This window comes from Pyrus communis, chromosome 17 (genome assembly GCF_041283825.1).
Source record: "Pyrus communis isolate YQ-2024b chromosome 17, ASM4128382v1, whole genome shotgun sequence".
Lineage (NCBI taxonomy): Eukaryota > Viridiplantae > Streptophyta > Magnoliopsida > Rosales > Rosaceae > Pyrus > Pyrus communis.
Genome location: NC_142581.1, coordinates 22,622,628 through 22,682,270, shown reverse-complemented (window position 1 = coordinate 22,682,270; position 59,643 = coordinate 22,622,628). Strand labels below are relative to the sequence as shown.

Sequence of the window (59,643 nt, the reverse complement as noted above, 5' to 3'; positions counted from 1 at the left end):
TCAATCATTTACATGTTCTTTCATCATGCTTTGTACATCCTCAAATTCTTCTTTAAACATCCAAGTCCTATATTCATGGCTTGTAAGAGCATCAAAGTTAGGACCAAAATTGGATACCGCTTTCATTACTTTAACATAATATTCATTGTTTGCCGCATTGAATGGAATGACACTAGTGTAGAACCATCGCGCAAGTGCTCGGGATGCTTGTTTTCATTTTGCTTTTCTAAAAGGCGTATTCAATGTGGTTTGATGAGCTTCCGATGTAACATACCTATCAATTGGTCCCCTTGACCTAGGTGGGAGAAAAGAACCAGTTTGTTGTGAAGGTGTGACACTCACACTCCCACTCCCACTCCAACTACTTACATATTGTGTCCTTGAGTCTATATCAACACTTTCACTTTCTTCTCCACCACCACAACACAACTCATGGCTAGCTTTATTCTTTTCTTTAGTTTCGAGAACATTAGCAAAACATTGTTCCTTCACATTGGGTGAGACTTTTTAACAACTAATTATTCCTCCCCAACTTACACCACCCAAGTGATGTTTGAATCTAAAAATTGAACTCGTGCATTTGTGGTTACAAAAAACACAATAGAAATGCTTGATGATAGGATCCAAATCTTTTGTCCATGGCCAAGCAAAATCTTTCTTAAAAGAAGCCATATTCTTCAATGCCTAAACAATAAACATTCGATGCATACAGTTAATCCATTTTTGAATAAACAATAAACATTCCAATGCATATTCTTCAATGCCTAAATAATATATAAACAAAACTATATAAACTATATAATTAGGCATTTATATGTCTTGACTTCACACTTGCATAGGGACCATGAAAGTATATGGATTGACTTCTTATAATTATATGAACATACTATACAAAGTTACAAACAATAATTAGGCTTGTTTTGTAAGACTTATATATAAAACCTATATATTATGCGCAAACTATATACAAAAATAAAAAAATCAAATTGCAAACTTTTTCAAAAACCTTAACCTCTTTAAAATTAGGGATTTGTGGGTTTGTTGACGACGATGTTGCCAGGTGACGATGGCGCTGCTCTAAAGGTGGTGACAGTTGCTACTCCAAGCGGGCATCAACTAATGCTACTGTGTGTTCTGGCATGCGGGATAAGTAGGAGTGAAGAAGGTAGATGACGTGATCGAAGGAAGAAAAGAGATGAGATAAGGTCCGTATGGATTCTGGAATTAAAAACCCCTACCCAAATGGCGTCATTTTGGGTTTGGGAGGTTTTTTTTAAAAAAACAAAAAAAAAAAAAAACCAAACAAGATGCTTGGAGACCTTGAAATGCGCCTCTGCTGCCTCGTCGTTTCTGACGAAGCCTTCCGTTCATTCCCTCAAAACAAAGGCGAGAACACTGAAGCCCAACCTCAGAGGCCACCTAGGTGCTCCCTGAGGTGAGCCTTTTAAAACACTATTTAAAACACATGTTCTTAATATAAAATTTACTAATAGCTTTGTAGTATATTAAAACACATGTTCTTAATATAAAATTCAAATGAAATTTAAATTTGACAAATGGATTCACATTTCCAACCAACCAAACTTTATGTACAATACATTTATCAGTAACAAGGTTTGTGCCACAAAGAAAGCAGATTACATTTAACCATTTCGTCCAACACAACCAAGTAGCCCAAGGGTGTTGATGGTGCATTTTATCTCATGTATGCAGTTATGCACATCAATTAGATAACAACTAACAAAAATCACCCAATTGGTTATATGCATTTCCTATGGCATTTCTAGTATATACATCATGCAAAATTCACAAAAAAATGCTAACCTTTCACTTAGTGATGCTAGTGACATTTGCCATGCATTGATGATATCTAATCTCATCATTCACGGTAATATGCTGCATCACAACAAAACGTTTATCTTCAACATCTTCATTCGCTTGGGTCTCCAAAGCAGTCCTTAGTTCAGTTATATTGAGACAAGCTTGAATCACATCAACTCTATTTGGTTCTACCATGTCTCCATCGACATTTTTCTTCAACGTATGCATAATCACAACCCTTGTTTCACACTTCATGGTCTCCACTTCCAAGTCCATCTCCCTCTTATGTGCCACCATTGAATCGGTCTGCACTTTCCTCAATTGTGCAAGCACATTTGCTGACTCAACCTTTTGCCTTTCCTCTTTCTCAACGGCCGCAATCCTAAGTCTCCCATTTTCAATATTAACTAGCTTGGTTTGTAGTTTCTCTTTGCTCATCATATGATGCTTTAAGTGCTTCAAGCTCTCTAAAAAATTTCTTTTTTCTCAGTTATGATACCTGGCACATTAGACCACACAACACGTATCACAAACCCTCGTAGTTGCTTCTCTCAAGCCCTTATAAATCAATGTATAAAGAACCTCATCAGTTACCATATCAAACACATCCTTTTACTTTTTTTAGCCTTTTATTGAAATCATTAAACAATTACGTGACAAGATTAACTACTAACGTATATGTACTCCATATAAATTTGTAATCTATTAAATCATAGATATTTCAATCATGCTTCCATATTACTTCATAAGTAATATGAGTGATTGTTCTGTTTTTAGGCCTATGGTGCATACGAATAAATTCATATACATGAGAATCTATCTCACAACTCCACTGTATTAACTAATGCAAGTTGATTTTGACTTATGATCTCTGTTTACGCGTTATTTCATATCTTAACAGCAACATTTCGCCTTAATCACATTTGCAATAACATGTATTTAAGTTAACATAGTGCAAAACAACTAGGAAAGCCTTACATATGCATGTCTGATTTGTGCAAATCCTGGTTCATTTCGTGTGATTTTTTAGAGTCTTTCTATCATTTTTAGATTATGCAGCACACTTATGCATGTGTCAAACTCATCATTCATTAATTACATTTTGTTGAAAGAAATCTTTCCGAATCCCTAATACATATAATCCAGACATTTATAAACATAATTTATACCATAACTCAATCAAGCATATATGGTGGCTAAAAAATGAAAAACATTTGTTGATTGCATGTGGTACATGAGTGTTTACATTTTCCCATAGTTGCACTAGTAGTTTCCATTGGCCTTGGTTGACACGACCATCATCACAATGGAACCTCTTCGTTGAGAGTGGGTGCAAAAATGATGTATAATATGTCTTCTTATAACTTGCATTCTAATGTTTCCATCTATCATTTAACTTCAACTCACAAACCCAATGAATTTTTTGATCTAATTCTATCATTATAGAATCAATCCAATCAAGAGTCACTATGCCAATTACATATATATGATATTAATTGTTGACAATCATTCAATATATGAAATATGAATATGTACAGTCACTTTGTAATGCCCCTTCATTAGGTTTCAAGTATTTTTCTACTAATACATACGTGAAATAACTAGATATATATATATATATATATATATATATATATATATATATATATATATATATAGGAATACCAATCATCTTGTAATGCCTCTTGTATTTATTTACCATAGTCATTTGCCAAGCACAGTCTATGTTTAAAGTCTTGTAGAAACTCTTTCAATCGACTACGTTAGTTGGAAGGTATGATGATTCTTGAGATAACATTCTTAGAAACCTAGAAAATCTTGCAACAGTATGGGTATACTTTATCGCCTGTCATTTGTCATTAAATTTCATCAGCTCATTTGTATCATTAAGTGCCTCCTTAACCTATTTATTCCCCTAGGACTTTGTGTTCCACACGTCATAAGACGACATTCATCCACGGCCCCTTAGATATTGTTTGGAACCCTTAAATGATTTTCATGGTTATGTTCTATCAGGTCGTCTGGCTATGATTGAGCTTCAATGCCATCACCAAGCAACATTGATGCAGTTGAGTTACTGTTCCTAAACCATATTAGCTTTGTCAACTTCCTTTCATGTAAATAGAAGACAAATGTGTTAAATACATATGCAAACAAAAGCATTTCCATTTAAGTCTACAATCAATTTTTAGGTAAGAAGAGAATTGTAATAAATACCTTTTGAAGTTGCTTGAATAGAAACTCTCTACCTCATATGTTTTCTTGTTTTGCTTGGTAGCCTTGAAGCAACCAAACAAGATAATTTTATGTAGGCTGACAAGTATTTTTTTCTCCAATGAGTTAAGGTGAGCAGGAAGTTTTCCTGCTCAAATGCCCCGGTGTTTTATTAAATGTTATAGCTTCATAATTGGAAAGCTCATAGCCACACAAATAGACAACATAAATTGCCATGTTTTTTTTACTGAAAAAAAATTGGCCAGTTGTCTATCATTTGGTAGGAATTGAAATTTATGATGGATAAGAATAACATATATATTGTGTGATGAAAATAATATGTATGTTGTGTGAATAGAATGATCATATTCATGTATAGGAAAAAACAACTTCAATCTCTTTTATCTTGATTTGTAATTATTCCACTTGGAGCATGACTTGACATATATGAAAGCCATATCTTAAACAGCCAAATAAAAGAGTCAGTATTTTCTCTTGAAATCAATATGTATCCTACTAAGATTGATTGACCATGATGATTAACAAAATGAGGAAATGACATTTTGTACTTATTAGTCTAGTACATCGTGTCAAATAGAGCAATATCACCAAATTCATTATAAGCTACCTTACTATTTGCATCTATCCAAAATACATTTATTAAACTACCATGTTTGTTTAAAATCAATTACATAGAAGAAATTTGCATTTTGAACCTGCACTCTTACAAAGTAGTTTTGAACTGCAGTAGCATCCTCTTCCCAGATTGTAAGTGTCGTACCTTTTCAATACAACTTCTACAATTTTTTTTTCTAAACATTTCAATGTCTCATAACTTTTGTTTACCCTTCTTCCAACTTTATCGTTGACTTCAAACTTTTTTTTAATGTCCGAACTAATCTCTCGGTAACACCTCCAATTACGAGATTTTGTTGACTTAAACCATGATTATTATCTAGCTTTATAGTATCCACTCTTCACTTTCCAGTACCCATGTGTAGTAGCAACCATTCTTTTTATTTGGATGTGGCTTAAGAGGATTACTTGAAGTATTTTTTGATGTATCTGATCATGCATATGCCATAGTAAAATATTTCAATTTATCATCTCTCTTCATTGATTATCCTTATCGCTGGAAACCCTGTTTGTTTTTCATATCTCTAGTAATATCTAAGCACCTCATCTAACTATCAAAGAACATTTAAACTTGAGGCTCTTGTACTTTTTTCTTCCACATTCATCATGTTCTCATTGTCAGTCTCATTATTTTCTATGTCACATTTGTTGCTTTATATTTTAATGATATTAGAATTCACTTCGATTACATTTTCTTCTTCTTCTTCAATCATCTCATTATAAGATGTCCATGTCGTACAAAACATAATTATATAAGCTGATACAATCCACCCAATCATCAAGAGTACATGCACAATCAAAACAACGATTCTTCTAATAAAAAGTAAATTACCTTGATGTATTGTATTGTTATTCATGTGGTTAATGCCCTCTAATTCATTAGGGGATGTTTCAATCTTCATTGTCAATCTTTGAACAATTAAACAAAATAATATAGTGACTTAGTAGTTCTAAACAACAAAATCATCCCAGCGAAAAAAAAAAAAAACAAAATCATAATTTTGTTAGAACTACATCAAACCAATTTAGTGAGAAAAGCAAACTAAAGCAATTGGGGATGCTTAAATTCAGTCTACAATGATACTGGACTTCTCGTTAACATTCAACAGTTGACTATTATAAAATAATGATAGCCAATAGCAACTCGCAATAGTAGAGATTAAGAAGACGATTGAAAAGATGAACTCAACAAAAGTACAATAATCAATACGATTGTGGATGAAAAAACAATAGTATGCAACAATGAAGAAGGAAAGAAACTGCATCCACACCCACAAAAGGCGAAAAAAATTCAATGAAAAAATAACAATCAATGCTTACCAATAATTAAAGCATGGAGCGTAGTGGAAGCGGTGTTCTCGTAGGGCATAGGGAAGATGGTGACTAAGAAAGCGTAGAATGAAGGAGAAGGAGAGGACAACATAAAAAGAAACATTAAGTTTTACGTTTGCTAGGTTTTACTGTTTTAGGGCTTTTCCTTTTTTTTTTTTTTGTTTTTTTTTTTTTTTTAATTCTCTTTAATTGAATAAAAATTGATATCATTTAAATGTGGTTTTCCACCTAAGATGCCATATAAAATGGTATAATATTATGATACTGTTTGGGCCCAAAATAATATTGTTGGGCCGAGTGTAGGTTTATGCTCGGCCCAAAGCTGTTTCAGATATACTATGGGCTGCTTGGTAATCCCAGACCATTCAGCAAGGATGGTCGAGTCCTATCGCAAGAAGGAGTAGTTTGGATAAGCAAAGGGGTTGAAGAAGTCCTAGTGTAGTTTGGATTCTCGACCAACAATGAATATAGCCTCAAAAAGGGGGAGAGTTCAAAGTCCTAATAGGGGTAGGATTGGTCGAAGTAGAGTTGGAACAGAACAAGAAGTCCCAATCCAGATATGATTTTGACTCGATTTCAAGGAGGATTTGGTGCTATAAATACAAGACTTCATGCAACAATTGAAGGACCTCCAATTCAACACACAATTGCCCTGCGCAAAACCTCTCAAACATCTTGAGATTTTTTTTATTTTCTTTTTCTCGCCGACACATCCTTAGTTTGGATAAACAGCACTGTGAAGGCAATTGACGAACATCTTCAGTTTGGATAAACAATACTGTTGCCGTAGAATCAGCCGACCGAGGAGCACCTTCAATTTGGATAAATAGCATTGCGTCGAGGCCGACTAGTTACCTATCCAAGTCTTGGTCGAGGAGGGTTTCTGAATCCTTATTGGCAGAGGTCATCTTATTAGCCTTCTCGGAGAAGTAAGGTGCTACGAGTTACGACATTCGACGCATTGAACGCCAAGTGATTTTATGATTGGATACTCACAAGTGAGTTTCAGAGTTCGGCATTCTGACGGCCGAACCACATTCACCATCAAGACATACATCACTTTTGAATACTTGTGTCCATACAGTCTGGTGTCGATTCGACGTGCTTATACTCTCACGAATATAATCACTGTGACCGAATTCGGCGCCGACGATTTGTGAACTTAGCAGAACTAGCAGCCTTGTCTTTAGGCTCGAGAATCCAAAGACCGTGATTTGTTCTTTCCCCGGCTGAAGCCGCAAGATAAAGAAGTCAGCAACGCGTTCAACGCAACATCAACAAATTTTACTCCTCGACCGAGTTTGGCTGACGAGTTGGCACGTCCCGCATTCAACCGAAGGACGTAGTTAACTTATTAGTTACTCGGCCTGCGCGCCACGTAGGCTTTGTAATTTTTAGGATCAACAGATACAAATAGATAGTAAGTGTAACACTATTCTTGTTTAATAGTCAATTGTTTGCTAGCATGTGATTTTATTTAATTAAAACTTAGCACTAGTTGACTTCATAACATTTTTGTGTTGAAAAAAAACTTTAATCTTTTAATCGAATTGAAATATGTAAGATGTGTGAATATGCAAAAAAATTAAAACTCTTAAAATGATAAATGTTTTTTCTTAAATCTTTTATGTTTTAAAATAGGCTTAAACTGTTCGAATCAAACAAATTAACGATGTTAATTGAAAATAAAAATCAATAAACAATAGTTTGATTTCGTCCGGTTCGGATCGATTTCAATGATAAGATAAACAAATCAGACCAAATTGAAGCGGTAAATGCTCGTTGATCCGGTTAAATTTTTAACATCAAATCGGATCGTGTCCACATTACATGGCTTCAAGCCTTCGTAGTCCGTACTAATTGCGGTAACACCAGGAACACAGACAACAACGAACCGAGAATGAATCTGTACGCGCACGATCTCTCTCTCATGGACTTCAACTCCTACGATTTCTCCGATCCTTATTCCGATCCCTTCTCTCACCGCCCTACTTCTTTACTCTCCGATTCCCGAACTGCCCCTCATCTCACCGACGACGTAGCTTCTGATGCCAGGGACGATTATGACATCAAAAGCACCACCAAGCGCGTGGAGCGCAGTCGCAGCCCTCCAAAATACCGCCACGACGGCACTTCGCCTCTCCCTCTGGGCATGGATTGGAGCCCTCCTCCTCGCAGATGGGTACTCGAACTTTTCGTTTTCTGATCGTGTTTTGTTTAGTTTATGGCTTTTGGGGACACCCAGTTATGAAGCTTTAATTTTGCTTTTGAATTAATTATTGGATTTGGGTTGGAATTTAGGTAAGTAGGTTTTGGTGAATTTTTCGACTGGTTTTGTGGATTAATTATGTGTTAAAAGTTTGAAATTTGATGAAGTATATGATTAAATTTAAGCACTTGATCTCAGACCTAGGTGATTGAAGTTATTTTAATTATGTTTTAGAGGACATATCATAACTAAAAGGGAAAAGAAAAAAAAAAAAAAAGAAAGTGGACATATAATTTGTTTACTGAAAATACGACAATTCCGAGCAGCGATGAGAGAATAAATTTTGATCCATACCAGTAGTGATGGGGTGCAAAATAATGGAATAGGTATGTCTGGGCTTTTGACAGTCCCACAAGCCTTAAGTAGGAGATGTTTCTCACAGTCAATGGGTATGTATGTTGACAATGTTTCTCTGAGGGTGTTAATGATATGGTATGGTTGGTCGGTCTGGGATGGGATGGAAGCTCGGGAAGAAGTTTTGGGGGAGAGGACATTGTTGGATGTAAACTGAAAGATATAAATGGGAAGGTGTAAACAGGTGTAGATGTTTGTAAAGTATTTCTAGGTGTAGGAGCAGGGAAGTGAAATAGAAACCCTCTGGAGAATAATTTTATATTTTTTATACTGCAAAAGAGGGTAGAAAGATCGAATTGAAGTAATATGTTAGGATGCTACACCTTCTATGCGCATTTCACTCTGGGAAAAAAGGGGGTTTTAGAACAAACAATGTTGCAGGAACCCTATGAATTGGTTGTATGCTGCGTCTGAAATTCACAATTGAAGAGATCTAGCAAAAATGGTGTTGAACTATTATGTAGGGTTTTGGTGGTTCACCTACAGAAAGAAGTTGAGGCCTAAATTACTATAAGACCTGAAAATAAGTATAACAGATGGTATTTAAATCTGGATTTTCATTTTCACAGAGAATTACGTTTTGCTGAAGTTTTTGCAGTTATATGCTTAGATTTTGAAGGTCCAAGGTTAAATATCATGGATAAATTTCCATCTTACACGACTAGAAATGATGGTATAATACTTTTTTTTAATCGTGTATATTTCCATCTAGGTCAGGTAACTTATTTAGTTCAGTTTTCTCTGTTAAGACAAACATACCTATTGGTGTCTGCCAATCATCGTAAATATGGTGAAATACAATATGGGAACTGTTAATTGCAAAAAGGTAGAGGTTACCTCCTCCCATTTGGCCTTATTTTTGTGGGGTTAACCTAGACCAGTACTTTAACTATATAGTGAGTGAAATATGTCACTGACATGACCTGTATGCTGTAAGTTAATCAGTTTTGTTAGTATATGACAGATTTGGCTTTTGCAGGAACAAGATTCTGCATGATTCTAATTTAGATGATTCTGTTTTTTTCCCCTTCTTGTAATAATCTATTTTGGGTTTTGAATGAAGGATGGACGATACTCTGTTTGGCCACATAACCCACATACAGGATGGAGTTACTGTGTCACTGTTCCTTCTTGGATGTTCCTGCCCAAGTCAAGAGGTTCAGATCCTGTCGTGGTATATATATTTTTTTAATGAGAATTTTTAGTTTTAAATTTTATACTTATTTTCCATTCTCGATTGTGACAACATAATCTAGATTCTTGTACATTTACTTGTGCACAACTATTCTTCCATTGGCATTATAGTTACTAATGTGTGTTAAAGTGATCATTTAGTTTGTACTCTGTTCTTGCAACATCTGAGTTGTTTACTTGTTATTTTTTTTGTTCAATTGAAAATTTTCATTTGTATCTGTCATAGCTGTTCTTGACATCATCTATAGGTGACATGAATCCCCTAATCACGGCAAATACGAATTGTGGAAATAATTTAAAAAAGTAGTCGGAGATGAAAAGGCATACCAATATTTATGTGGTTCAGAGTAATTATGCCTACGTCCAGACTATCCAACTTCACTGGAAGAGAGAACAAACAAGTACAAGTAAATACCACTCAAGAGTTAATCTCTAGCCTGGACCTCGTATCCAATTGGATACTCTCATATATCATAAAGGATCCATGAAGGACACTCTTGCTCCGAACTCTCTCTTTAGACAATTTTAGTTGGAATGCTGGTATAACTCCAAGGCTTCTTTCATAGTCTTCCAAATTGAAGATTGAGAAACCCTCCACTTAATGCTATTATCAGCAGTATTATCCCAAATTAATCGGCCAATGAAATTGCAAGATTTTCATTGTCTCTAATAAGGAGGGATTAGATCCAACATCTTGGGTTAGGCAGAGAATAAGCCACTGTCTATTGTTTACCTGCAAATTCTCTCTCTTCACCTTCTCTCCATACTTTTGTATTTTCTTATAATTTTAATTACAGATATGTATCAGTTCTTAACCCATGTTCTTTAATTTTATAATTTTGATAATTTTAAGTTTATCTTTATCTACATTTGGACTTTCCTGTGTAGCAGTCCATTACTTAGTACTTTGTTTATTATACGTGGTTATACTGAAGCACTTTGCTTAAGCATATGGGCTTTTCTTGTTGGTTCTTGGACCATCCTAGTTTGATTTTCCACCATAATCAGCAAATCTCTTAGTTCTGTGTCTTTTGCAAGGTTTCTTGTCGTTCATTTTTGTCATATATTGTTCCTGTTTTATTACTACTAGTATAATTTTTATCATTATCAGTATTATCAGTATTTTATTGTTAATTATTAATTTTTATAGCCAAATCATCATCGTAACTCACTCTAAATTTGAAGGCACAAAACTACTTTGAGTTGATTTTTGGCTCATTAAGTAATGCATTTAATGATTGATTTGTGGTGATAAATTAGGAATATGTGGTTGATTGTGATAAATGATTATGTAAAGGCGAGGACAACTTTATTTAAAACTCACATAGAGAATCTAAAAGTGTTCAGCTTCATTGTCGAGTGCCTTAGTAATTTTCTCTGAGAACTTTGCTTGTGGATTTTCAACAGTGTAGTTCCCGTCTTATTGTGTTCGATATACGAAAATAAATATCTCTAGGGTACCACCTGCATTTTAGTGATTCCAGTAGTTGTAATAGCTTGTTATCTAATTTTTCAAAAGAAAAAAAAAATGTAATTTGATATTTATATTTCGAAATTATGTGATTAGAAATGCCTGGAGATGCTAATGTAATGTTGGTGAGGATTTCTATTTGTTCTCTTGCAATGTTGGTTGTGCTTTATTTTCTGTTAAATGTGTACCTTTTTTAGTTAGTTTCCCTTTTAACATTTATAGAGAACAGTTTTATAGGGTTCAAGTTGGTATACAATCGCCTGAAGGAATCACCACTACTCGGGGGATATTACGAAGATTTAACGATTTTTTGAAGCTATCTTCCGAAGTAAGTGACATTTCTTTTGGAAATTCCAAAGTACATGAAATTTCCTTTTGGAAAGTCTAAAGTACATGACATTGTTTTTATGTTAGTCAGAAGTAAGGGATAATTCTATTCTGTGTATCATCTTAAAATATATGGGGTGAAAATTAATAGAAATGTAGATAGTAAAATCCTTTATGATATTGAGGATCAGTAATGCAGATCCATAGTAAACGCAATATAAATGAACCAAGCTGGACAAAACGGAGACAAGCTATTGGTTATCTTATACGATAAAAGAATACTAAGTACATTATTAGTGTGGTTCTATTGAATTCTCACATGCCTATTTATTGTCCAATTTCCATGCACATTGTTCGGCTTAGTGGAAACACTGTGAGTGGCACCTATTAGTGATAATACACTTATGATTTGTAACTTAAGGCTAGAAATGCAACTTAAGGCTAGAAATGCACTTATGATTTGTAATCAACCTTAGATTTGTTAAAGTAGAAGGTAAATAACGAAAAGGGTAACCACGACTAAGACCGACTCTGAAATAAATAATAAACTATGATGCATGGATACGGCAACTTGGTTGCCTATCTCATATCAGATACTTTATGGGATATGATACGTTACCGATATGCTTGTACATATTGGGATCAATGGATACGTTGTTAACTGATGGATATGAGTATCCAGCATTTAGGATTCGGGTATCCGACTTTTCGGATACGTATGATGTTGAGGAGAATAAAATTTTAGGCTTTTAGCCTTGAAAGTGCGATTGCAGATCATCGCGAGGAAGAACACGACAGCCAGTTCAAAATGCTCCGTTTGAATTTCATGTGTTGGACTCTGTTATTTCCCACTGGCCCACTAATCATACCCACATGGAGAGGTGGAAAAAAATAAAATGCAATTAACATTAAACTATGTTATTTCATCGTCCAATTTAAAAAGAAAACTATGTAATATATTTAAATTTGTATGACTACATCTTGTAAATATAGGCAATCTGACTTGTAAATTACCAGTAAATTCTTGATGATATCTTTTAAATTATCATAATAATAATAACAACTAAATGTTAAATGTTTAATATTAATTCCCGTATCCATGCTGTATTATATCCTTGTTTTTTAAAAATTCGTCATATCGCCGTGTTGTGTCATATTGTATCATATTGCCATATCCATATCCATGCTTCATAGATAATAAATGATCAAGAAAAATTAGGAGATGTGCAGATCATTCCATATGACTGGAATAACGGTAAGGATGATCTTCAATTGTGCCAATTTCTTATCTCTTATTGACATAAGGCTGATATGCTGTTACTGAAATTAGCTACTTCTTCGTATAGACAGGCAGACACGTTTATCTATATATGTCTTTTGTGTCGTAGATCTTAGAAATTTCCTTGTTTGTTGGACTGTTGAACAATTTCATTTGGTATTGTCTTCTGTAGCTTAAAAAGGAGTTCCCCACAAAAGATCTTCCCCCAGCTCCTCCAAAGGGGTTTCTGAGAGTGAAAAGTCGGACACTATTGGAAGAGGTGGGCTACATCTGTCTCTGTCTCTGTCTCTGTCTCTCTCTCGATCCAAATATTAGTATATGTAAATAGGAATCAGAAGTAACTTTAGTGTAACATACATGTTGAGATACATTTTATAGCAATACCTCATGTCAGAATTTTTAATTGGATCATTGGTTTTCTCAGTATCTTTATAGTTAGTTGCGAGGTTACTTGCACACAAAAACGGTAGTTACAGAGCTATTTTGAGACTTAAGGCAGGTTTACTGTACCCTAAAAAATCTTGAAATCTTCTATTGCTTGGGCTTTTTATCGGAGGCCAAAGGTTTTCTTGGTAAAAACCTGCATATTATTCATGTGTAAGCAACAAATGATCTAAGCATTTACCAAAGAAAAATTACAAATGATCTAGGCTAAGAATTTGCATATGAGCCGTTAGGTCATTTATGGATTGATGCAAACCATCCACTGTGCATCTCAGCAGCCCCTATTTGTTGTAATGGCTGAGGTTCAACCATTCAAGTCCTTAACTGGAGCCTATATTTGGACTGTTATGGGGGCTTTTAACCAGAATATATGCTTGCACATGTTTTGCATAGATTTGTCAACTTCTATATGTGACCAAGTTAATGGTTATTTAATCATCACCAGTATAGCTATACAAATATCTACACACACACACACATCTACACAATTTGGATCTGAATAAAATATGTTGATGCGGATGTAGCTTTACAAACATTAGGTTTTTCTTATTGCTGAAAAAGATTTTGTTATGCCTTTTATTTTCCTAAAGTGTTCATCCTCTTATTCTCAAATTGGTTAGTCTGTTGCAGCGAAGGCGTTCTTTGGAGGATTGGATTGAAAAGCTATTATCGGACATTGATTTATCAAGAAATGTCTTGGTTGCAACCTTTCTTGAGCTTGAAGCTGCTGCGAGGTCTTGTATGTGTGTATCCTTTGTGCATCTTAGAGATGGAAATCCTATCATGTATAATATATTGATTTTGTCCATTTGCTTATATTAATTTTTGGCTGTCATACTTTACAGCATTCCATGAAGTCAATCAGGAATCTGCAGATGTAAACTCTTCGACTAGTGGCGCAGCTCCATCATTTCTGTTACAAGCTCATTCAGATCTTTCCATTGTTGCTGCTAGTTCATTTATCACATCAGATTATGGTAATGATACTCCCCTTGATGTATCTGAGAATGGAACACCAAGGCATGGAGATGATAACCATTCTGATCTTGGCATGGAGCATTCAACATCTGAACATGACTTAGCTGATTCAATGGAAAATTCTAAATTTGGCATATTCAACCGGAATTTTATCCAGTCAAGCCTAGAAAGGCTCTCTAGGCGCAAAATGCCTGGCAGAAGTTATGCCAGTAGTACAGATAGGGACCGAGTAAGCGAGAATAACTCTGATGCCAAACCTCTTCGTATGGATGGAACAGAGTTCTTTTCAGAAATAGAGGATGACAACCGGGATGGCCATGTTCGAAGGCTTTCAACGGAGAGTTTTGGTAGTGACTCAAGTTCTATGAGAGTTAATGAAACATCTAACTTGGGAGTGGCCAATTTATTCGGTGATGGCTCCCTTGATCTTGCAAAAGGTTCTGAAGCTCCTAATGCTTTTGTCAAATCTGATTTAAGGCTTTCAAGGGACTTAGTAGTTGCTCTTCCATCTGAGGAGCGACATAAGTTAAACAGGGTACTAACTACATTGCAGCAGAGACTAGCCACAGCAAAAACGGATGTTGAGGATCTTATTGCTAGATTGAATCAAGAAGTTGCTGTGAGACAATTCCTCACAACAAAGGTATAATCTATGACAGCTAATAAGTCTTTGTTGCTAATATGGTACTAATTGACAATTAACCTACAACAGTTAGTAATTGTGCTGCTAATGTGTTACTGATTGACTGTATTAAAGAACAAAGTCTGCTTCTATTCCCATTCATTGGTTTCTCCATACTTAGATGGCTGCAGTTGGGTTATCCATTAGTTGCAGCTTTTTCTTTCTTTTTTTTTTTCTTTTCTTTGAAAGATATATATTAGTATTTAAGATTTTTAGTGGTATATGCACCATTATTATTTTAGGTCATATCCCAGCCATGTGGGGAAGTAAGGAATCATATTCAATAAACAAGTGAGTTAGTAAGAGCAAAGCCAAACCTAAGTCAGATGCCACATTAAAGAATGAATTTTCTGACGATTAATTAGTAGTTGTAAGGAGTCCCACAAGTGGCAGGAAAGAATTATTGATTCAGTATAGGCTTGCATTAGGAAAATTGTTACATCACCAAAAAACTCAAGTAAACCTTTATTTTATTTTTATTTGTGCTGTTTCTGCTGTTGTTTTCAATGTAAAAAGGCTGATGGATTTGCAAAAGAGATAAAGAGGGTTGAGAATGATTTTGAAATCATGAATGATTGTTTTCTTGTTCTGTTATATTTTTGTAACTTTGCTGAAATTTTGTGTTGCTTTATGGGAATTTTCTCTTGTAGGTCAAAGATTTGGAAATTGATCTTGAAACTACCAGACAGAATTGTAAAGAAAACATGCAGCAGACAGTTTTAACCGAAAAAGAAAGGTTTACCCAAATGCAGTGGGATATGGAGGAACTCCGTAGGAGATGCTTGGACTTGGAATCAAAATTAAAATCTGAGCAGGTTTTATTCGTTCTGCCACAAATTATTTATTTGTCCGTGTTATTCAATGCTGAGGTCCTTATGTGGATGATGTTCACGAATGTTCCAGGACGAAAGGATGCATTCAGAATCAACAAAAGTGTCCATCCTTCATGAGAATGATGTTTTACACCAGGAGTTGGATGCCTCTAAGCAGCAACTTGAGAACTTGCAGAAATATCATGAAGAGTTTGAGTCAAAGTCAAAGACAGATGTAAAGCTACTTGTTAAAGAGGTCAAATCTCTTCGGAATTCACAATCAGAATTGAAGCAGGAACTTAGTCGATTGATGAAAGAGAAATTAGAAGTAGAGGTAATGTCGCTTATGCTTCATTTGGTTTTTGTAATAGGTCCCCAAACTTCTCACATATTTTAATATGTTTTGGCAAACCTTCGAAAATTTGTCGTTCTCTGCATAGATTCATTTAATTAAAATTGCGTATATCTCCTAACCTTCTGGATTTAAGTAGGGTTAATTGCACTTTTCCTTAAAGAAAATACAATTTTAAATCAGCCAAATCTTGTTCTGTTTTTGTCTTTCAGAGAATTCTTCACAAGGAAAGGCGAAGGACAGAGTCGGCAAATACTGCTAATGCAAAGTTGTTACATGAATGTGAAATTCTTCTCAATCGGCTTCAAGAATGTAGTGTTAATTTCCTTGTTGAAGAGGAAGATAAGCTCATCATGGATACTTCATCTCCATCTGATGCTATAGATTTACTGACAACTTCTGACAATCGAATTGGTCTCCTTCTGGCGGAGGTATGTTATGCACCTTTAGTTCTCGTCCTCGTCTTTTCATCCATTTAGTGAGTTATATTAGGAATCTGTATTCATCAACAATCGCATGCTGGTTCATGACGGCATTTATATATGACTAAACTACATGTTCATTTTTACATTTACGAGTCATATTTGCTTATAGTACTGGTGCCTCTGGTCCAGATTATAATGGTTTATGAAACTGGAACAGGCACAGCTCCTCGCCCAGGATGTGGAAAACACTGTTATGGCGGTAGATGAAACTCACAACGTCAATGGTAATGATAGGAAGGCTGATGATGAGCTGAGGAAGATGCTGACAGATCAGTTTGTGGACAATGCTAGATTGAGGATGCAGGTTAACTCGGTAATCCGCTGTGCGTTGTACACAAATATGAAAGCTGAAGAAGATGATGAAGACGGAGATACGCATCTAAGAAAAACTGTTCTAAGCAAATTCTTGGAAAGATGACATGTGAGCAATAACACTCTAGATATATATATATATATATATATATATATATATATATGTATGTATGTATGTATGTATATATATATATATATGTATGTATGTATGTATGTATGTATGTATATCCAAGTTTTCTAAATCCTTGTATATGGTGGTACAAGTTGCCAATATACTTTGTACTTCTATACGACAGGTGGCTGCCTGGATAACATTATTTGCAATGCTTAATTGTTACAATCGTCTCTCAACTACATTATGCCTGGAAAACAATATGATCTGCATTTTCGTCCCTGAATTTTAAATATTGATCTATACCTTCTCCAATTTGAACAGTTGCGCTTTTGGTCTTCTCCGTCAAGTGTCGATTTCTCCCTTAGAAATGATCCATTCTTTTAGAGTAGATAATATCTGTGGTATTCATCTTCACTTAAAAGTAAGAGGTCTTAAGTTCGAATCTCGTGGATGACGAAATCAATACCAAATTAGGCTGCTCATTGTGTAATTTTGCTGAACTTTCCCTCGTCTTAGTGTAAAGATGTCGATGTACTTGTATAAAAAAAAAAAAAAAAAAAAAAAAAAAACAAAACGACATTTTAAATGATTAGATAAAATAGTAAAAAAAAAACACAATTCAAAACATATGGCCTAGAGCTAGTCGCCGGTTGGGGAATGCCGGGAAGCGTGAGTCGCCACACAGCCTGTCTCAGGTTAGAAACTAAGAATGATTCTTCGGAATATCATAAGCGGCTGCGTTTATATTAAATAAAACAAAGTGTCACATTAGTCATCTCACAAAACAAATCACAACTTATATCAAATAGTTCCACTTATAGTTTGTTTTTTTCATAAAAACCTCGTACTTATTTTAGAGAGACTGGCGGCAGTCCACCATTAATTTTATTTACCACACTAATCAGAACCAAAAGTAGTTTATACGCAACAAAGGAGATTTTTGTTGGCGGGACCAGCAGTTTATGCATTGTATCTTGGCGAGAGTCTCTTCTTAGAGTATGGGAAGGAAAAGCCAACACATCCCGAGCCCCCGCCAATGTCTCTGGTTGCTGGTCACAAACTTGGGCCAGACACATTTCAAGTGGCAGTTGCAGGAAGGCCGGAAAATGGAGACTGATGCATACAGGGAAGAAGAACACGTCCGGTAGAAGAAGTGTCCTAAACAAAACAATAAGGTAATGAATCGCAGTTTGCTAAAAACGTATCTTGAATGCATTGCGAACATTGATGACTCCCCTTTACATTCATCGGTAAAACTTACAAGGATTGCTTGTATGGAAGCCTTATCCCGTGCCTCACAAATGCGTTGTTAACAGTTTTCGGATCCTTCTCTTTGAGATTGTTGAGAGGAGAAGACATCTTCCTGTAGATGCAAACGAGCCACGGGAATGGCTTCCAAAGCTGACATGGGAAATGCATAACAAAAATGAATGTTATAGACGACTCACATATATTATAGTATTTCAGAAAGGCATGTGATTCGTCTCTACAAGCAATTTTAATGTCGCGTTGTGGGATCAAAGAGAAGACATGGAAAAATCGGAGAGGATGTTATTGGTAGCTCTGCTGTGCGTTCAGAATGCAAGACCTCTCATGAGCAATGTGGTGAAGATGTTGCAGGGCGACAAAGAAAATACTCCACCGCCTTCTCCTTCTCCTCAGCGAAGTTTAACCCAGCAGAGTGAAACAGATGAAGACTCGAATACTTCTGAATCAGGAATAAGGACTTCCGAATGCCCTTATCAAAGTACTTTCCATGGAATAAATGAGATTGAGATAGCTACTGCTAAATATGATTCAGAATTTCATGTATTCGTGCTAGTTTTTGACATTTTGATGGCACAAGTTTTGTTTAGTACTGGTTGTGGAATGTAATGAAATGTATTTTATTGGTGAGATACGTGTACAAGAAGAGATCACCACAGAAGCGACAGAATTCATGGTTGTATCCTCGATTTTATCTTATGTAACTGAAAAGGTTGATACAGAAGTTAAATAGCTTTAAGGAAAAACGATAACAGACGACTATCAGAAGATTAGGCAAAAGAATTACATGATCAGCATCGTGGAAGTGAAAACTATACAATGAGGATGAAATTGTCTGGAGAAAAATATAGGAGATAAATTGGCACTGTATTATGCAGAGGGCTATTGCTCTGTATTTCCTGCTACATCAGATTACGCCGTTGCTCTAATGAAAAACGCACACAAGAAAAACATGACGGCTGAATCAAGTTACAGTATAGCATCACAGAAAACTAGTGATAGAGGTTAAGGTTGATGCCGATTAGCAAATAAACAACAAAGACTTGGATACATGAAGTGAAGGTTAGACATGTAATTGAAGATTTACACAAAGAAAAACATAATCAAGTCAATATTTTTCCCGTAATTCAGAGTAGAAACAGACTACATAGCTATCATATGCGATCGAGAATGACTAAAACAAATCAGATTTCTCCTTTGTAACCACCAGACCCAAAATACATCCCTGATCTAGAGGCGGCAATGGCCATTCTTTTCTGATTCTCTAGTTTGGGGCAGTCACCAATCCGATGACCAAGCCCACCGCAGTTAGCGCAGCCCTTAACCCCGCTTTCATTTGTTATTGCAACGTCCACGTAGTCTCCAATTGGATTGTTAAGCTCTGCTAAGACCGGTGGAATCCTTTGCTTTGCCTCTTGCAGGAGGTGCTTCAAGTCGAGCAGTGTCGTCTCACTTTGATTCTTGTTTATAAACGTCGTTGCAATTCCAGTCTTCCCACATCTTCCTGTTCGTCCAATCCTGTGGACATAATCTTCAATTTCTGGCGGCATGTCATAATTTATGACATGTTGAATATTCGGAAAATCCAAACCCTTTGAGGCAACCCCAGTGGCAGCCAAGACATCCTTCTTCCCTGCCTTGAACGAAGAAACGGCATGCTCTCTCTCCTCCTGACCCTTCCCTGCATGAAGGGCCACCGCGTCCACTCCTTTTAACAAAAGATACTCATGAATGTCATCCACATCCGCCTTGTTTTCGCAGAAAATTACCACAGGCGGTGGGGTCTTCTGCAGACACTCAAGAAGGTACACAATCTTAACCTCTTGCTTCACGTACTCAACCTCCTGAATCACGTCAAGATTTGCAGCTCCGGCTCTTCCCACATTTACGGTTGCAGGTTTTACCAAAGCACTTTTGGCAAAGTTGAGAATTTTCGCTGGCATTGTGGCTGAAAACAAGAGTGTCTGCCTTTGATCTTTAAAATGGTCAAAAACTTCTCGTATATCATCCTCAAATCCCAAATCCACCAATCTATCAGCCTCATCCAAAGTTAAATATCTACAATTATCGAGATTCAGCTTCTTCTTCCCCAACAAATCCTTCAACCTCCCCGGAGTAGCAACAACTATATGAACGCCTTTCCTTATAATCTCCAACTGCGACCGCATGTCAACTCCACCAATGCAGAGCAAAGGCCTAATCTCTGGATATCCATCCTCTCTCACAGGAGCCAAATACTCCACCACTTGATAAGTCTGCTTGGCTAGCTCCCTGGACGGGCAAATAATCAATCCGAAAGGGCCTTCAGCCCGAACAATTGGCATCATCATCTCCTCCTGCAATGCCACCATGATCAACGGCAAAACAAAAGCCAATGTCTTTCCCGAACCTGTAAACGCAATGCCAATCATATCCCGCCCGGATAAAATCACCGGAAGACCTTTCACCTGAATGGGGGTCGGTTGAACAATCCCCTTGGCTCTCAACTTCTCCAAAATTGGTTTCGGAAACCTCGTATCCTTGAAAGTCTTGATAGGCAGCGGAACATCTTCACCACTAACTAGAATATGCCATTGCTTTCGAATCAAATCACATTGCTTCCTCGCCATCCTCCTTATATGAAATGGAGGCTTCCAGCCCGTCGGTATGGGATCCGTACAAGTGATTCCCTTTGCCAATTCACCAACTGACAGTAGCGCCTTTCAATGATCTCTCTCTCTCTTTTTGCACCATCTCTTGTGCTGGAGTGATCTCCGGAGCATCGTGCTTCAACTGTGATGCTTTGACAACAAGACTAGGAGGTTTAGGGGGCTTAGGCTTTTCTTGAGCAGCAAGTTTCGACAACTTGTCCAATTCCTTTACCTTCTTTTTCTTGCTTCTGGCCGGCTGTAGCTCCCCGCCTGCGGACTTTCTCTTCCGCTCAAGTATTTTCTGAGCTTCGATTGCTCACCGCTTCGCCACCGGCACATACTCAATATAATCATCGTCTTCTGCTTCCATCGACATCTCGTGCCTCATCACCGTGCATGGAAACGAGAAAATGACAATTATTACAAGCTTTATCGTAGCCTTTCCCAATAACAGCGCCCTGTGGCTGTGGGACGTGACTCCCATGCAGATTTGAGATTTCACATCGACCGCGGTGGTACCAGGGTTTTGGTTGGGTTCTAGCAGTTGGTTTGCATTTGGATGCGGCCATGGCTTCATCCGAGCCATGGCCGTTCAAGAGAGCGAGAGAGACGATGGAGGTGCGGGTGGCTGCTGATGATTGATAAAAAAACGCTAAACCGATGAAGTTCAATTTCATTGCCTCTAAATGATTCCAATTCTTTCAATCACGAAAACGACTAACCTTTTTTTCTTCCTTTAACCAAATACATACAAAAAGATTTAAACATTGTGGACCCTTCAGATTACAACTAATGCAACCGTGATTAAAAAAAAGTATCTTAATAGATGCCGGGCCTTCTGGCAAACTAGTGAGTAGTGTCAACTTGCCGACAGACGTCTGTTAACCTCTCTGGTTGACAAAGGGAAATCCTTACTAGGAAATAAACTTGAGATCACCACCGTAACTGTCATTTTCTTCATCAATATCTACTTGTCGCCACCTCCGAACATCCCCATCATGTCTTTACCAGAACCCATTTGCTTCATCAAGCTTTGTAAGCCGCCCATGCCACCAATCTGCTTCAGCATCTGCGGGGGTAGGACTTTGCTCATGTGCTGTGCATTCATGTTTCGGGATAGTGCACTCATGTCGCCCTTCTTTGGAATCTTGAGTCCTTTCATTTTGCTCCATATCTTGGCAAGACGCTTGTACTCTTCCATCATGTCCATTACATCTCTGACCTGGCGACCAGAGCCTCGTGCTATTCGCATTATACGTGATTCATTCATGAGCTTTGGATTTGTGCTATCCAACTCTGCAAGATTAGTTGAGATATTCAGAACAATCAAATCAGTTCAGCATGATGAATTCAGTAAAAAGTGAGGTTTCTCATGGCTTCTTCCCCCCCGGAGGAACTAAACATGACAGTAAATGCTCAAGCTATGTGGCTTATTACACAAAAACAAAAGGAATGGCCTTTACTTACCTTCATTCGTCATTGAATCCATCATGTACATGTACCGCTTGATCTTTGCCTGGCTTTCCTTTTCACGGCCCTTTGGCATTAATTCAGCACTAAATCCAGGAAGCATTGAGAATACCTATACAAACCAATTAAATTCTTAGCATTATAGCTACTTTTCAATTGTTTTATGAGGCTCTATACCCACAGAAAATCATGAATGTGACTCTGAACTTCCCAATCTTTTATTATTTGAGACTTTTCCATTGTTTTAAAGGCTAATAACATTATAACTACCTTTCAATTAGAATTAAAGCTACTTATCAATTGCTTTATAAGGCTAATAACCCACATCACTGCAGTCGTTTTTTATTTATTTTTCTTTTCTTTCCATTGGTTGATATTGTTGGTTAAAGAATTTTACTCAGTGCACCACAAACTATTCATGATTTCAGTATATGGTTTCTTGAATCCAGTTACGACATTTTGGGGAGGGGAATTTGAAGACTACTTTTATAGAGAAGCTGTAGCTACTGAGTCGGATTAACAAGCAGCATTTGAGAAAAGGGAAACACCCAACCAGATTTAGAGCAAAATTTGTTAATTTCTCAATTTTGGGAAAGCTGTTGGGAAGGGTATAAAGTGGTTTTTGCTAAAATTTAAAATTGTGAAAGAATTTAGGAGAGAATTGGTGAAGCTAACATATAAATGAACCAAAACTGAAGTCTAGAAAAAGGGGCAATAAAAAAAAAGAGGCACGTTCTAGATAAACTTCAACAAAAAAGAATGATAACCTGGCCAATTGGACCCATTTTAAGTATGTTCTGAAACTGCTCGTACATAATCCTCATCGTAAAGTTCCCTTCTGAAAGCTTTTGTAGAAGCTCTGGCTGTTGGTCCATAGGAACAACTTCATGAATCTTGTCCATAAATCCAGACCAGTCTCCCATGCCTAGAGGTAAAAACCCATTGTTATCAAAATTATTTAAAACATTCATTGCTAAGTTGTAAGTGCAACAAAAAAATTCATGTTCCAAGAAAGCAAAAGAGAGTGACCTAAGAGACGGCTGACAAATGGTTTAACATCAAAAACTTCAAACTCGTCCATGTGCTCTCCTGTTCCAATAAATATAACAGGACTCTTTGTTGCAGCAACACTGCAGAGTAAAATAAAATCTTGTTGTCAAATAGTTACAGATACTAAGGAGATAAGACCTAAAGAGTTCAAAATCAGCATTCCCAAAAAGGTCAAAACCCAAAAGTTCAAGCTTCTTATACTCTAAATCTCAAGACTTTACTTGAAATTCCATCCTCAGAAAACATGGAGAAACTTTGGAAACTAAGCTGCTTATTAATAGATAACCCACTGATGATTTGGTTACATACAGTACAAATTCTACAAAGCTTGGTACTAAAGATAAGTGTTTCCAAGTGAGAACTTTGGGTCCCTAAGAATATTACAATATATAATCTAGAAGTTTCAAGGGTTGGATCATAATATGAATGTCAATGTAGTTCGGCATGGGTACAAAAGCGAGGTTTTGAAGACTTGGGGCAAAACAAGTGGCTAGAATTTTATTTACTTAATTATTAGTTATATCTCATTTCTCTAAACTATTTCAAAAATTTATAACCATAAGAGATTTTCCCCATGCATCCAAGAGGTTGAAAACAAGTCTAAGAACAAAGTCAAATACCGAGTTTCCAGAGTGAAGCTTAACAAAACATCCTCATATGAGTTATGCCAATGCTTAAATCAAACTAAAAATTATTAAAAGATTGCAATAGTTGTAGCAACACTTACGCACTAAGAGCTCCACCTCCCTTTGCATGACCATCCATTTTTGTAACAATAACAGCCCCAACTGAAACACTTTGCCTAAAGGCTTGAGCTTGATCAAATGCAGCCTGACCAATACTGCTATCCATAACAAATATAACAAGATCCGGTTTCTGGAATATGAGAGAAAATATAAGAAGAGAAAGATATTATCAAGCAAATGGAATCAATCAGAAGGTTAATGTAGTATTGAGTATGAAATTCCAGAAAAAGTACCGTTGCTTCAGAAACTTGACGCATTTCTTCAAAAAGAGCAGCTTCTTGTTTGTGACGCCCACTGGTATCAACAATTATAAGATCACAATTCTCCTTTTTGAACGTTTCCACACCTTCAACCGCAATTTTCACAGGGTCTGACTCCATATAGCTGCAGGGGAAAAACACCAACAATCACTTGAATGCTAAAAAGCATTCACTGCAGAAAATATGTCAGGTGGTAATGCAGAAAGAAAGAGGGATACACAAGGGTGGCTGCTTTTAAGTGAAAATGACCATTCCCAGCCAGCAACCTTGGTTTTAACTTCCAAAACAATAAATTGGAGTCCAGACCAGTGGAGTATGAGAACAAATATAACCACTGTGGTACTAATCTAATTTACTTTCTTTCTTTAACTTTCCCTAAGAAAATGTAACAAATATCTGGAATTCAACTAATTACACAAAGGAAAATTCAACATTCCAAATTTCACAGCTGTACAAGGCTTGTACTTGTCCTAAGAAAGTATATAACCAGTATAAAGTAAAAAGTACCTTCCATAAAATGGAATCTTAGCCTTGGTGGCATTCTGCTTTAACTGATCAAATGCACCAGCTCGAAATGTATCTGCACACACTAGGGCAGGCTTCCAACCTTTTTTCTGATGATAATATGCATACTTTGTACACGTTGTGGTTTTTCCAGACCCTGAATGTTGTAAAAAAAAGAATGAATTGGTTAAAAATGTAAACAGAAAAGATAAGTGTAATTGAAGTTCAACAGAAAATAAGATATAAATACAGCATGCTACAGCTAAATGTACATTTAAAAGACAAAAGAAGCTTTTTTCCTGAACATAAATCAACCATTAAATATTTCTCCGGACAACACAATGACTAAAAGTTTAAAAATTGCAGATAATAAATGCCAAATAATCCAATCAGCATTCAACGAAAAAGAAGAATCCAATCAGCATGAAAATAATCCACCAGTCAGGAAGCATACCTTGTAAACCAACAAACATGACAACACTTGGTTTCCCTTTTTTGGGTGCGAAAGAAGGTTTCCCTGGATCCAGCATTTTGCAGAGTTCATTAAATATAGCCTATAAAGAAAGGAACACTTCATTAGAAAACAACAGAAAACCAAGAGAAAATAACAGTGAAATATATTGTCGTACATCAACATATGAAATTTGCGATATCAACTGAATACAAACAGAACGAGAGGTGTAATGTGCCCGGATTAACAAAACAAAACCCCGCACTGTAAAATGTGTCCAATCAAAATAAAGCCTTTCATCATACGCACAAGAGAAAACCCAAAACAGTACTTGTTCAAATGCAGGCCTCGATGCACGCATTGTAGGCTACACAAGATAGAAAATTTACGATCCTATAAACTCTTTTCTTGACTAAATTCATTGTATCGCTAAAGTTCTCAAGGTACCAAACCGCCAAATGCTTCATACAATCTTACAAATGCTGCTAACCAACTTCCGAAACAGGCAAACCAGCACGATTATCAATAGCACAATATAATATTAAATTCTTTAGCCCCAAACACAATATAACCAACAAAATCACAAAAAAAAAAAAAAAAAAAAGAAAAGACAAAGAAAAAAGAAGTTAAATGCGTGAGAGTGAATCACAGAACACGTATGTACCTGCTGAATAATCTTGCGCTTGTTGTGACCGGCGGCGAGATCATCGAGATTGACGATCTTCTTGATATTGGTCTGCATGTCGCGGACCAGCTTGAATTGAACATCGGATTGGAGCAGGGCGCGAGTGATCTCGTTGAGGCACTCGTTCAGGACCTTCTCGTCGATTACGGTCGCATTGCTCATCTGCTGGAGAGCACGCGAGATGCTCCCTCCCAATTGCGCCAACACCATCTTTGCTGATTAGAGGGGAAAACTTGATGGGTTTGGTTGGGGATTTGGGAACGGATTTGGGGATTCTGGGATTGGGTTTGGTAGAGATTTGGGGATTTAGGGTTTGGGTGAAAAAGTATGGGTAGGGTTTGAGCAAAATCAGGGATGAAGATATGTGTTTCTTCTCGAGGATGTGTGATTGTCGTAGACTCCTTATTTCTGAAGAAACTGTAATTGAAGGAGAAGAAACCCTCGAGACCAAAATCGATTTCGGTTTTTAAACGACATGCTACCCGATCTTGACTAAATTTCATGTTGGTCCCTGGACTTTCATAAGAGCTAATTTTGGGTCCCTAAATTTACGTAGCAGCTAATTTTGGTTCTCGTTGTATATGGGATTTGACCATAATACTTACATGAAAATATATTTACAAGTATATAATTACCATGGCATCATCTGATAGTTATATATTGTAACGACATAAATGATTGTCAAATGGTGATAGTTTCTTATAGTTAATTCACGTGGCGTCATATGATTGGATTAGCGGGACCATATCGGCACACTAATAAAAAAAATATTGACGAAATTTTAACGAAATAACTAAATGGATGTGCAGTAGTAAAAGTTATGGACCAAATTTATCGATTTTTAAAACTCATGGATCAAAATGAGAAGATTGATCAATGTCAAGGATCATCTGCAATAAAAACATTAATTTCGTGCAATCCACGTGTCACCATTTTATTGAATTTGTAAGTTCCATGTACAAATTAATAGAATAGTTGACGGAATCTAAATGAAATGATCAAATTGATGTGTGATAATGAATGTTAAGGATTTTGAAAGTAAGGCACCAAAATAATGAGTTTAGTCAATTTTAAAGACTATTTGTAATACTTTATTTTATTTTTTTTTCTCCTTCCAAAAAATACGTCCCAGTGTGCAGCATTTGGGCGTTAAGGTATTTGTCAAGTCTGAAAATGCGGGCTCATGTCACAGATGATGTCCATGTCATCTACAAAATGGGGTCTCATATTACTAGATGCACATAACTTTGGCCAAACAGCCAAAGCGACGAAACATTTCATGCATTAGGTATGTGTTTGTACACGATTTTACATTATCAGCTCGAACAATCGAAGCCGTTGAGTGAGCAAAATTTTGAGTCGTTAGATTTAATACTGAAGATTAATGTTTATCTAGGTTGAATTACCATGACAATATTGTGGAATTCTCTGTTGCATGGCGGATTAGCGAGAAGAGTCCAAGAGCTGCAAGGAGTGCTAATATACATTTTCATGTGTATTATTTAAACTTAGTTTTAATTGCTCTCCAGATTGCATAGGAGGGATGACAAGAGGTGTAGTCAATTTGGATTTCACAGAATTTTAATAGACTTTTTTAAATGACAGATTTTGAAGGATTTTAATAGATTCTATAATTATATATGGATTTTGTAAGGTTTATATGAATTACTATTATAGATTTCTTTGGATTTGTATGGACAATTCATGGTAAGATAATTCATCTTTTATGGTCTGGCAGGAAAAGAAATCAGAGAGGGGAGGGTTGGATTTTTTTTATTTTTTATAAAACATCAATAGCTTCATTCATAGAAAAAGTGGTTACAATCAGACCAATTACAAGAGAGACTCCTCAAACAGTAAATAAGAAATAATATCAAGGGTTCATCGAACCAATTACAATTTGAGCCATTCAAAATAGCAAACTGTGCTAAGCATTGTTAGCATGACGACATACATGGGTAGGATGAACTCCAGTGATCGTAGAACATGAGCACCTTCAGATCTTCAATGATAGTTCCCACATCAGAAAAACATTGAGAAGAGTCATGAAAGACAGCCACAATCTGGAGCAAGCTGCTCTAAAGAATAATGTTTTAAAGACCCCTTTGCATTACCAGTAAAATCCAGATCTCGCAGCCACCGCCTCCACCAGCATTGGAAAGGTAAGGCCATCTCCAACTGATCTAGCCTGAGGGCCGAAAATAGCTCAGAATGACACGAAAATCATCTCCAACCGAGGGTTAGGCCAAAGGGCTTATGGGCCCCACCAAGCCAAAAAAAGGAGGGCCCAACCCAGCCAGCTAGCCAGCCCCAGGGCGGGCCTAGATTTGAATGCAACAATAACATGCTGATGTCAGCTAGCTGTTATATTTGAATTTTTTTTTTTTTTTTTAACAAATTTTTTTTTTAAAAACTTTAAAAAATCTATTTTTTTCCTATAACTTCTTAAACCATTAGATAACATTAAGTAACATAAAACAACATGAAACGATATTAAATAACATTAAATAACATTAAACAACATAAAAAAAAAAACATTTAACAACATGAAACTTAAACAACATTTTAAAAAACATTTAACAACATAAAATTAAAACGCCTACTCCATGCTTCTTTTGGCCCAAAGATGTGCAACAAGATCCTATTGTAGGTACTTGTTTGTGGCACGGGAACGTATTATCCTATAGCGCCTCATTTACTCATTTAAAGTGATATTACCAGTTTTTGGACAAGTGTCACCCACTTTGGGTAGATGCCATTTGCTAAGTAATACCCCATATTGTATTGACACTCGTTGATGTAGTAGTCAAGTTGAGGTGATTTACCTTCCGTTAGGATATTGAAGAGGGGTGAATGCCCAAGAACTGTAATGTCATTTTGGGATCCAAGGACTCCAAAGAAAGCATGTTAGATTCATGTGTCATATGAGGTAACCGCCAACACAATAGTTGGCTTTCTCGACCTTTTGCTAAAGCCTCATTGCCATATGGTGGGACAATTCTTCCAATTCCAATGCATGCAATCTAATGACCTTATCATGCTCGGAAAGCCACAGTTTTCAACTTTGCGAATGAGCCAATCCAGATCTTCTTGATTTGGCTCACGGAGGTACTCCTCTTTGTAAAGTTGAACAATTGTGTCACAGAATTCACCAAGAGTATCAAGGCATGTAGACTCAAACATACCATAAGTATCATCCATCAAATTGGCTGGGGAGACATAGGCCATCATTCAGAGTGCAATAGTAACCTTCTGATGAGGTGAGAAACCAAGGCAGTCTGCTCTGTTCAACTTCTGTCGAAAGTATGAATTGACATGCTGGATATCATGAAGTAAATGCTCGAAGACATGACGCTTCATCCAGAAGCGACGTCTGAAATCCTCTTCTGTGTACACCGAGTTGGGGTTGAAGTAGTTGTTCATCAGATTGGCATGCGTCATCGCTCTGTTTCGTGGTTTGAAAGAGCGACCAACAACATAGCCACCCCATTAAGGTTGTTCCTCAGTTGGCTGACATGCCATGACTACAGTCATGGTTGCCACATATTGTGTGTTGCGTCATGCTTCAACTTCTTCATCAGACTCCTCATCTTCTCGTATCATCTGCGTAGACCTAGCATTTTAGACCCGACCGTTAACTTGACCCGTTAATATTAGTATTTGGGTGGATGCTTAACGGGTCAGGTCACTAACGGGTGAACCCGTTAAATAACGGGTCACTTTGGGTAAACCCGTTAGACCCGTTAGTACTCATTAGTTGAGGATGTTTTAGTAATTTCAGTAAAGTCTTAACAACAAAAAATAAACTATGCAAAAAATAATAATAATAATAATTGTTAACGGGTGAAACGGGTGACCCGTTAGCTTAACGGATTGGATACGGGTGAAACAGGTGACCCGTTAGCTTAACGGGTCGGATTCGGGTGACCCGTTAACTTAACGGGTCAAATTGAACCCGACCCAAACCCAACAAATCCAACCCGTTTACAGGTCTACATCTGAGCCCATTTTTCTTCCAATTCGGAATGGATGAGGACCCTTAGTTGGAATCCAAAGATGATCCAAAATTGGAATTCATTGCAAACTTGAATTGAAAGAGATTGAATATGAAGGTGTGTGAATTATAACCCAATATCCACCCTATTATGGATATTGGATCAGTTGAATCTAAAGGTGTGTGAAACCAACGGCTAGCTGACGTCAGTTACTGTTGGATTTGATTTATTTTTTTTTTCGGCCAAATTTAAAAAAAAAAAAAAAAATTAAAAATTCTCATTTTTTCCCTAGAAATTTAAGTTGTAGTTTTTAAATTTAATTTTTAGTTTTTAAATTTAAGTTGTTGTAGTTTTTAAATTTAAGTTGTAATTTTTAAATTTAAGTTGTTGCAGTTTTTAAATTTAAATAATAAATTATGTTTGGCTCTATGACCCTTTAGCCCTTGGTTGGAGATGATTTTTTATCACAGGACTGACTATATTTGGCCTATGGCCCTCTGACCCTTTGGTTGGAGATGGTAAGAAATATGGTCTTGTACTGTTCATTAAAATATTAATTTCTTGGAGGGCTATAGGGCTCAAACGAGCCTTTTGGCCCTCATTCGGTTGAAGATGGCCTAATAAAATCTACCTTTGAGACAGCTATAGCCACAAAATCCCCTTGATCATTCTGAATAATCATACCACCCTCCCTTTTTTGAGGTGTCATTCCAGGCACCGTCAACATTCATCTTCAGAAAACCCGAGGGAGGAAGAGTCCAAGAAGGTAGATGAGGAGTGCTATCATTCGACCTCACAGAAAGGATACCTTATTGAACTCCAACCACCGGGAAATACATCTCGCCGAGATGATGTCAGAAGGCTCTAAGATGTCATTCCAGAGCTGGTTATTTCTCGCTTCCCAAATTGCCCAGATGATCATCAAGCAGATAGAAAAGTTTGAGATGTTGAGATCAGTAGCCCAAACAGACATCCATTTTAGCATAGAGAAGGAGGGAATCGTACAAGGAGGAAGACTAATGGGGGAGGCAAACCAAACATGCTTAGCAAAAATACAATCTTGCATCAAGTGTAAAGTTGATTCACCTCGAGCCCCACACAGAGCACAACAAGCATCAATATTCACATGTTTCCTTCTAGATTATCATAAGGACCTTAGCTGCCCATAACTTCTTCCAGGTTTCAGCAAAAGTGATGTGAGGATTGGAAGAGGAAGCCTCATTCACCTTTTCAGAACCCAGTTTCGAGCAATGTGATACGCACTCTTGATAGAAAATACACCTTTTTTTTTTTTATCATAATGCCAAATTAATTTATCTGACGGCCTTCGAATGCTCAGAGGAAGGGAGCGAATAACATTTACTTCGACATTAGTAAAAAGTGAATGAAGAAGGGGTAACTTCCAGCAACGTAAATTAGGTCAAAGACGAAACTAAACTCACAGTCGGGAGGTTTGGGAGAGAAAACCCAAAACCTTGATGGAGTGGGGAGCTAGCGGTCATCCCGAATCCCCACAAATTCACCGTCTCCAATCCACCACCTAGAGCCCAAAATAAGGATAGGCCTTGCATCAAAATCCTTCCTTAGCAAATCTTTGGCATTCCCACTACACTTATACCACCTACCCTCAAATCCATCAAAATTCTTCATCTACAGAATTCCTAGCAAATCTTTGGCAAACACTTAGATTTGTATAGACTTTTTAAATTTTTAATTGACTACCATAGATTAATTTGGATGTATTCTTTAAATCCTCTTGAATCCTAATTTGACTATACCATGATTTTAAAATCCACCTTTAAACTCTTAATTAATTAATTTTAAAGTCTATTAAAATACCATCAAATCCTAATTTGATCACACTTCTTAAGTTAATGAAACTCTTTTTGGTCGCAATTAACGAAAAGATTTGAAATCCACCAAATCATGAAGTAATCAGTTGCATGCGGTCTCTTATTTGGATGAGGATCAGGATGTGGTCAGTGAGATGCAAGTTTTGGTGGAAAGATGAAGATGATTGATTGATTGTCGTAGAATTAGCCGACCGAGAATTACCTTAAATTTGGATAAATGGTACAGCTTCGAGACCGACTAGAATAAAATGATAATAGAATCAACTGATCGAAGATCAAAGTAATTTCATCCAAACTAAAGATTGCATGCTAATTATTTGCATGGCTTGGTTCCAGCACGTGGACTTGGAGGCCATCAAATACTTGGATTAGGATTGATTTCCACAAAATAAGGAGAAAAAGATGGCTTCCAAATGGATATGGTCGCTTTGAAATGCAATATTCTCAGGAATATTAGTATACGTGGGATTCACGACAACAATTTGCCATGTGGCCATCGAAGTCTTGTAGTACTATAAGTACAGAGGTAAATTTGTATTAACGTGGTTATTTGATCTAGGGGTGAGCACGGTGCGGTTCGATGCGGTTCCACTCCTAAACCAGAATCGGAGTCAGAAAATATCAACGGTTCAGGTTGGATCAAACTAATGATGTAGGGAGCCAGAATTTTCAATAAGGAAGGTCAACCTAACTTTAATATGCAAAATCTTACACATGAATAACAATTAGGCTTTTAAACTAAAATGATCATGGAGAATAACTCATCATTTTGCTCTCTGAGATTCAAATTCAATAGAAGTAGTTTTTGAGTTTGTCTACTAGCAATCATTTTGGTCATTCCATGAAAATTATGTTAAATGGAACCAAAAATTATTTTAAATCCAAAATGATTTGAAAAAAAAATTGAGGGATGGTGGACAAAAAGAGACCAAAGTGAGAAGTTATACAAATCTCAATGATCATTTTAATTAAAAAAAACCTTTCAATTACTAAGAAGATTATAAATTTAATATTTACGAACTAACTGATTTATCATTACAAATTCATAGGATAATAATACTAATGCTAAGTATAATTAATTTTTTTCAATAGGGAATTGTTATTAGCACTCCAAAAATCTCATTTGGCACTCCAAACTTTCTATAATTAGAAAGAAAAATACACTAAGAAGTGTAAAATAAGATTTTTGGAATACTAATAACAATTTCCTTTTCAATACTAATATCAAATGATGATTTAAATTTACGGAAAAAATGAAACAAATTCAAGGCGCACATATGGATAAATTAAAAAATTGAGGCAACGAATGGAGTGACATGCACTTATTAAGTCCAAGTGTCAGCCACATAGAAATGGTGGTGGCAACTGCCTCAGCTGCGGCGACTGGAGCCTCCAACCTCCGATACTCGTCCGGGTTGGATCAACGGCGGGTACGACCCCCACAGAAGTTCACGAGTTACACTAAATTTGCCATCCACTACCCCAATTGCTTATCTTCCAAAAGGGTAAAAGGGTATTTCCCTATCCGAGCTCTTGACCCTCAAAGAGGAGGCGAGGAAGAAGAAGTGAATTCAAAGGTGGGTAACAATGGCAGCGGTTTGATCTCTGAGGTATATCCATTTACCCCTTTTCTTTTTTTGATTAATTTTGGCTACTGCGAGTAAATATTGAGGCTCCAAATTGAAGGTAAATTGGTACATCTTACTGTTGTTTTAGACAGATTAGAAACTCTGCCCTATATATAAAATGTCTGAAAAGCTATTGAATTTTGATGGTTGTTTAATAATTTCTGGGTTTTTTTATTTAAATATTGCACTATTACAAGCTAGGTTCTGCAGGGGAATTAATGTGTTAATTTCTGAGATAGAAAACAAGTTTGTTCATTTGGTATAAGCAGATTATCACTAGATAGTAGAAGGGTGTGTTTGGAAGTGCTTTTCAAATAACTGGAAGCGCTTTTGATGAAAATGCTTTTGAAACTAATCCTTACTAAAAATGCAAGTGAATTTTGAAAAGCACTCGAAGTGTTTCCTGCAAGAAGCACGTAACTAGTGCTTCTCCCAAAGAGTACTTGAAGTGCTTTTGAAACCCACAAACATTTTCACACAAGCGATTCAGTCAAAGTTGTTATGATTAGTGGGTTTAATGTTGAATATGAATTCTCCAGATTCGGCGTTTATTTTCTTTGGTAATTCACTCAAATAGTATGAAAAGAGATGCAAGCATCAGTATGTGCATGAGAATTCTATGTCCACTGTCCAGTAGAGTTTTAGGCTCAATTAAAAGGTATGATGGTTTTGTTAGCATTATGGACATGAATTTGTTTTCCTCTGGGGATTTCACTTTCTTGCGAGTTTTTTTTTCTGATCAGCCCTGTTCTATTTTGCTTGCATATCTAAACATAAACAATCAGAGTATCAAGATTATATTGTTTATAAGCGTAAGTTTGTTCTCTTTCATGAATGATTTCAAATTTCGTGTTCAGTTGTTTAGACAGTTCTAGAGAAGTATTTTTGACAAACCTATCTGACATGTTTGAATTGTCGTAGTGCATTTTGAGTAGGTATCTCATACCAGGGAAAATAGAGTGAAGAAAGCGACATCCTTAGTAGTTTTGATTGTTTTGCATTTTTGAAGAATAGGGTTGCTTGCTTAATATGTCTTCGGAAAAATAGAACAGAAACTAAGCTGCATTTCGATCTAATACCATGGTCGCAGTTGACGTCTTGGCATCAAGGATTTAGTCTGGTTGCCAAAGCGAAGGGAATAGATGGAATATCAGTGGCCAACAAGAGAACGTGATTTATGTATAAAGAAGTTATGTTAAATCTGCTAAAAATTGCTTCCACTACGAACTAATCAGGAAACCCGAAACTTAAAAGACGCCTTATGTCTTCTGATATCTATGAAATTATGTGGTCTCGAAACATACAAATGATTTGAGAATACTCTGAATAGTAAATTTTCCTTTTGTGTAAACAGGACGATTTGGAATATCTGGGGAAGGTGGTAGCCGGTTCCCTTGTGGCTGCAGCTGTAATAAAGTACGGAAGCGTAGTTTTGCCTGAGATAACTAGACCTAACATCGTCCAGGCTCTTGTCATGATTATCATGCCTGTTGTTGTAGCTGTTTTGCTTTTGATCAAGCAAAGCCGTGCGGAGGGACGAAGCTAGGAGTGTAGTTCACCAATTTAGCACAGATCCTAGTCGTGGTACATTCTTATTATTTTTTCATGTTATCGGAGCAAGTCTGTCTCTTTTGTGTACTTCCTCAATGCTTGTCTCTGTTGTGTACACGTCAATTTTCTCCTCGATTCCCAGCTCTATTCTGTACTTTGTTCTTTTATTAATTTTTTTCTACCTTGATTTCCAAGCTTCAGCGCTTTCATCGAGATCAGCTTGTCAGGGCATGATCGAAATGACCTGATCAGTATGATCAATCAAATGGTAGAGTTAGGTCTGGTTTGGTACAGAGGTGATTCTAAAAAAAGCTGGTATCAAAAAAAGTTGGGAGCTGTTTTTTGTGTTTGGTAAACATTCAGCTTCAGTTTTTTTTCACAGTTTTGGATGAAAAAAAGCCAAAAACAAGAAGCTGCAAAACCCAGCTTTGAAAAACCGATTTTTTTCACATCTGTTTTACATAAAAATTTACCAAACATTATAATACTACTTTTTTTTTTCAAAATCACTTTTACAAAAAAGTTTACCAAACACTCTGCTTTATTTCACAGCTACTTATTCTCACAGTACAGCAGAAGCAGCTTTTTTTCAAAGCACAGCAATACCAAACCAGCCCTTAAACCAATGAGACTACTTCGTACGATTCGGCAAATCATCAGTACTTCCTCACAACCAAATTATGCGTATTTGTTAACATCACCGACCGATGGTAAATACTCTTGATAAACAATAACTAGGAGAGAAATTCATTGACCAAAAAAACATGAAAATTCAATAAACGTTGAATCTGAAATTGAGTTTCATTGACAAGAATTTGATGCCCCTCTAGCCTGCTAGACGATACAAATCAGTTCATGCACGCAGACGCAGCAGCTGATTCTGTATATTATTTGACAAATGTTAAATTACAAGTGCAAAAAATAAAAACAATGTCGCCTACCGCACAATTCAAGATCTTCACTGCAACGCTGGCAAGTTAATTTCTGTAAAACAGTGGAGACATTTTGGCTGCACGGCCTCGTCCAGTACCCCTTCTGGGAGGAAGAAAAAAATATATAGCCGAATTTTTGGGCAAATTTGGAGCAAACTTCATGAACACACCAGACTAGAGGTTGTCTCTCAGCCATTTTAGGGCACCATTTGCAACAGACCTTCAAATTCGACAAACTTCTTTGGTCAGTTGTCGTGCAGATGATGAGTGCTTTAATGAGGAGAAGATAAAAATATACATCTGAAGCGACTATTAATTTACACATAAAAAAAAATAGCATCTCATGAGCTTATACATATCTGGATATGCCACACTTATAACAGAGTACCTCCAGGAAATTAATATCAACCGCCTTTTCCATATCTTTTTATACTTTTTAGAAACAGATATAGAATTTTCACTCAGTAATTAGTGACCACAGTTAAGTAGCATAAATACTCAGTACGTGAAAGATATCTTGTGTATGTGAGAGAGAGAGAAAGAGAGAGAGAGATTTACCCTGCAAAGTCTTTTAACTTCTTCCATGGGTCATCTTCATCTCCTCCTTCCTCTGTTTTCTCCCCAACCACTCCCACCTCAGTTTCCATACTAGTTGCTGCAGAAGCAAAAGCATCAAAGTCAAGTCAGATAAATCATAAATCTGTACACTGAACTGGAAACTAAAGTGTTTGTAACATGCACAAGCAAAGAAAACATCCTCAAATGACAAAGCGATTACTTACTAGCTGGCTGCACTTTAGGGCGAGTACGTGAACGTGTGGCAGTAGTATTACTCAGTGAAGCAAGTTCTTCCAGCAATTCACGCTCCTTGGAACTATAAATGAATGAAAAATGTCGGTTAATATTTCAAAAAACTCCCATTCTTTAGAGATTACATGTATACAAGAAAATAGAAGCTTAAAGATCTCTTTGATGTTTATTATTTGTGAATCGAGCAAACAACCATGCCCCTTCTCTCCCACCAATACTCGTTTCTGTCTTCATGAGTGTGCTTCCACAGCACAACATGTACTGAATGACGATAGCTGACAACCGTCTCAGTCATCCACCTTTTTACATTTCCTTTTTACTATCCAAGTTAAGTCATTTAATATATTTACAAGCTACTATCATATTCATGTTTCTTTTATATTGTCTCTTAATGATATTTGTGTCTTTTTAATTTCTCATGGATGTTCTACCACTAGAAGAGCTGACATTTTGCCACAAAGCATACACCAAAACTTTTGAGTATTTGAAGTCTGTAACAATACATTTAAGTTGCGACAATACAGGGAGATGAATTTGTGGCAAATCCGCTACAGCTACCCAGTAACAATGAAAATAGAAAGAAAAAGAGAAAAATGTATACCTGATACGATTTGGTATTGTTACTTTAATTGTAAATATGTGGTCACCACGTATTGATGATTTGTTCAGCTTAGGCACTCCTTTTTTTGCCAGGACAAGAATATCCCCAGGTTGGGTGCCTGGTGGGATTTGTAGTGTGGTAACCCCTTCAACTGTGTTGACCTGTTTTAGATGCCAGAAATTCAACAGATTGGTCATGAAAAAATACCCGTGAGCAATAGAATAATTTAAGGATTTCTACTACCCCAAGGCTTGTGAGATATGTTTTCTGTGAGATACAAATAACAATTAAATGGAAGCAGGAGTTTGTCTAATGTTATGCTGAATAAAAATAACAAACTATACCTTAACAACAACCCCCAATATTGCATCCAGATAGCTGATAGAAACTGTTGAGGAGAGATTTATGCCATCTCTTTGAATTCCTTCTATTTCTTCAACATCAAGATATACATAAAGATCCCCGGGAGGGCCCCTGATGATATAACAAGATCAGCAATTGGTTATAAACTTTGTATCACAGTATGACGCATATATATACCCTCGGAAGTTATGTGCACAAATAATAATTAGTGAATTTTTTAAGTATAAATTTTCTTCACCCAAAAAAGTACTTTCTCAAGGAGAGGAAGAAACATTTAATGTTCTGTCAGCATGGCTGGAGCGTAAAATTAAGATAAATGATAGAATCCAGGAGGCTATAATACTTAAGAATATTAAATCCTCAACACATTGGACTGGGTAACACAACGACTTCAATTTTCCGTAAAGTACATACGGAGGTCAACATGACAAGCAGCGAACAAGCGAATGGTTTGAAACAATATCCAAATTTGAAACAGTACGCATGCAAAGTCCATATGACATAAATTATGATTGAAAAACAGGACTAAGAAAAGAACATAAGGGAAAAAAACAATACAAATAAGATGAATAGGTCTTTAATGTCTCAATCATCTTCACATGACTTTTGTTTTAGATGAGAATCTTCACATGATTTTACTGTTGTAATGCTTTTTGTGAGCCTTCTACAAACTTCGTAGCATCTATAGTGCTCCCACAAAGTAGTTAATGTTGTATCGACACAACCAAAAAAAATAAATTGTAACAAATTTTTAATTGTAAACATTGAATATGCACCTTGTATATGCTTGAAAGCATGCATGAAGGAGAACTTCATACTTTTTCTATTCATATATTACAGAATATCTACCTTACAGTTAAACAAAGACAGCACCTTGAAAATGCATGGTAAAAAACAAAATGATATTCAGCCACCTACCCTTTCGGCCCGGCATCTCCCTCTCCAGCAACTCTCAGAATGCTTCCTGTGCTAACACCAGGAGGAACTTTAACTTTAATACTTTTCTTAACACGAACACGTCCTTCACCAGAGCACTTCCGACAGTATTCAGAAATGACTTCCCCATCTCCACTACAATTTGGACATACGGAAACCTAACATGAACAAAAAGATAATTCAAATAATCATGTAACCAGTTTTGCATAGAATACAGGGTACTTATACCCGAGTGATGCAATATAAACTTAAATATAATCCCGTGGCCACAATTAGTTGCTGACTTGAGCAATCAGTTCCACAGAGCTAATACATAAACTTAAAAACAAACCTAACATGTAACTACGTCAAATGTATCGCAGATTTATTACATTCATGAACATGTAGAACTAAATGAGGCCACTTGAGCAGTCAGTTCCATTTACGAGGTCAAGAATTGGCTATAATTTTATTTCTCACTACCACAAACCATTCATCGTTTGGCCTTCCCGTGTGCAGAATACCACCTGAGTAAACCATACCTTTCCTTACTGATGTATTCATCACATCCAAATTTACCTCAAACAGTATTTTCTTGTCTTATAGCCAGTTGGTGCTATCTAGTGCAAAAACATTTATCCAGTTCTATTGTAAAATAACACCTACAATCAAGCTACTCTTTAGAGATGCAATCAGTCATTAAAGAATTTAAACTGAATTGAATGCAAAACTGGATAAATTTCTAAACCATAGGCAACTAAGCAGTTAAAACACCAGGAGATAACCCTTGAGAAATCACACTAAACGAATGTTTCTGATTTTGATTTGATACGAATATGCACAAAATATCAGAAAAGTGCAAAAAGAAATCAATAGAATAGAAACCAGAAGCCCTTACCTGGGAAAACAGGCCAAAAGGTGTCTGTTCTGTTCTCATAACTTGACCCCTCCCACCACAAGTAGAACAAATCCGCATTTTAGAACCTACTTTACCGCCAGTTCCAGCACAAACTTCACATGTTTCCAGATGGGAAAGTTCAAATTCTTTTTCCACTCCAAATATAGCCTCAGAAAATTCTAAAGTGAAGTCATAACTGAACATAATTGGACCAGGAGTCAACTAAAAAGCCGGCAATGGTATATTCATTTTGTATCACAACAATAACTGAGCAATAGGACAGTAAGAAATTTTCTAACACAGTGAAGACAAAATAACCACAAATCAGTAGAGAAAAACCACTTTTTCAAAATAGTAAGTGGTCATAAAAGATTATACATGTGATCAAGTAGCAGCAAGGCTCTAATATTCTTTATCATTACTCTCGTAAGGCACAGTTGTGCTTATCACATAAGTTTAATAAAGGACGCTAAACAACTGTGCTACTGATTACTGAAGCTAACACATGCTCGAAACCAAAGAAAATAAAATTCCCAGACATTTACATGAAGAGCAAAGGAATTGAGCTGAAGTAAGAATATCTCCATATGATATCATTTTATAATCATAAACCACTTTCATTGTAAAGAACAAAAGATATCTTCTCTCTCCTGATCCTGAGTTGAATGTGTGTTATAACTAATTAACAATTTATTAGAAAACTTGCTTACTAAGTAGCAAATCGGAGCAGATATAATCAGGCCACACAATTAACCAATATGTACAGAAAGTTGTTATAAATATGATTTCCTAAGTATCAAGTGAATATTAGTGTTGTATGCAGGAAGAGAATGGTGGTAGTAAAAAAAAAAATATGTGTATATAACTCACCGGATGTCTTCACCCTTAGTAACAGTGCTACGACGACGCGTTCCAAAACCAGAATCCATGCCAGAGAATCCACCCATACTCGGCCCAAAAAAAGTCTCAAATAAATCAAATGGATTTGTCTGCAAAATAGGAGTAAAAGTTTGTAATTTAAACTTTTAATAAGCATCTGCAAAAAAAATACCAAGCAACAATCAAGTAATTTAAGCTTTAATATATGTTATCATTAAGAAAACGATTACGAAAACCTTGCACAGTTCTATATTTGCTTATTCATGTCTACTCAGATACCTAATAATAATGTTAAAAGGAAAAAACATCTTGTATCCATGTGAAAGAATAAGAACATAGTACTTAATTAAATGAATAAGAACATAGTACTTAATTAAATTCAACATTCAGCAAAGAACTCAGATTAAAATCGGGGAAACAGCTCTGATTGCAAAACTTTTCCAACAAATAAACATTGTCATGAGAATATAGGATATCGCACAAAAAAAAAAAAAAAGAAAAAAAAAAAAAAAAAAAAAAACTGGGATGATAAGTTCTCTCTCATTGATTACAGTGAAAGGGAAACTAGGCATGCAATTCAGGTGATCAATATACGGTACTAAGATATATACATTCTGCAACCTGTTCAAGAGAAGGCAACAACTGAACATATAAACCCAGAAAGAATATTGACCAATAATCTACGCAAACACCACACAGGCATGGTTTGTCACATAAACAAAGCAGCAATTAACTAAAAGTACCATAACTTCTCTAAAATGATTGGTAGGTTGGGATTGTCTGCTCAAATAAATATGCTATATAAGGAAAGTTGCAGAGACAGTAGCATATACCATTTTAAATAATACATGTATATAAAGAATGTTGCAGAGGAAGTAGCACATACTTTTGAATATCAAGGTTAATTAGGAGATACATATTCTCTGTTTTTTGGATGAATCTGGGGCAAAGTAGCCTCTCATTATCTCTAAAATAATGTGTGTGCAAGTCCATGTCTGTTATTGTTTACTGTGATTTTAAAACCTGAGTTTCAGAAAGGAGAATGACCAAATGGAGGCCATGTTGCCCCAAAATACATCCAACAACTGGACGCTGCATGGTGTGCAGTGATATGATTAACATGCAAGTTTCTACATACATCAAGTGACTGCCATAATTCACATTTATTTATTTATCATGCAAAAAATATATTTGACTGCATCCACTACCGTATAGGCACTTGAACCTCCCCCTACAGCGCTCTTAACCCCAGCTTCACCATATTGATCATATAAGGATCGCTTCTTATCATCTGATAGCACCTGACAAGGTTGTACTTCAGAATTCAACAGACGATATTAAAAATGTGAAAAGAAAAGATAAGCAAGATAATGTGCTTCGTTGGAGACTAAGGAAACAAAAAGCATAAATCCCAATGTTAAATGATTGCAGACTACAAGAGATCATACTTGTTTCAAGCTTAACGCCCTGGAAATGAAGGAAAGCCAGGAAAAAAAAAATCAATCGTACTATTGGTGATGTCATTGATAAAGACGGAGGTCATACTTGGTTCGATTAGGAGCATATGTGCCAATACAAATAACTAAGGTGAGTTTGGATTACTGTTGCTCACGGATTCAGAGTCTAACTTAGATATGCAGCATACGCTTCTATGGCAGTTCTGTTAACATCAGTATCTCCAATACAGTTCACAAGGGAAACCATTGTTGGAAAGACCAAAGGTGAATGTTACTGTAAATACATTTCTTGTTCCAGTGACCAACGTATGCCAATAAAAGATAACTGAACAATGAGTACCACAAGTATACAGATAGAATGCACTGACTGGATTTTCAAAAGATTCAACTTAACAGCACAAACTATACAATCAATCATATATTCTAAGTTCATTGCTTGCTACAGAGATGTGATGAGCATGTCATTAGTATAGATGAGATAAAGAAAAGCAAGTTTCATACCTCATATGCAGCACTGATCTCTTTAAACTTTTCGGTTGCTCCTGGTTGCTTGTTGACATCAGGGTGGTACTTGAGAGCATTATAATACATAAGAAGGTCAGAATTACGTAAATATTATAAACATATATTGTTAATTACTAATTCAAGATGGATAAAATACAGTAACTATAGACACAAACATAATTCCAATAAAAACTGATTCTGATAGTTTCGCGTGTGAAATTGCAGTGGCATCCAAATTTTTGTAAAGCTTTCTCCTTTTAACATAAAACTAAAGCATCAACAAAATTTTAGTAAGTACGTACAAATGCTTAAAAAGCAAGCCATAAGTTCCTTAAAATATGCCAAAACAAAAGCATGGATTTTGTGTCATTTAATCTATATAAACTATACTATAACTTTGAAAGACACCAGCAGCTTGGCTGCTGAGAAAATGTATACAATTGCATAATGCCCACAATTGAAAGTTGAGGTTTTTACAATTTCCAAAGTAACTTGAACAAATTTACTCCAAAAATCAAGTAGGGTGTGAAAATAGTTACCTGGCGAGCCAAACGTCTATAAGCGGCTTTGATTTCCTTGCTGGTGGCAGATTTGGGAACCCCAAGAGTGGCATAGTAATCGCCAGAAGCAGCAAACACTCTCCCAACGCTGCGTTTCGCGCTGAATTTCCATGAAGAAGTAGACGAAGAAGATGACGTTGGCCAAGAAGAACTAAGAGAAACGAAGCTCTTGTGGGTCTTCAAATGGGTCCCACCGGATACAAACAAAGAAGAAGAGGAGGAGGCGGAGGAGGAGGAAGAAGAGGGCGGGAAGAGGAGGTGGGGAGAGGAGGAGGGGAGGAGGGAGAGAGCTGCGGCCGCCATTGGAGGTGGGCGAATCAGTTGTGGGACGAAGGGAACGTGGGTGCTGCAATGTCCATGGCTGACTAGCGAGATTGAGTGTGGGTGCTATTGGCAGCGGCTTTGGTGTACTTAAGGATATTATGTGGTGTGAGTTCCCCACTTCAATTTCTTTTTCTTCTCATCCTTTTTTCTCCCTTTTGCAAAGAAAATTGAAGAAAATAAATAGTGCAAACTACAAAAAATAAAAAATAAAAATTTTTATATATATGTGTGAGTGTGTGTGTGTGTGTGTGTGTGTGTGTCTGTATCTATGTATATACCAATACATGCCCACTCGAGTTTTGTTTGAGCATTTTTTATTTTTGTTTTCAACATGAAACGAGAGTGACAGAAAAGTGAGAAGAAAGGGAAAAGAGGTATTTTTATTATTATTATTATTATTAGAGATATCTTAAAATCATATTTGAATTTTTTTTTTTTTTTTTAACAAATGATATTATCGGAAAGAAAGTGAGCTTGACTTCACAATTAGCTAGCAATAACTGAAAGCGTAGGTTCGTCGCTGATTAGTTTGTGGCTATCACTTGGCAAAACACAAAGAAAACATATAAAGTCCTTGGCTGCAAGGCACATAAAAATGACGTAGCATAGACTTAACCACTCCATGGCACAGTTTCTTGATAAGAAGCTTGATTTACTTGTGGCGCAAGTCAAACGATCTAACAATAGCATAGTACAAATCAATGTGTTGTTCTGGAATTTTAATAAATACAGTATGTATTCCGAGGTAAACCGTAAATCAAAAGACGTGGGGTAATGGAAGCGTTAACGTCCAGTTTTGAGAGTTTGAATTAGATGCATTTTTTGCCCTTAAATGTGAATCGGAGCGTCTCATGTTCAGGCTCGGTCTGCGCTGAATCCGAGGCGTTACACGATCCTTCTTTGTTTCAAACTATACCGGTTTTCAAGACGGGAAAATTAATCAAAGGTCGTTTTACAATTAAGTAAGAAGTACAAACAAAACGTAGGATAGAATCATATTACCATGCCAAACAACCGTTAAAAATAAAAATATTTCATTGATAGTATCTTTCAATACTTCAAAACTGACCCGACCTGAGAAATGATAGCATCTGCCTGAATCTTGTAAGATAAACAGTGCTAATTGGTCTCTTAGGTCAATACCGGAATCACGGCATTAGAGGAATGCAACTCAACTATATCCACCAACGGTAATCATGTTCTCACTTTTATGTTAAATTCCATTACAAACTTGATAGAAGCAAAATACAAATTCACCAATATAAACCAAAGTATTCAGTTGCGGGATTTCGGTTTGACAAATTTCCACTGACCTGAGACCGGGAACATTAAAGACATAGAGCAGCAGCAATCTACAAATGCTACATGACTTGGACAGACAAACTTTCAAACTTGGACGGACAACTTTCAAACGGCTCAAGACGCAGCATGTATTGCTGACTCTATATCATCAAGATGCTACATTTTATTTTTATTTCTTCAAATTAAAAGATGTCGGGATGGAAACGTCCAGGGATGGAGTTGCTTTGCTCCGCCTGCTTCAGACGGATTGTCAGAGCATAGTTGTTAATCTGTCATGAAACCACAAATGAATTCTTATGATTAGTTAAAATGCCAAAACGTGATTTTCTACAACGTTACAATTAGATAAAATGCACCTTCTTTGCTTAGTCTAGATACAAAGGCAATGTTTTCTCGCCAGATAAGATGCTTTAGTTAATATGAATCATTGACCATGTGGATTCTTCCCTGAACTTGTGGTTCAGAGATTGGCAATCTAGCAGGACTCTATGCAAGAGAATCCCTTAGTACAAATTCCACAGCCTTCTCCTTTTTTGTCCTTAATTTCTGTCAACTGTTTTCATTTTTATGTTTCGGATCTCTTACTAAATCAATCTTAAGACATAGGAAATCTAACAGTGATTAGTATTCATGGTCAGCAAGGTTTCTGTAAATCGTTATCATTTTTATGTTTCAGATCTCTTACTACATCGTTCTTAAGACATAGGAAATCTGACAGATATCAGTATCCATGGTTGGTAAGTTTTCTACCACTACCTTCCTCATACCAGCTTTAGGAATTAATTTTCAAATCATTCACAATAGAGGACCCAGCAACAGCTTCTACTAACCAAATGAGGATTTAGGAAATAAATCATGCATCTTCAGATATTTTAAAAGTTCTACATTCCTTCAAAAGGATATAAATTTCAACACACTCAAAAACTTCTTATGTTTTGAACCAGGATTATGGATATTATATACCTTTTATGTGCTCCTGATATTAATGCCGCTAAAATACTTTCACTATCATGCTTCTAGAAAATAAAAAAACAGTATAAAAAAAATATTTGAGCAGCCAGAAAGTTATGATTCTGACCTCTAGTGTTCTACACTGCTCCTGATACTGAGAAACTAGCTGCTTCAGATGCTGTAATTCCTGGTTCCTCTCTTCAAATTCTTTCTGACGTTCATGCTGGATAGCTACAGCACGCTTCAGAATGGTATTCTCCCTTACCAATCCTTCAATTTGTTGTTTCAGCATCATATTTTCCTAATAATTGTAAATCGTAAACACATATCATTATAGAGAAAGATAATCATCCTTCATATAAGCATCTGATCTACACCTGTTATCCAGAAGCTACAGGTTTGGAGCAAAAGCATAAATGACACATTGATCAATTATCACAAACATGGCCAACACATACCAGAACAAGAAAAAGAATAATAAAAGATATACTCGCCTTCTGAAAACTTTGGGCTGCCTCAGCACCAGCACGTTCACTGATGGATTTTTCTAAAACCTCTAAAACTTTAGCAGCACGGGCTCTAGCATCATCCACACTACTGGCACTCATCATTTCCCTTACAAACAACTCAACCCATTCTGCACCATCTGCAGGAAGGTTGTTTTGAACCAATGGATTCTCAGTAGCGGCTGCAGCTTCATCATTAGACAATAGACCTGCAAAATTAGAAGGCAACAATAAAAGTCGTACCCTTGAAAAAGATTAGTTAAATGCAGTTTGAAGTATACCATTGGCAAACAATAAAAGCTGTACAATAATTGATAAAAGAATGTTCAATCTAATGGAATTAATTTCAGGTAACAACATTCAAATTTTTAAGGAACAAGTTGAAATGACAGAAATAGAACAATATTCCTATGACTTTTTTCCTTTTTCTTTACTATCTTTTTTATAAGAAATACAACAAGCTGAAACATAGAATACTGCTTATAATGTAGCAAGATTTGTTGATTTAGAGTGATGTTTATTACCCTGCTACTAACAAAATAGATGAAAGGCATAAAACAACTGAAAAAGTGTTGAATTCAAAATACAAACACGAAGTAATTCTTTAGAACGTTGATATAAAGAAACAATAAACGATTTATAAACTCCATTCACTATTCCACTGAGAAAGAACTTGACTGATTAGCAGTGTAGTAATCACAATAAATAGCAATACCCCTCACAACGAAAATATGCACAAGCCATTCTGCATCTTCAAGAGAGAAAGCAGTACGCATTAACCACTTTTACAATTAAGGCAATCATGCTAATGAACTTTCTCATTTATCAGTCCATGATGGACCTTTTATAGCATCCCATCCCATATGCAGAAGCAACCACGAACTAAATCACAAGCCTAAACAACAAAACAAAGTATAGCACCAGAAAATGCACAAATGATATCATACCGTTAGCTACGGCATCAGCTGTTTGTTCAGCAGATGCAGAAGTTTCCTCCGCAGATCCTAGGCAAAGTTCATGCAGCCTCTTGATGGCAGCATCCATATCGTTGCCACATTCTTCCAATGCTCTCTCAAGAACCTAAGGATCATCAATGCAAATCCGTTATTGGTTTCCCAACATACAAAATGCTGAAATTAGATTTTGAAACTTAATTCTACATTGCTCAACCTTGTAATGGAAAATCAACCTTTATATAAACTGGACGGTCTAAACTTCAGGCCTACCGTGAATCGGAGAAAAAGAAATTCTTTTTATACCCAACACCATGAAATAAATCTAAGCCACTCCAAAAAATTTATAAACAAAATCCTACAACTCCAAAATTTCCAACCTTTCTTTTTCTCAGCAACCAAACAAACAATAGGAATCGAAAACTAAACGCAGCATCGAATCAAAACACAAGCACAAGGCAATATCTATTGATACCTGAGGGTCCATGTGAGGGAAAAGAGAGCGAAGCTGCTCGAGAAGATACGGAGCAGCGAAGCGAATGGGAGAGGTAGAAGACGAACGGCGCTGCTTCTTTGTGAGGACCGGCGACGGAGGAAGCCTCTGTGCGAGGGGCGGCGATTGATCTTCGAAGAAAGACCTCTTGCTTCCGCACACCGCCGCAGACATCCTTCAATCTATCTCTCAATTTCGAACGAATCAACCAGACCACCGATTTGAATCCGATGATTTTACAGATAAATTAGGGTTAGGGTTTTTTGAGGGATTGAGAGGGATTTTCGGTGCGAGAGGGTTTTGTCTTTGGGGATGGGTTTCCTGTTTGTGCTTTGTTTGGTTTGGCCTTGACGAAATACTACGCAACTTTACGTATTTATATATTTGAGTGGCGGAGGAGAAGGAGAGGTACTGCACGCGCTCTGTAGGCGCGTCTTAGGATTTTTGGTTTGAATATTTGAGAACTTTTTTATTGTAACCGGAATATGAGTGGTACAAGTGGTGGAAATTTTTTATTTTTAAGTTATTAACTTTTTAAAACACACAATTCCACCATTTGTAAGATGATATGTGTGTACCACCGTGTTCCGGTCACAATTTTTTTGGTCAACAGTATTAGGAATCTGTTAGGAATTAGGCGTTAGACGATTGAATTAAAATTTTCGGGAAAGAAATCATATTTTTAATTACTTATTTTATTGTAATTAGGGAAAGAAATCATATTGTAATTACTTATTTTGGCTAAAATATCTATTTATTTGTTTTTGGGTGATGATTCTTGCATTTTATTTCTTTTATCATTATATGTGTGGCTTTACCAAACTTCATTTTTCTTAATGTAAAAATATCAATATACTAAAAAAAATTTAAAAAAAATAAAAACAAGAACGTAAAAATCATTTACACTTGGTAAATTTAATTATGATGTGGGTAAGTTAAGGTCAAAAACTCAGAATTGGACACTTGAATGGTTAAACGAATATGTAATTTTTTTAAACCTTAGCAATCTGACACTTATTTTTTCTTTTAATGCGGAAAAGGAAGATCGAACTCAACCTCGAGGACAAAAGTGAACCTGCATAACCAATAAAGCTTAAAGCCGTTCACAACAATTTAACACATTTTAGTTCTTTCACAATCCAAACTAATCTCAATTTGTAATTTTTGTACAACACTATCGTACATGACATTTGAACTCCGAATCTCTTCTAACAAAGTAGAAACTAAGTGCGGCTATATCAAATGGTCAACGACAAACCTCATGTCAAATTTGAGAATGTATTAAACTATCTTCATCTTACAAAGCTTTATACATTCACTACAAATATAATATGTTCAACTTCCAATCACAGCAAATGCAAAATTCTCCTTCGAGTTTCCGCAAACAAAGTTTAGACAACACAATATTGTCCCACAGGATTCTGCTCATCTGCTACATTTCCGCCAGAGCTGACATGATGACAAGATATCATACCCAAAAAAACAGGTTCAGTAAAAATGGTAAGTTGGAAAGGTCTGTTATCTCTTCTTTCTCTGTTTGTTTCTGATTTGGCTAGAAGGTTTCACATCTCTTTGTTCTTAGCTAGACCCCAAGGACTTGACAGGCACCGTGACTGGACCCTTTTGGAACCTCTGGTTTGCGGCAAACTGGTGAATTGCTTCTTGAATTCCCTCGAATGCAACCAAGAACTCTGCCGCATCAGTTTCATTCAGTACCTTCTTCAACACCAACTCCAGTGCCTTGAACCTGTTATGCAGAATCACATATCTTGTAATTAGTTATAATGGCATGTTCATTTTAGAATTGCATATCAGGTAGGAATGGAAAGAGGGAAGGCCGAGACACGAAAACAAACACTAGGAAGCACAGCAAGCAGAAACCCTACAGCACATGTTCTGTCACGTATATTGTACTAGACTTGATACTAACTTAACAATGATCGAGTCTATCATGTTTCTTAAAGTCGTAACAGTTAAGTAATTCAGAAAAATAATCAAGGGAAAGTAAACAAACCTAAGTTGTTGAGCTTTTGTGATCACCCTTTCGATCTTCTTGAACTCTGACTGAACAGAAGCCAAGGCAGCTCCACCTGATTGGATGTTTGCTGGAGCAAATGGAAGGTAGAAGATACATGTTGATTGAATTTCAGCCATTTCCTCATCAATTATTGCCTCTTCAATCCGAATCTCATAAATGAGCTGCGATAAGAGCTGTTCAGTGCCACTAGAGTTTGAAGAGGATGATGATGATGAGCAGGAACAGATGGGCAAGCTACGCACAAGCTCCAGAATTGCAGAGGGACGCCAATCGCCAAGCCAAGCTGTGGAGATCAGCTCATCAGGTGGAGTCCAATTGGGCATGAGCAGTTGAGCAACATCCTTAAGCCGGGTTGGGACCATATCCAAGTTGTAGTGGGCGTGGAACCTGTTCAGTTGTTCTTCAATAAGCTCATCAAGTTCCCACCTTATCCTGAGCTGTTTCTCTAGCCTTGCAACTCTGCCCTTCTGCTCTTGCTTCCACAGACATTTCTTCTGAAAAGAGAGCTCTTCACCTAAATGTACATAATGTATTTTTCAATTTTTCAGTAATCACGAAAGCTGTCTTGTGGATTGAAAAAAGATACACCAAAGAAAACGAGCAACCTTTGCAGGCAAAGACGTAGAATGCATCATTCAGTGGAAAGTGTATATCGTGATGGTCTTCCAGGATGTGGCTTTTTTGGGTTGAATGCGTATTTTGGTTCTTTACAGAAAAGACTCTACCATTGCCAAACAATTGGGGTCAAAAGTACAAACGGGCCTTTAGATTGGAGACATTTTACCAAAAAATTTCACTTGATGTTCCTGATTCAATGACTCTTACTCATCATTTTTGTCGGACAATGTAGACTTTGGACAATGTTTCCAAGCTTACCACAACTAGGGGTCTAGTTCTAGTTATTCCAAGCAAGTACAAACACGGAATGCCCAGAAATCTTGTTTTTGTTTTCTTAGTCGAGAAAAGGTTTCTTTTTTTACTGTCGTGGGAACAACGAATGTACGATTTTCTTGATCTTCAAATGTTCAGCATCTCTCCTCTTTCTACATACAATTTTCTTGATCTTCCCACACATACATGAGAAGGAAATTTATTGGCTTTTGTCTACTTTGATTCAAATTTATCTTAACATCTTAATTTCGGACAAAAATAGCAGGGAGGGTTACCTCGTTTGGCAGCGTCTCGTTTGTGAATGCTCATGCACTGAAACTTGTCTGCTATGCCATCAATTCCACGGCAGCCTTCTACTATGCCTCTCCTCAACAATCCTTCATTTTCTTCTTCTAGTTCGTAGTAGCCGTCTTCATTAGCGTAGTTCCTGTACAAATTCCAATTTCTCAGCAAAAATAATGAAAGAAAATAAAAGAACGCTTCAATTCTTCAGCTTAATTGTTATTTTCTCGGCAACAGAATTGAGGCAATGCCCATTTGTCCGTTGGCAAAGAAAGCTTGAAAGATCACCTGGGTTGTCATTAATCCCACATTTTCTTTTGTCTTAATTGTTATTTTCTCGGGAACCAAACAGAAAAAAGAGTTTAGTTCTTCAGCTGTGGTGTTTGTGGAATTTTCTTTTCTTGATTCAAAAGAACCAAACAGAATGTGAGACGGAAGGAAGAAACTACTTACATGGAGGATTGAGATGGCATCATCCCCTTCATCGCTTCCCTTTCTGGTATATTGCACTTCTCTGCGTCGATCGATTTCTTGGACTCTCTCTCTTCCTGATCCGAGAAACTGAACCGTAAGCCTACAGTGACCACTGGAGGGAGAAAATGTAAAACCAAAAGAGAAGGAAGCCTTATAATTTATAACAAAATCAGGGCTAATTTTGTCATTCACTAGATAAACCGTAAAAGTCAAATTTAAAGTTCTAAACTTAGTCCAACTTGCTCCAACCCTTAGATAAATATGATTTTTAACCTAAAATTCATTTATGAGGTAAATTTAGCTCAAAATTCTTCTCGGTTGGTGGGCCTTGCTCACCATATTTGTATTTTTTTATATATTTTTTATATTTAAAAATTCATAAAATCCAACTGCTAAGATCTAATATGATCAAATCCAACCGGAAAAATAAAAAGATCCAACGGTCCACATTTAAATCCAACGGTTAAATTAATTAAAAAAATTTATTTTATATGTTTCATATTCTTTCATAATGTTCTATGAGTTTCATGGTGTCAAATTTAATATTTTTTTAATATTTATCAAAATTTAAATATTTTTAGGTTAAAATATTGATAAAACTTAATTAGGATATTTTACATAAGATGGGTTATTCGGACATGGTGGTACGTGTCCAACTTTAGTTATGAACTAGGTTCATAAAAGGAGGTGTGGGTATGAACATAAAATACAATATACAACTAAGTGTAGTGGATTTCGGTTGCTTGAAGAACTCAAGTGTGAGCACTCTGAGACTATGAAAGAGAGTCATCAATTCAAAGAAAAGAAATAAAATATTGAATCGTTAATGTCCAAAAGTGGGCTTCAGGCCAATAATTTTGGATGTCATATCAAATTAATAGATTGCTAGTCATTTTTAATCAATTCAATAGATCGAACAACACGAGGTCGATCGTAGATGCAAGATAAAAAAAATTGTCTAGGCCCATATATGATTGAATGTGGGCGGCAGGCCACACAAGAAAATCAGGCCCAAATTGGGCTCAGGTAGGCTGCAATTGGCAGCCCAATAATATGCAAAGCAAGCTGCTTGCTTGCTGCAATGTCACGGGCCAAGAAAATGAGCAGCCCAGCTGCAGGTAAGCAGGCCGAAGAAAAAGGAAAAAATAAGCCTAGTTGGGCTTTGGGCCGAATGAACAGAAAGCCCAGAAAAAGGTGGGGTATCCTGAGATAAGGGCCAGCGAAGCCGGGTGTGGGATTGCCGAAAAAATTCGACGGCGCCGCCACAATTGTAGTGGTTTCAGACTGGAAAACTAGACGGAGATATATGGATTCTCGACGTTGGTGGTGTTCTAAAATCAGTGAAATTCCACAAAATCTCCAAATGATCATCGAGATTTCTAATTGAATCTCGAAGTTTCGAGGTCGGGGACGAACGAACAGAAAGCCCAGAAAACGGTGGGGTATCCTGAGAGAAGACCCAGCGAAGCCGGATGTGGGATTGCCGAAAAAATTGACGGCGCCGCCACAATCGCAATGGTTTCAGACTGGAAAACTAGCCGGAGATACATGGATTCCCGACGGAGAACCTTCTCGACGTCGGTGGTGTTCTAAAATCAGTGAAATTCCACAAAATCTCTAAAACATCATCGAGATTTTTAATTGAATCTCGAAGTTTCGAGGTCGGGGACGACTGCCAGTCATTGTGGGTCACCGGAGCTCGATTGCAGGCGAGCTGGCGTCGGGTGTGATGGAGAAGACGACGTAAAAAACGACGTCGTATGTGCTCTGCGTCAGTGTTCTGTACTCGGCTCAGAAACTGAGTTTTTCGGCTTAGCTTGGAGTGAACACGGCTTCAAGCCGTGGCTCCAGGGTCTTTTTTTTTTTTTTTTTTTTTTTTTTTTTTTTTTTTTTTTTTTTTTGATGTTTAGGGTTTTCAGAACCCAAAGGGAATCAGGGCTCAAAGCCCAGCAAATAATGGAGGCCCAGCTAGTGGGCTTGGTTCTCGATTTTAAAAATCTCATTCTAAATTTCAGACTTTCTATATTTGGAAAGAAAAATACACTTATGAAGAGTGTAGAATGAGATTTTTGGAATACTAATAACACTTCCCTATATATATATATACACACACACACACACACACACATATATACATATAAAATCAAATCCAGGATCAACTCGGTCTTGTGCATTTTCTCGGGGGCAGTCCCAAGTCATGCTTTATTAACCCTACAAACATGACACTTTTTCACCACAGCACGTCCTACCCAGCCATCCTTACAAGTAGGCCTGGCAAACGGGTCGTGTCTATCGTGTTCGTGACGTTTTCGTGTAACACCTGTCATACCCGTTATCTTAACGGGTCGTGTCGTGTCACACCCGTTATCTTAACGGGACCTTAACAGGTCGTGTCACTTTACCCAACGGGTAAAGTGACCCGACCCGTTATGACCCGTTAAGAAAAAAATATATTTAAGTGACCCGACCCGTTATGACCCGTTAAGAAAAAAATATATTTTTTTTAAATTTGCACATACCACACATTGCCACATAAATATTACTTCAAAACATTAAAACATTTCTCGTTCAAGTACTATATCTACACTCGAAAATAAAAGCCTAATAAAAAAAATAATACATACACTACTAATCTATTACAAATATTAAATGTGCAAGGATAAAGAGTTTTTGTTTTTAAGATTGTAAGTCTTTCTCAAAAGTTTACACCTCCATTTACAAAATCTTCAATTTACATCGAACTTAATGAGAGAGAACTTCTGTTTTTGAGTAATAGCCTACACAATGGACGGTTGAGATTAAATCTCAGCCGATCCAATGGTTATCAATTTTTTAAATTTAATAAAATATATATATAATTATGTGAAATGGACGGCTGAGATTTAATCTCAGCCGATCCAATGGTCATCAATTTTTAAATTTAATTTAATATATATAATTATTATAGTTTTTACTTTTTAGGGATATAAAATATTAAATTAATGTATATAATTATTAATATTATAGTTGATTCATACTTTTATTAAGTATATAAATTATAATATAAGATTTTGTGATATCCACATCCACTAGTGTAAATATTTTAAATTGAAGATCAAATTCATTCTTTGTATTCATATAGGGTCAAGGAGTGTAGCTGTAAAAATTCATCAAAATCAGAGTTAAAATAACCGTTAAATCTTGATTTTTTGTTTATAACCGTCGAAAAGCTTTGTCCTGTTACTTGATCTCTGAATGTTTTTTTGTGATTTTTTGCTGATGTGATCTCCAAGCATATACAAACAATTTTGACGGTTTGGATCGTTGAAATTAGTTTTGGAGAATTCGTAAAACGATAGATTGACTAACACTTAGAGTTTATTTATACTTTCATTAAGTATAACATAAGATTTTGTGGTATCCACTTGTGTAAATATTTTAAATTGAAGATGTAATTCATTCATTGTATTCATATAGGGTCAAGGAGTGTAGTTATAAAAAATCATCAAAATCGGAGTTAAAATAACCGTTAAATCGTGATTTTTCGTTTATAACCGTTGAAAAGCTTTGTCCCGTTACTTGATCTCTGAATGTTTTTTTTTTTTTTTTGTGATTTTTTTGCTGATGTGATCTCCAAGCATATACAAACAATTTTGACGGTTTGGATCGTTGAAATTAGTTTTGGAGAATTCGTAAAACGATAGATTGACTAACACTTAGAGTTTATTTATACTTTCATTAAGTATAACATAAGATTTTGTGGTATCCACTTGTGTAAATATTTTAAATTGAAGATCGAATTCATTCATTGTATTCATATAGGGTCAAGGAGTGTAGTTATAAAAAATCATCAAAATCAGAGTTAAAATAACCGTTAAATCGTGATTTTTCGTTTATAACCGTTGAAAAGCTTTGTCCCGTTACTTGATCTCTGAATGTTTTTCTTTTGTGATTTTTTGCTGATGTGATCTCCAAGCATATACAAACAATTTTGACGGTTTGGATCGTTGAAATTAGTTTTGGAGAATTCGTAAAACGATAGATTGACTAACACTTAGAGTTTATTTATACTTTTATTAAGTATAACATAAGATTTTATGGTATCCACTTGTGTCAATATTTTAAATTGAAGATCGAATTCATTCATTGTATTCATATAGGGTCAAGGAGTGTAGTTATAAAAAATCATCAAAATCGGAGTTAAAATAACCGTTAAATCGTGATTTTTCGTTTATAACTGTTGAAAAGCTTTGTCCCGTTACTTGATCTTTGAATGTTTTTTATTTTTATTTTTTGCTGATGTGATCTCCAAGCATATACAAACAATTTTGACGGTTTGGATCGTTGAAATTAGTTTTGGAGAATTCGTAAAACGATAGATTGACTAACACTTAGAGTTTATTTATACTTTCATTAAGTATAACATAAGATTTTTTGGTATCCACTTGTGTAAATATTTTAAATTGAAGATGGAATTCATTCATTGTATTCATATAGGGTCAATGAGTGTAGTTATACAAAATCATCAAAATTGGAGTTAAAATAACCGTTAAATCGTGATTTTTCGTTTATAACCGTTGAAAAACTTTGTCCCGTTACTTGATCTCTGAATGTTTTTTTTTTTGTGATTTTTTGCTGATGTGATCTCCAAGCATATACAAACAATTTTGACGGTTTGGATCGTTGAAATTAGTTTTGGAGAATTCGTAAAACGATAGATTGACTAACACTTAGAGTTTATTTATACTTTCATTAAGTATAACATAAGATTTTGTGGTATCCACTCAGTGTAAATATTTTAAATTGAAGATGGAATTCATTCATTGTATTCATATAGGGTCAAGGAGTGTAGTTATAAAAAATCATCAAAATCGGAGTTAAAATAACCGTTAAATCGTGATTTTTCGTTTATAACCGTTGAAAAGCTTTGTCCCGTTACTTGATCTCTGAATGTTTATTTTTTATGATTTTTTTGTTGATGTGATCTCAAAGCATATACAAACAAGTTTGACGGTTGGGATCGTTGAAATTAGTTTTGGAGAATTCGTATGCCATCAATCAAGTTCCGTGTGTGTGTGTGTGTATATATATATTTATTAAGTAGATTTAAATCTATTTATTTTGTACGTATAAATTATAATTGACTGACTGGTACACGAAATAGTACATACATCACGTGTCACGTGTGTCATTATAAAAATAGTAAGATATGTCATGACAGTCATGTGTGTGATAAAAAGTTAATAACTTAAAAAAAAAAAAAAAAAAAAAAATTTCTCACCACTTCTATTAATTTTCATTTTTGTTTCCTTTTCAACTTTTTCTTATCATTTTCACTTTTCCCTCCAACATCTTTCCCTAATTCCCTCACTTTTTTGTTTCATTTTCAACTTTTCTTAACATTTTCATTTTCCCTCCATTTTTTTTTTCAAAAAGGGCGGCAAGTTGGCAACAGCAAGAAATTGATTATTGAAATTTGAATGGAAACAAATCACATCAAATTTCAAAGGATGCAAAATCATGCAATGCATCATGCATATTAAATTATTAATTAATAATTATTATAGTTTTTATAAAATTTAATATATATATATAAAAAATTATTATAGATAGACTTAATATTTTGGGGGTATAATTATTATAGTATATATAATTATTATAAATTTTATAGTTAATTTAATATATATATATATATTATAATTTTTAGGGGTATAAAATTGTAAAATTAATGTATATAATTATTATAGTATTTTTTTAGGGTTATAAAATTATAAAAATAATATTCTGCTTATCGTGTATCGTGTTACCCACGTGTATACCCGAACCAACCCGTTATCTTAACAGGTGCTTATCGGGTTACCCGATAACGACCCGATTCGTTATCGTGTCGACCCAAACATCTGTTAATTTCGTATCGTGTCGTGTCGGGTTATCGGATCGTGTCAGAAATTGCCAGGCCTACTTACAAGGGTGCCCACCCTCCATATTACAGCAGATGCAGACTAGTACACCAGTACACCGCCAGGGCCAACTTTTGCACCCTTTGGTACATGGTACTGGTACGGGCAATGTATCTCCATATGGTAATCCAATTTTTACGCTGTAAACATGTTTATGTAAATATCAAATGGAAAAACTATCCTTTTTTTTTCTTTTCTTTTCTTTTTGAGAGGGGTGTGTGTGTGTGGGTTTTTTTTTTGAGGTGGTTTGTGTAGGGTACCAAATAGAGGATTAGGCGACACAAACGTATGATGTAGATTCGGGGAGGCCTATATGAGAATGGTGGCTATGCCCAGTTGGGTTTGGGCCGCCCAACTTTTGGCTGCGGGATGCGGGCAAAATGATGAATCTCTATCCCATCCAATCCACTTACAAAGAGAAGGAATCACAAAAGGTGGAGAACATACCAGATCTGTCTTTGTCATTTTTGCAGTGAAGAGTCTCATGGTCAACGTACGCATTACTAACTACACAATAAGTGACAACAGGATCCCTGAGAATAATCAATTGTCCCTTTTTTGGTAGTTTTGGGGTTTTCACTTCTGCAGTAAAAGCAATGTTTTAAAAGGCAAAGATGTGGGCGAGACGTTTCACGGATAGCACCGCATAAGCGAAAATCTTTAGGCATGAGGCGAAACCTCGGAAGACCTAAATTTTTTAATATATATTATATAAGTCATTCAAAAGTGCACAAGTCGCTGACAAGTTTAACTCTCAAAAACAAATTTAACCAAACAATCAAATTAAAATTAGAATAATTAATGTTTCTTTAAGAAAAGAATAATATTAACGTAAAAAATAATAAAAACAGAAAAATGTTTATCTTTTTTTTATTGGGTTGTCATGAGAATATCTAATAAAAGATACTTATCTATTTTAAAAATAAATAAAACAAAAGCAAAAACAAAAAAGATGCTTATCCATCTACCTTGTATTTGAAAAAAAATAAAAATTTAAAGAAGAACAGAAAAACATAGAGGGATAATAAATGTTAGTAAAGCGGGTCCGTTTATATTTTAAAGAGAAAAAAATTATAAATAAATAAATAAAATCAAAAGTCATAAAGAAAACCCCTCGCCGTCGTCTTCTTCATCTCTGCAACTCAAAAAATTACAGATTCTGCAACTTCAAAAAGGCAAAAAGGACACCATTCAAACGCCTAGAGGCGTGCCTTAGCAACCTAGATGCACCTCAACCACGTCTAGGCGTGTTTTCGCCCACTCCCGCTGAGCAGAGGCGATTTCACGGCCGCCCCGCCTCCGAAGCCACCTAGGCACGCCTCGGGACGAGTTTTTTAATACCCTGTTGATATGACATGAAAATCTGGATTAATTGCAGTACAAGTACTATGAGAGATGCTATCCATATGTTTCGTTTTGTTTTCTGTTCAAGTATTAGTTGAAGTAGCTACGGATAGGATAAAATTAATATAGATCGAATTTACTAACTTAGTTGATTCAGACATGTACATATTTAAGTTTGAATTGTTAAATTCTGTAAAGTTTTGTTGGCTATTCAATCATTCTACTGTCCCAAGTATAGCATAACTGAACATGTCGAAGTCTACTAGTAGATAACAAAATGCATAGACTATCATTTCTTGTCTATACATGGTGCAAGTCATACCCGATTTCCTATTTTATTAATGAATGCTTCAAAATTATTTCACCTTGTGCTTCATATTGTTTTCTAATTTACGGGTGTTGTAGTATCAAGTTGGGTTATTAAATTGATCAACAGTCTATCCTCATTTTCATACAAGATAAAAGTAAACTTGTCCTTGTTTATATGCACAGATCCGCTGCTTGGTTTATGAGTTATGGATAACAATATTGTTAATTATATTATTGCATTTGACATGTAGTTTGTGCAAGATTGAATGAGTTTTAAGCAGTGTTTCAAAAAACTCGCCTCTAGACGCGCCTAGGCGGCCTTGGAGGCTAGGCTTCACCATTTTTGCCTCTGTTTTGTGGGAGTGGGCAAAATACTCACCTAAGCTCGTTTGGGCGCGCCTAGGTGCCTAAGGCTTCAATTGGGCATCCGTTTTTCATTTTTAGGTTGCAGAAATTTGAATTTCTTTTAGTTGCAGGGCTGTTTTTGAGTTGCAGACCAAGAAGCCAGCGAAGAAGATGAAGATGACAGCTAGGGTTTTTTAGGCTAAGTTTGTTTTTTAATTTTTGTCTTTAAAACTTTAAATGCCCCACTTTGTTAATATTTATTACCCCACTACCTTCACTTATTGACATTTATTACCCACCATCTCCTTACTCTTCACTTTTTTAATATTTATTTCCTTATATACAAGATACATATTAGATAATCATTTTTTTTTTTGTTTTTTGTTTTTTGTTATTTTCCTAAATAT

General features: G+C 36.1%; 6 protein-coding genes and 1 pseudogene across 6 annotated transcripts; 2 read left to right on the top strand and 5 right to left on the bottom strand.

Moving 5' to 3' along the window:
- Positions 1 to 7,733: 7,733 nt before the first annotated feature.
- Positions 7,734 to 17,313, top strand: LOC137708184 (Phox (PX) domain-containing protein). The gene is made up of 10 exons (XM_068447197.2): positions 7,734 to 8,185; positions 9,690 to 9,800; positions 11,521 to 11,619; positions 13,070 to 13,156; positions 13,972 to 14,080; positions 14,187 to 14,962; positions 15,652 to 15,816; positions 15,905 to 16,147; positions 16,378 to 16,596; positions 16,808 to 17,313. Exons 1-10 carry the CDS (start codon positions 7,904 to 7,906, stop codon positions 17,066 to 17,068), a joined length of 2,352 nt encoding a protein of 783 aa, XP_068303298.2. The 5' UTR covers positions 7,734 to 7,903; the 3' UTR covers positions 17,069 to 17,313.
- A 2,073-nt stretch (positions 17,314 to 19,386) lies between these two features.
- LOC137708340 (DEAD-box ATP-dependent RNA helicase 35 pseudogene) lies at positions 19,387 to 21,559 on the bottom strand (annotated as a pseudogene).
- Positions 21,560 to 21,626: 67 nt separating this feature from the next.
- On the bottom strand, positions 21,627 to 26,722 carry LOC137708341 (signal recognition particle subunit SRP54 2). Its single transcript, XM_068447397.2, has 9 exons — positions 26,119 to 26,722; positions 25,458 to 25,557; positions 25,007 to 25,160; positions 24,473 to 24,623; positions 24,221 to 24,369; positions 23,473 to 23,573; positions 23,211 to 23,368; positions 22,441 to 22,555; positions 21,627 to 22,269 (listed from the first exon to the last, which is right to left on the bottom strand). The coding sequence occupies exons 1-9, from the start codon at positions 26,347 to 26,349 to the stop codon at positions 21,941 to 21,943; spliced, it is 1,488 nt and encodes a 495-aa protein (XP_068303498.1). The 5' UTR covers positions 26,350 to 26,722; the 3' UTR covers positions 21,627 to 21,940.
- A 6,555-nt stretch (positions 26,723 to 33,277) lies between these two features.
- On the top strand, positions 33,278 to 35,301 carry LOC137708942 (homoserine O-acetyltransferase). The gene is made up of 2 exons (XM_068448100.2): positions 33,278 to 33,597; positions 34,970 to 35,301. Exons 1-2 carry the CDS (start codon positions 33,304 to 33,306, stop codon positions 35,159 to 35,161), a joined length of 486 nt encoding a protein of 161 aa, XP_068304201.2. The 5' UTR covers positions 33,278 to 33,303; the 3' UTR covers positions 35,162 to 35,301.
- A 615-nt stretch (positions 35,302 to 35,916) lies between these two features.
- On the bottom strand, positions 35,917 to 43,596 carry LOC137707927 (uncharacterized). The gene is made up of 11 exons (XM_068446870.2): positions 43,065 to 43,596; positions 42,523 to 42,591; positions 41,773 to 41,865; positions 40,556 to 40,674; positions 39,686 to 39,881; positions 38,791 to 38,966; positions 37,854 to 37,983; positions 37,510 to 37,670; positions 36,881 to 36,972; positions 36,657 to 36,753; positions 35,917 to 36,318 (listed from the first exon to the last, which is right to left on the bottom strand). The coding sequence occupies exons 1-11, from the start codon at positions 43,386 to 43,388 to the stop codon at positions 36,273 to 36,275; spliced, it is 1,503 nt and encodes a 500-aa protein (XP_068302971.2). The 5' UTR covers positions 43,389 to 43,596; the 3' UTR covers positions 35,917 to 36,272.
- An 832-nt stretch (positions 43,597 to 44,428) lies between these two features.
- Positions 44,429 to 47,986, bottom strand: LOC137708476 (uncharacterized). The gene is made up of 5 exons (XM_068447559.2): positions 47,597 to 47,986; positions 47,116 to 47,248; positions 46,157 to 46,377; positions 45,790 to 45,963; positions 44,429 to 44,980 (listed from the first exon to the last, which is right to left on the bottom strand). Exons 1-5 carry the CDS (start codon positions 47,786 to 47,788, stop codon positions 44,894 to 44,896), a joined length of 807 nt encoding a protein of 268 aa, XP_068303660.2. The 5' UTR covers positions 47,789 to 47,986; the 3' UTR covers positions 44,429 to 44,893.
- Positions 47,987 to 48,876: 890 nt separating this feature from the next.
- Positions 48,877 to 51,422, bottom strand: LOC137708944 (uncharacterized). The gene is made up of 4 exons (XM_068448101.2): positions 51,279 to 51,422; positions 50,819 to 50,970; positions 49,629 to 50,166; positions 48,877 to 49,361 (listed from the first exon to the last, which is right to left on the bottom strand). Exons 1-4 carry the CDS (start codon positions 51,308 to 51,310, stop codon positions 49,193 to 49,195), a joined length of 891 nt encoding a protein of 296 aa, XP_068304202.2. The 5' UTR covers positions 51,311 to 51,422; the 3' UTR covers positions 48,877 to 49,192.
- Between the last annotated feature and the right edge of the window lie 8,221 nt (positions 51,423 to 59,643).

Coding starts and splice junctions, on each gene's coding strand:
- LOC137708184 (XM_068447197.2), top strand. CDS start 7,904: ATGAATCTGTACGCGCACGATCTCTCTCTCATGGACTTCAACTCCTAC. Junction 8,186..9,689: donor GCCCTCCTCCTCGCAGATGG/GTACTCGAACTT, acceptor TTTTGAATGAAG/GATGGACGATACTCTGTTTG. Junction 15,817..15,904: donor CAAAATTAAAATCTGAGCAG/GTTTTATTCGTT, acceptor CGAATGTTCCAG/GACGAAAGGATGCATTCAGA.
- LOC137708341 (XM_068447397.2), bottom strand. CDS start 26,349: ATGGTGTTGGCGCAATTGGGAGGGAGCATCTCGCGTGCTCTCCAGCAG. Junction 24,624..25,006: donor AAGATTCCATTTTATGGAAG/GTACTTTTTACT, acceptor TTTCCCCTGCAG/CTATATGGAGTCAGACCCTG. Junction 24,370..24,472: donor GTCAAGTTTCTGAAGCAACG/GTACTTTTTCTG, acceptor CTCATATTCCAG/AAACCGGATCTTGTTATATT.
- LOC137708476 (XM_068447559.2), bottom strand. CDS start 47,788: ATGTCTGCGGCGGTGTGCGGAAGCAAGAGGTCTTTCTTCGAAGATCAA. Junction 46,378..47,115: donor AGCTGATGCCGTAGCTAACG/GTATGATATCAT, acceptor CTAATTTTGCAG/GTCTATTGTCTAATGATGAA. Junction 45,964..46,156: donor CAGCCCAAAGTTTTCAGAAG/GCGAGTATATCT, acceptor TACAATTATTAG/GAAAATATGATGCTGAAACA.
- LOC137708942 (XM_068448100.2), top strand. CDS start 33,304: ATGCACTTATTAAGTCCAAGTGTCAGCCACATAGAAATGGTGGTGGCA. Junction 33,598..34,969: donor GCAGCGGTTTGATCTCTGAG/GTATATCCATTT, acceptor TTGTGTAAACAG/GACGATTTGGAATATCTGGG.
- LOC137708944 (XM_068448101.2), bottom strand. CDS start 51,310: ATGAAGGGGATGATGCCATCTCAATCCTCCAT. Junction 50,971..51,278: donor ATGCCATCTCAATCCTCCAT/GTAAGTAGTTTC, acceptor GAATTTGTACAG/GAACTACGCTAATGAAGACG. Junction 49,362..49,628: donor ACAAAAGCTCAACAACTTAG/GTTTGTTTACTT, acceptor TCTGCATAACAG/GTTCAAGGCACTGGAGTTGG.
- LOC137707927 (XM_068446870.2), bottom strand. CDS start 43,388: ATGGCGGCCGCAGCTCTCTCCCTCCTCCCCTCCTCCTCTCCCCACCTC. Junction 42,592..43,064: donor ATAGACGTTTGGCTCGCCAG/GTAACTATTTTC, acceptor AATGCTCTCAAG/TACCACCCTGATGTCAACAA. Junction 39,882..40,555: donor ACTAAGGGTGAAGACATCCG/GTGAGTTATATA, acceptor AATTATGTTCAG/TTATGACTTCACTTTAGAAT.